Below are 60,948 nucleotides of genomic sequence, written 5' to 3' on the forward strand. Positions count from 1 at the left end.
ACTGCAGAGAGCCCTCAAAGTTGGCAGATGAGCTGAGGTGGGGAAGGCAGATGTTATTAATCGGGAAGCTGAAGAACTGTCTTTATGATAGCGATGATCTGAAGCCCGAGCTTAAATGCAACACAAATTTTGTGAACAGTCTGGTTCTATCTGGGCCAATAGTCTGCATGTTACAAGACATATCAGCTCCAAGGTACAGAGTTTGTGAGGAGAGGCAATGATGGCAACTTTGGTTACCCCAATTTTTTACTGGGATACATGCATCTAGTCCAATTTGTACATCAGATTCGCTGGCTAACTGCAGGAAGATATTAGAGTGGTGTTGGAAGAGCCAAGCTATGTGTTGTTAGTGTCAATGTTGAAGGCAGCAAGTCATCTTTCAGATCCTCCAAAACTAACTGTAATGGAGACAAGAAGTCCCAGAGCCATACTTATCCCACACGAGAGAACAGGGCTTGCTGAAGGAATGTTTAAGAAAAAACTGCAGATGCTGGTAAAATCGAAGGTAGATACAAAATGCTGGAGAAGCTCAGCGGGTGAGGCAGCATCTCTGGAGAGAAGGAATAGGCGATGTTTCGGGTCGAGTCCCTTCTTCAGACTTCAGTCCCGAAACGTCGCCTATTCCTTCTCTCCATAGATGCTGCCTCACCCGCTGAGTTTCTCCAGCATTTTTGTCTGAAGAAGGGTCTCGACTCGAAACGTCACCTATTCCTTCGCTCCATATATGCTGCCTCACCCGCTGAGTTTCTCCAGTATTTTTGTCTACCTTCGATTTTTCCAGCATCTGCAGGTTTTCCTTAAATATTTTCTTTAGCAAATTGCTATATTTTCCCCTCATAGGAGGTGATTGGTAGGTAGGAACCATTTGGGTTATGGCCTTATAAAAGACAAGCCTGATGGTCGATCATATTTTGTTGTCAGTTGTCTTACTTTTGTAAGCTTCTCTGAATGCAGGATTTCATTAGATTTAATCTCTAGCTCCCAACTTGATATCAATTCTGATTCTTATCAGTGTAATCCTCCTCAATGTATTCCTCATCAATATAATCCTTGCTAGGATAATCCACGTAGATTTAATCTTTACCAATACAATCTCCATCAGTATAAACCACACCAGTATATTCCTCGTTAGCATAATCCTCACCAAACTAAACAACATAATATAAATACCATAATCCACATGGTGGGAGTCATGGTGGTGCAGCGGTAGAGTTGCTACCTTATAGCTCTAACAGCGCCAGAGACCCAGTTTCGATCCTGGCTACGGGTGCTTGTCTGTGCGGAGTTTGAACGTTCCCCCCGTGACCTGCGTACATTTTCTCCAAGAACTTTGGTTTCCTCCCACATTCTAAAGACCTACAGGTTTGTAGGTGAATTGGCTTGGTATAAATGAAAAAATTGTCCCTAGTGTAGGGTAGTATTAATGTGCGGGGATCGCTGGGCAGTGCGGACTCGGTGGGCCGAAGGGCCTGTTTCCGCACTGCATCTCTATACTGAACTAAACTAAAACTAAACACTAATATAATGTGCATCATTAGAAGGTTCATTCAATTTCACCTTCAAAATATTATCAATTTATTTATTATTCAATTATTATTAAAAAATAGAATGCTGAGCAATTGAAATGTCATCCAAATACCCCTCTTCAAGCATAACAGAGAGCATAGCTTAATCCTCAACAATCACACTGCACTAAAATAATCGTATTAAAAAATTGATATCCATAAATATATTGCATAGTAATATAATTCTCATTAAGATTAATGATGCCAATGCAATGCATGACCATATAATGTACAGTAATATTATTGGCAATTTTTCAGTTGAATTTCACATTTCATAAAGGAAAACACATGGCAAGCAGGGCTCCAATTAGCACAGTAACACTTCTCCGTAGAGTGTAACATTCCACCAGCTCATACATGATCATTGACAGTGCCAAGTAATTGAGGCAGAGTTCCTACAGGAGCAATCGAGGATGCAGAAGAGATGTTCTAATGCAGAAGTCTTCCAGGATCCCCGACACACTTGTTCAAGTAAATTCCTCAGACGGCAATTGCATTTAAGCATTCAGTTTCGTTCAAGATTTGCACTTTGCGATCGGTAATATGCCCCGTCCCACTTAGAAAACCTGAACAGAAACCTCTGGAGATTTTGCGCCCCACCCAAGATTGCCGTGCGGTTCCCGGAGGTTGTAGGTGGTTGCCGGAGGTTGCAGGTAGTGGAAGCAGGTGGGGAGACTGACAAAAACCTCCGGGAACCGCACGGAAACCGCACGGAAACCTTGGGTGGGGCGCAAAGTCTTCAGAGGTTTCCATTCAGGTTTCCTAAGTGGGACAGGGGCATAACTAATATGGGCATCTGGCATGACACTCATGAATCATATCACGAGCGATATTTAATATCAAGGACATCGCCTTGGTTCCAGGGATGCCTCATGGGTGGTAAACCTTTCTTTTAGCTGGCAAGGAGACAATGGACTGACTGAATGGCCTTCTCTCAGCACAGCAGGCTTCAATGAGTCTGGTCAGGGAATGACCAGGTGTGTAGGAAGGAACTGCAGATGCTGGTTTAAACCAAAGACAGACGCAAAAAGCTGGAGTAACTCGGGTACCCAAACCGTCACCCATTCCTTCTCTCCAGAGATGCTGCATGTCCCGCTGAGCTACTCCAGCTTTTTATGTCTATCTAAGGGAACGACCAGGAATGGATGTGAAACAAGAATGAATATTTTGATCCGAGTTGTCAGGTAATGGGAAACCAGTGAGGGAGAGTGAGCTTGTCACGGGTGGACGTAGGTTGACACTGGTTGGCGTAGGTTGTCGCCTGTGGGGCTGTATGTTGTCGTAGGTGTGGTCGTAGGTGGACATCCTAATGGGTCGCCGGTTGTCGGTAGCTTGACGTCCAGTAGGTGGTAGTTTGTCGTAGCTTGTCGTAGACATTGTCGCAGTGGGGGGGTCCAGTCGCCTCTTTTTTGGCAACATGCTACGACTGTGACAATCACCAGCAGTCGCCAAAAAAAGTTGCCCATGGGGCCTGTCCCACTTAGGCAATGTTTTCGGCGACTGTCACAGTCATAGCTGGTTGCCGAAAAGGTGGCGGCTGGTTGCCCCCCCTCCCCCCAAAGAGAATGTCTACGACAAGCTACGACAGCATTCCACCTAGTCGACGTCAAGCTCCCGGCAACCGGCGACCCATTAGGACGTCCTCCTACGACCACAACTACAACAACCTATGACCACCAGCGACAAGCAGGGCCATGTGGCGACAGCCTACTGGCCTGTGGTTGCCGAAAAAATTGCCTAGGTGGGACAGGGGTGAAGTGGGACAGGCCCTTTATGTATCAAGGTGTTGGTTATTACAAGGCCACATTCTAAGAGTAGAAGCAAGAACATGTAGATGCTGGTTTACTGTAAAAGACCAGATTGCAGAAGAGTACCACACCTAACGTCGCCTAGCCATATTCCCCAGGGATGCGGCCTCACCCGCTGAGTTACGCCAGCACTATTTGTCACATTCTAAGTGTTTTGTTGGGAGGATTGACTCCATCTACTTCCCCGCTGATTCCAACTTTCCTTCTATGCTTTGTCTCACCAGGAGGAATCAGATCCCTGTTTCTCCCTGGATAGCAATCTGATTCCTGCTGGTGAGACAAAGCATAGAAGGAAAGTTGGAATCAGCGGAGAAATAGAAGTCATTACTAATGGTATAATCCTTAAAGCTAACCCTATCATGGAGCCATTGTATTATGTCAATAGTTATCTGTTGCTCCTTATTTCTTAAGAATCTACAGTTGTGTTTTGTTCCAATTTCCTTCTTCATAAGTTAATAAGATATTGCTGCCTTTTACTTCCAGTAGCCCGGTTTCTATCCTGACCCAGTGCAGACTGTGGGGAATTTACACATACTCCTTCTCATCGCACGAACTCCCTCCGTCCGCTACAAACCTTTCCTCCCATGCCCTGACCATATGTTGCGAGATTAATTGACTTCTGTAAATTAGCCCTTGTACCAGTGATAATCAGGGGCCAGTTAATAAGCAAGTGGGAGAGAATGTTACTGAGAAATTAGTGGAGGAATGGAGCTGTTGGGACTCTTTTAGTTAAAAAATGAACGTTATTCATTAAAATATATACAGCAACCCAAACAATTCAAGTCTCTCTTCACACTCATAGTGTCAGCAAGTCAATACATTCTATTTGCAAAATGTGTAGGAAGGAACTGCAGATGCTAATTTATACTGAAGATGGACACAAAATATTGGAGTAACTCAGCAGGTCAGGCCTCATCCCTGGAGAAAAATATTAGGCGACGTTTTGGGTTGGAACGCTGTTTCAGACTGAGGAAAGGCTCCGATCCGAAACGTCACATGTTCTTTTTCTCCAGAGGTGCTGCCTAACCTGCTGAGTTACTCCAGCATTCTGTGTCTATTTTCATTCTACTTGTAAGCAAGCCAGCTTGGGCTGGCTGTGCCAAATGGCCCTTGCTATAAAATAACAACAAATAACATAACTTCTTTGCACTGGCCCAACCAAGATGTCAAAGATCCTTTAATTTGTCACCAGTTTGTTGTAATAACATTATAGGTTGAGATTCTTCACAGGAAACCAGACTAAGGAGACTGTTGCCAAGAACAACGCATTTTTTTGGTTTCTCCACTAAACAGCTTGGCTGGAAATCTTTTCCCCCTTGTCTTTCAATTGATTCCATCGAGATTAGTAAGGAGAATGGAAGGAACTGCAATCTCCTTCCATGCCTAGGTCAGTTCGGTTCAGTTCAGTTTAGTTTATTGTCACGTGTACCGAGGTACGGTGAAAAGCTTTTTGTTAGGTGGACCACCAATTATTTTTGCATTCAGTTCCCCAAAGCAATCGCCATGATCAGGTCACATCGAATCCCACATTTGACTTTTTTTTCCCTTTCAATTACATTAGAGTTCAAACCCTCAATTACACTGTAGCCTTGAAGCCTGCTTGGAGAGGAAACTGGTGAATAGACCCAGCTTCGATTACAAGCAGCAACCACAAACTAAACAATAAAAGAGTAAAGGAATCTTTATTATCCCCAGCCGACTGCCTACCAATTGCAAGTAGTTGCCATTTAATAGGCTCATAACAAGAGCATCCAAAGAACAGTATGAACCAATGCACCATCTTAGAAATGCTAGATAAAGAAAGCACTGGATTCAGGGCAGCAGAGAAGCTAAAACAGAATCATATTCCTTCTTGTGCAGAAAGGAAATGCAGATGCTGGGTTAAATGGAAGATAGACACAAAAAGTTGGAGTAACTCAGTGAGTCAGACAGCATCTCTGGAGAAAAGGAATAGGTGACGTTTCAGGTCGAGACCCTTCTTCAGACTGACTCTCACCATCTGACCTGCTGAGTTATGCCCCTGTCCCACTTAGTAAACCTGAACGGAAACCTCTGGAGACTTTGCGCCCCACCCAAGGTTTCCGTGCGGTTCCCAGAGGTTGCAGGTGGTTGCATGTAGTAGAAGCAGGTAGGGAGACTGACAAAAACCTCCGGGAACCGCACGGAAACCTTGGGTGGGGCGCAAAGTCTCCAGAGGTTTCTGTTCAGGTTTCCTAAGTGGGACAGGGGCATAACTCCAGCTTTTTGTGTCTATCTTCATATTCCTTCTTGCTGATCCTCTCTAAGCCCATTCTCTTGAAAACAATGCTGCGTTAATATTTAATATCAAAATATGAGTTATTCCACATCGTGTGGCTTTCCATTAAGAACTTCATGGACCATACTTGTGCCTTCTTTTGGTATTTGCAATTGGTGTTTTATTGTCGTGCACCAAGTTAGAGTGAAAAGCTTTGTGTTGCATGCTCTCCTGTCATATCATACCATACTGGAGTGTAACCAACTTGGAGCACAAGGGATAGTGCGAATGGTAAAATACACATGATATACAATATAGTGATACAGCTAGAGAGAAAAGGGCAAATATATGTTTTTAAACTGCAGAGGCCAAGCTGGCTTGGAAGATTAGAAAGATTTTCAAGAGTCTGAAACAGCAGCAGAGAAGCTTTCCTTGAATCTGACAGTACTGAACAGGATTTGAGTATAGGAGCAGGGAGGTTCTACTGCAGTTGTACAGGGTATTGGTGAGACCGCACCTGGAGTATTGTGTACAGTTTTGGTCTCCAAATCTGAGGAAAGACATTCTTGCCATACAGAGAAGGTTCACCAGACTGATTCCAGGGATGTCAGGACTTTCATATGAAGAAAGACTGGATAGACTCGGCTTGTACTCGCTAGAATTTAGAAGATTGAGGGGGGATCTTATAGAAACTTACAAAATTCTTAATGGGTTGGACAGGCTAGATGCAGGAAGATTGTTCCCGATGTTGGGGAAGTCCAGGACAAGGGATCACAGTTTAAGGATAAAGGGGAAATCCTTTAGGACCGAGATGAGAAAAACATTTTTCACACAGAGAGTGGTGAATCTCTGGAACTCTCTGCCACAGAAGGTAGTTGAGGCCAGTTCATTGGCTATATTTAAGAGGGAGTTAGATGTGGCCCTTGTGGCTAAAGGGATCAGGGGGTATGGAGAGAAGGCAGGTACAGGATACTGAGTTGCATTGAATAGTTATTCATCTCTTACTTCCTGGACAATTATCAGTTGGGAAGAGCTGTATAATGCACTGCACGCACCCTCTGTAGATTGTACACATCTGCAGAAAGTTAAAGTCAGTGGTTACAACAGCCCACATCCACGTTTGAACAATAAATCAAATGACATATGTTGTTATTTTCGCATATTGTGACTATCCAACTTGAAATGCGACACCACTTTTGAAACAAACTCCACCTTCCTCAATCCGCCAAGCGTCCAGATCAGAAAGAATAGAGACTTGAAACTTTTACCGAACACCATCATATATTTTTTTGCCAATGAATTTTACTTTCTTCCTTGAAAAGCAAAAGAAACTGAGAAGCTGTTGTAAACTCGAAATAAAGGGATAGAATTCTTGTAATACTCAACAAGGCAGATCTGATGAATGGACCGTGACCTGAAATATTAACTCTCTCTCTTCACACAGGCTGTCTAACCTACGGATTATTTCTGCTTGTGAAACCGTTTCAACAGTTGTTTCTTCCCAGCGACCATCAGGCACTTGAACATTAGTTTAGTTTAGTTTAGTTTTGAGAAAAAACACAGAAACAGGCCCTTCGGCCCACCGAGTCCGTGCCGACCAGCGATCCTCGCACACGAACACTATCCTACACACACAATAGGGACAATTTACCGAAGCCAATTAGCCTACAAACCAGTATGTCTTTGGAGTGTGGGAGGAAACCAGAGCACCTGGAGAAAACCCACGCAGGTCACGGGGAGAATGTACAAACTCCTTACAAACACATCGGTAGTCAGGATCGAATCCGAGTCCCTGGTGCTGGAAGGCAGCAACTCTACCGCTGTGCCACCATGTCGCCCTGATTACACAACACTCACCTCAGCAACTATGGACTGTGTTTTTCATTGCATGACTGACTTTGGTTTTTTTTGGCCGTTATTAATCTATTGAATTTTGGATTATTATATTTATCTGTGTATTGAGTTTATGGCCAAATTGGAATTCCATTGTTCTGTTGTCAGTGCGTAAGACAATTATACACTCTTGACCCTCAAGTTAATTCTCCCTTCTCGGTCAGCTAACTCCAGCATACCCACCAGTTGATTCTTATGACTGAGTCATCCCAGTAAATGTATCCTTTATTCAAATAGGGTTGGAGACACAAAGCAGGAAACTGCAGTTTATCATCTCTCATTGCCAAAGTCAGAAGTTATTATTAAAGATCGTATAGCAGGGCACTTAGAAACATTCAAGGTAATCAGCCAAAGTCAACACAGTTTTGCGAAAGGGAAATCATGTTTGACTATTTTATTGGAGTTCTTTGAAGAACTAAGGCACTCTGGTTAAGGGGGGATTTGTGGATGGATTAAGATTTCCAAGAGTATTTCATAAGGTGTCATGTCAAAGGTTATTGTAGAAAACATACCTTGTGGTACACTAATGCCCCTGTCCCACTTAGGAAACCTGAACGGAAACCTCTGGAGACTTTGCGCCCCACTCAAGGTTTCCGTGCAGTTCCCAGAGGTTCCCGGAGGTTTTTGTCAGTCTCCCCACCTGCTTCCACTACCTGCAACCTCCGGCAACCACCTGCAACCTCCGGGAACCGCACGGAAACCTTGGGTGGGGCGCAAAGTCTCCAGAGGTTTCCGTTCAGGTTTCCTAAGTGGGACAGGGGCATTAGTAATGTTTTGGTGAGATTAGAGGATTGCTTGGCATTAGTGGGTATATTTTGGTAGTCGGGTCAGAAGGATCAACACTAGAGTCTCCATTTTACAATTGACCAAAGTGAATTGGATGAAGGAACCCAAGGCATGGTGGTTAAATACAATAATGATAGAAAGAGTAGGGAAGTAACTGATGATATAATAAATCTGGAAACGGAAGCAGATAGCGATTACATGAGTGGATCAAGACGATAAATGAAATTTGTATGGAAAGATTTGAAATTTCCTATTATGGCAGAAAAGAATATAAAGAAATATTCTATCTAACCCTGAGATGTAAAGGATGACTTCCTGCAAGATTCACAAAAATAGGCGATTCTGCTATTATGGCACGTTATTAGGAAAAATTATTTAGCGAATGCAAAGTCCTTTAGCCAAGCAGTTGCCTCTTGATCTGCTGTATGAAGGGTGACAAGTCCTCCTTTGTTGAGGGCATGCTTCAATGATGTGTTGCATTGTTTGCTGCTCTCCACAAGCACATCGTGGGGTTGGGCTGCTGCCCCATATGTGAAGGCTGGCCAAGCAGGGGCCATGTCCAGTCCTGAATCTATTCAGAGTGTTGGTGGGCGAGGACTTCGATGAGGCGTCGCTTGGCCGCAGAGAGGCCTTCAACATTCAGTTGTAGTATTCGGAGAGCAGGTCCAACTGCTAGGTGCTCTTGAGGCTGGTCGTTGTTGCTGCTTTCGGCTTTGGGATAATGACTAGGATTCTTTGACTTGGCTCTCAGGCATCGTCTTGTAGAATTTAGTCTGCTGGAAGGATCATTGGCTTCCCCAGGCGAGCCTGGGTACTGACGGGGGGCGCGACTAGAACGCTGATCCATTGCCCCCCAAATATAACAAAATATAATGGGGACACAAGGAACTGCAAATGATGGTTTAAATTTAAAAAAGACACAAAGTGCAGGAGTAACTCAGCGGTCAGTCCATGTGAATTTGAGGACAGGTTGTAGTTAATGGTAAAGTTGATGATATCAATGAGTTCTGCATGAGTGGAGGAGGCAGCCCCGATGTGCGGGAGCAAGATATAGGGGATGATGCCAGTGTACGTTTGGAATTCAGCCTTTAAAATAAATGTGTTTTAGATGTTACACGGCAGTACAATAAATTCTTCCATGCGTCAGGTGGGTTTAAAAGGAGCGAGGGGAATTGAAAATGATCGCAGGGCCTCTCTCCACTGGCTCCCTGTACGGTTCCGAATAAATTTCAAGATCCTTCTTTAAGTTTACAAAGCCCTTAATGGGCTTGCCCCCACCTGCATCAAAAGTCTGCTTACCCACCACACCACCTCCAGGTCCCTCAGATCGGCCGACTTGGGGTTACTGAACATCCCGCGGTCTAGGCATAAGCTCAGGGGTGACCGCGCCCTTGCGGTTGCAGCTCCTAGACTGTGGAACAGCATCCCCCCTCCCATCAGAACAGTCCCCTCCATCGACTCTTTTAAGTCGAGACTTAAAACTCATCTTTACTCTCAAGCCTTTCTTGACATCCTCTGAGGGAGGGCTATATGTATGTATTTATGTATGTACTTAATAACCATATATAACCATATAACAATTACAGCACGGAAACAGGCCATCTCGGCCCTTCTAGTTCGTGCCGAACACGTATTCTCCCCTAGTCCCATCTACCTGCACTTAGACCATAACCCTCCATTCCTTTCCCATCCATATAACTATCCAATTTATTTTTAGATGATAAAACCGAACCTGCCACCACCACTTCCACTGGAAGCTCACTCCACACAGCTACCACTCTCTGAGTAAAGAAGTTCCCCCTCATGTTACCCCTAAACTTCTGTCCCTTAATTCTCAAGTCATGTCCTCTTGTTTGAATCTTCCCTACTCTCAGTTGGAAAAGCTTATCCACGTCAACTCTGTCTATCCCTCTCATCATTTTAAAGACCTCTATCAAATCCCCTAATCTATGGACCACTGTTGTATAACATTAGTACCTCCACCAATGTAAAACACTTTGGTCAACGAGAGTTGTTTTTTAAATGTACTATAGAAATAAAAGCGACTTGACTTGACTTGACTTGAGGGAATGGAATCCTGATGAACTTAGAGCGCGTGTGGGTAACATCAACCATTGAATCAGATTCCAAACTATCCACATTTCTGAACAATCAAACGGTGGACTATCTGAGTTGCATCTTCGATATCACTTCCAACCAAAATATACTAACCAATTCATGTTCCTAAAACCAACCATCTGTCTCAGTGAGTAAATATCTGCAGATGATATACTTGACCAAAGCATTCCATCCCAGGGTATATAAATACAGAAAAGGTGCACACTATGCTGTAAATGATTAGCAAATCAACTTCAGATTATAAAATGAACGAACATGCACAAAATATCCTGCAGGGCTTCAATGGGGAAGCTCAACTGATGTTTCAATTGACAATTTACATTAAAATTCCCGGTGGAATTAATTAAATAGTTGTGCGGCATTCAAAAGCCTTGTCCCAATGAAGTATAAAACTGTCCACTCTGCATCCCTGATATAGCAGAGACCTCCAACACTGTCCCAGCTCAGTAATTACATAAAGGCTTTGCAACTAATCATATCAGATTACATATTGTTGAAATAATAAATTAAACGTTTTAAACAAGCAATAAATTGTGGACTACTTGAGCTAATGGCTTGCTTTGACATAAACTTGTTGAACTCCTGGTAATTAGTCTCAAGTTTGGGATTGCCCCTGCCTTCTGCATTCCCGTAAACTGAACAGGGTGGGCTCTTTGCTGTAGGGAAGGGAAGACACAGATTATTCAATAGCTTTTTAAATTATGAAGCATTAAGCAGGGTGGATGTGGACAGCATCTTTTCATTTCTGAAGAGATTTTAAAAAATGGAGGTCATAGATATAATGGAGACAGGTTGAACTAGTTCCATATTTTCAGTCTGAAGAAGGATCCCTAGCTGAAATGTCACCTATCCATACCCTCCAGTTGCCTGACGCACTGAGTTACTCCAGCATTTACAAGGATGTTGCCAGAGATAGAGGGTCCGAGCTATAGGAAGAAGTTGAGTAGGCTGCGACTCTCGTCCTTGGAGTGCAGGAGTGCAGGGATGATTTATTGAGGCGTATAAAATCCATGAGTTGAATAGATCAGGTAGATGCACAGAGTCTCTTGCCCAGAGTAGGTGAATCGTGGACCAGAGGACTTGGGTTTAAGGTGAAGGGGAAAAGATTTAATAGGAGTCTGAAGGGTAACATTTTCACACAAAGGGTGGTAGATGTATGGAACAAGCTGCCAGAGGAGGTAGTTGAGGCAAGAACTATCCCAACATTTAAGAAACAGTTAAACAGGTACATGGATAGGACAGGTTTACAGGGAGATGGGCCAAACACGGGCAGGTGGGACTAATGCAGCTGGGACATGTTGGCCGGTGTGGGCAAGTTGGGCCGAAGGGCCTGTTTCCACACTGTATCACTCTGTGACTCCATGACTCTATGATGTTTAGACAGAGATATTTGTGGAAAGAGTGAGAGATGTGCTTTAGAGAGAATGGTTTATTATTGTGAGGTGATCATGTTGACCATAACTCTAGCCTTGACAATGGGGTGGTGGAACTAAAGCAGAATAGGATAGCAAGCACAACAGCCAAGTTGTCCTTCAACACTGTAACAGACAGCAATGGAATAATTCTCAGCTAACCTGCCTTTGTGAGATTGATTGAGCAATGAATATTGTCGGGTCATTTCCCCGTTCCCTTTCATGTTAACGACACTGGCTATTCAGGAAGAGCCTGTGTGGTTTGCTCACATGCCACCAGCAACACAGCGGTCTTACTTATTCCCGCAGAAGAGGAGGCCAATTGGCCCATCAGGTCTGTGCTGGCTCCATCCATAGCAATTCCATCAGTTCAATTCCTACGCTCCTTGTTTGCCTGCAGTCCTATACTCTCTCCCTCCTTTGGCCATCAGCTCCTTCTTGAGCCATTTGCCACAAACTCACATTAAAAAGGTTATTTAGTGCCGACTCATCCATCCGTGTGTTTTTGGGATGTGGGAGCAAACCGGAGCACACTGGGAAAAACCACACAGTCACAGGGAGAATGGAAAGACTCCACTTAGAGGCCAGGATTGAACAAAGGTACGTAAAGCTCCATGCCAGCAGCACTAACCATTGCACAGCCATACCAATGAAGGCTCGTGCTAGCAAAAAGTGCAGGGTCTGGAGCTGCAGCCCTCCAGTCGTGAGATAGCTTTTGTTGTCAATTGGTTGCATTGCTGGAAATATTCTTACATTTGAATCCCTGAGGCAGTGAGGCAACAGCACTAACTGCACCACCCAATTCCTCATGCAGCTTGCTGGGCTATCCTAGGCTAGAATACTGTCCGGTTCACCTCTACCCCATTGAGGACATTGGACTTTTTCCTACGGAACTGTGCAGGACGGAACTGCAGATGCTGGTTGAAACCGAGAAAAGACACAAAAATCTGGAGTCACTCAGCGGGACAGGCAGCATCGCTGAAGAGAAGGAATGGGTGACGTTTCGGGTCTCTGTCCCGCTGAGTGACTCCAGATTTTTGTGTCTACAGTATCTTCTTGTCTATGGAACTGATGCGCTACAACTGTATTCTACACTCTGTATCTTCCCCTTTTCTCTCCCTATTGTACTTGAGTTTGCCGTGATTGTATTAATGTACAGTATTACCTGATCTGGATGGAAAACAAAGCTTTTCACTGTACCCCCCCAAACCTAAACTTAAAAGTATCAGCTTGTGTTTTTGTGCTTAAGGGGGTGGATAACCCCATAACCTGCGACCTTCAAGAGGACTGTGCTGTCCACTCCATTGCAAAAGCAACACTAGCTCTGATAACATCCTTGTAAATCTTTTCTCGATTTTGTGAATCATTCAGCTTCCTTCCACATGTAAATTAATTTAGTTCCTTGTGCTGCAAATACTCACTATAAATTAAATTCAATTCAACCCTTTTCTCATGCATCTGATTTAATATCTGTCAAAAAATGAGTATCAACATTAAACAAGTGTTCACCAGAACATTATTGTTTATTCTTCAAAAACAAGTTGCAATCAGCCATTTTACATTCTCCGACAGCTCAGTCCCTTTTGCTTTGACAAATGTCTTAACTGAATAAAAATGCAAATTTGTTATTAAATTAGAACTCTCACAGATGAGGCATGTTTTTTTCAGCTGTGAAGTATTCATATTCTTAAGTGTAATTCTGCTACCAGTAAACACAAGCAAAGATGTATTACTGCAATATGTTTGTGACAATCACACTTTCAATTATTTAGAGTTCAGTTGCAGGAGTTATTTTAAGATTCTCCAAAACCACAAGTTTGGTTTCAAACCTGGATAAGTTTTGAATATGAATTTAAATTCACAGCTGGGGTTTGAGCTGATATTGCTGGGCTATTAGTAATATAACATTAGCTTTACACTACAATGGTGTTATGGAGTCATAGAGTCGTACAGCATGGAAATAGGTCCTTTGCCCCCGCTTCCCCACACTGACCATAGTGCATTATTTAGGTCATAAGGTCATGTCATAAGTGATGGGAGCAGAATTAGGTCAGATTCGGAATGGGAGGGGGAGTTGAAGTGCTGAGCCACCAGGAGATCAGGTTGGTTATTGCGAACCGAGCGGAGGTGTTCAGCGAAGCGATCGCCAAGCCTAGGTACTTCAACTCCCCCTCCCATTCCGAATCCGACCTTTCTGTCCTGGGCCTCCTCCATGGCCAGAGTGAGGACCACCGTAAATTGGAGGAGCAGCACCTCATATTTCACTTGGGCAGTTTGCACCCCAGTGGTATGAACATTGACTTCTCCAATTTCAGGTAGTCCTTACTTACTCCTCCCATTCTCAGCTCTCCCTCAGCCCTCTGGCTCCACCTCTTCTTTTCTTCCTCTCCCCCCCCCCCCCCCCGCCCCCAACCCCTACCCTCACATCAGCCTGAAGAAAGTTTTCGACCTGAAACGGTGCCTATTTCCTTCGCTCTGTAGATGCTACCTCACCCGCTGTGTTTCTCCAGCATTTTTGTCTACCTAATCAAGGATCGATCCATTTCTGCCTTTAAAATATCCATTGACGGCCTCCATAGCCTACCGTGGCAAAGAATTCCACAGATTCACCACCCTCCGACTAAAGAAATTCCTCCTCATCTCCTTCCTAAAGGAACGTCCTTTAATTCTGAAGCCATGACCTCTCGTCTTAGACTCTCCCACCAGTGGAAACATCTTCTCCACGTCCACTCTATCCCAGCCCAATCCAATTGACGTAAGGCATTCAGCATAACTGGATTGCAAGAAGCAATATTGAGGATTGTACTTCGAATGAAAAATCACCATTTGGTGTACGCTGTTAACTGAATGTGAAATATATATTTCAGAAGGTAAAATTAGACAAGCAACCATTAATCTAATGAGCAGATGCATACATCTTTTTAAGAAGGTGTAATGAGATCACCACAATTTATGTACATGCATCTAGAAATTTATTCAGGATTACGTGGTGATGTTTACAATGTATTCCTTTATATTCATGTCCATGAACCTGCTGCTGTTGACTATAGGTGGGAGGAGAGCAAACAGGCTCAGGTCTAATTATCTCGGCAACTGTGGTTTGTTTGCAACTGATGGTAAAACAACAACAAAAGGGAATCCCGGGCCTCTTGCTAATGATGCAGGACAGGGCCTCCCTCATTACTGGGCAGCAGAGAGGGGGAAAGTACGTGAGGGATCAGTCATCAGTCAAAGCAAATGTGCAATTGTCACCATCAAATCCGATGATTAAAGGGGAAATAGAATCATAAAGTCATGCAGGCCCTTCAGCTCAATACATAGTGCCGACCAAGATCCCCCATCTAAACTACCAAATCAAGAGAGAGTTAGATATAGCTCTCTATCAAGGAATCAAGGGATCTGGGGAGAAAGCAGGAACAGGGAACTGATTTTCATGGATGATCAGCAATGATCATATTGCATGGTGGTGCTGGCTCGAAGGACTGACTGGCCTTTTCCTGCACCAATTATCGATGTTTCTATATAAACTCGTTCCATTTGCCTACATTTGGCCAATATCGCTCTAAACTCTTCCTCTCCATTTAAATATCAAATATTAAATATTCCATTTTCTCAATCTACACACCAGAGGGAATTCACGGAAGCCAATTAAACTATGAACCTGCACGTCTTTGAAATATGGGGGGAAGCTGGAGCACGCGGAGAAAACCCACGCGGTCACATGGAGAACGTCCAAACTCCGCACTGCCAGCACCTGTAGCCAAGGTCGAGCCTGCTGTCTCCGGCGCTGTGAAACAGCAACTTGACCACTGTGCCACAGTTCCACCACTCTCTGAAAGAAGTGGGCCATTTGACCCATCAAGTCCATTCTCGCTCCTGGTAGAGCAACAACTTCAGACCTCGACAATGAAATTTGCTGTCAGGAATGTTTCCGTTGCCAAATGAATTAATGATGGCCTCATTAGAGAGCAGCAGCAGCTGGAACGGAACATTGCATGCTCCCTCCTTTCCCGCTTACAATGAAGATCGATCAGCAGGCTCACTCCAGGAGGTTTATGTTACATTATATAACTAGAAGGTTTGTTCTATGCGGGCTCTATATTTTTGGCAAAAGCAACCACTCAGTGCGCTGGCTCCATTGCTTCAGTCCTGGGACCAGGAAACCCACCCTGATGTCCAATTAATCATTCATTACCTGGAAGAAATGATCAGTCCCTTGGAAAGTACATTTCCTCTAGCATTTGAAGTACGGGATACTTGGAACATTGACTTTGTTCCCCCAACAGGAAGTCATAGTTTAAGGAAAATGTTAGATTACCAATTTGTTCACTAGGTAAACAACATTTTAATAAGTTACTGATTCTGTGCGAAAAGTATTATTCTCACGTGTGCATATTCCACCGATTATTGATGACTCATCAAAAGATTTTAAAATGATTGGAGAATCATAAAAATAGTACAGGTTCAGGTGGCATCCTGAACAGAGGTACATTCTTTAGACTTTGGAGATACAGTGCAGAAACAGGCTGTTCAGCCCAGTCGGCACCGACAAGCGATCAACCCAGACACTAGACCTATCTTTCACACACTAGGAACCTTTTTACCAAAGCCAATTGACTTACAAACCTGTACATCTTTGGAATGTGGGAGGAAACCGGAGCACCCGGAGAAAACCCATGTGGTCACGGGGAGAACATATAAACTCCGTACGGACAGGACCCGTAGTCAGGATCGAACCCCGATCTCTGGCGCTGTAAGGCAGCAACTCCACCACTGCGCCACTGTGCTGCCCTATTCATAGACAGTGTTGGAGTAACTCACCGGGTCAGGCAGCATCACTAGAGAAAAAGGACTGGTGACATTTCGGGTCGGGAGCTGTCAACAGGCTGAAAGTAGGTGGTGTGGGGGGGGGGGGGGGGGGTGGAAGCGAGAAAAGACTTGTACCAGTCAGAGCAAGCCACGTGACCTCAGGCAAGGTGGTGCCGTGGAGAGACCATTGTTGGCTAGGGAAGGATTGATGGAATCGAGGGAGGAGGCAGAGGGACAGGTGTTGCATGTTATACTCCTTATGTCCTTACACCTCCTCCCTGCATCAATGTTGAAACAGATCTCTGAAGAAGAGTCTCGACCCAAAATGTCACACATTCCTTCTCTCCAGAGATGCTGCCTGAGTTACTCCAGCATTTTGTGTCTATCTTCAAAAAGAACAAGGGCAGGAGTAAAGACTTAACCCTGAACTAGCTAACATGGAAACTCTGGAAACCAGTGAACCTGCACACATGGAGTGTCACAAAGGGATCCTACAGGGAGCTGTGCTGTCTTCTCATTTGCAGGTTAGATCTTGCATCCAACGCCAACCAGGCGTTTCAGTGGCAATTTCCTCTAAGGAACAATAGCGGAGACTGCATGCACATGTTCAACTGACAATTCCAGGGATTATTTTAACTGGTTGCAAACATAGAATATTTAAATGTCAATGGATCTTAATTGCAGACTGGAAAGGTCCAGTCTGCCAGAATTCATCAGCAAGTTGGAAATCCTTCATCCGGTTCCAAGAATGAGCTAGACTAATATTTATTTTACTCGAGCGACCACTTATTCCTCTATTTTGAAAGTAGGCATTTTTGACTATTTTTCTAAACTACTGTTAAGTCATAAGTTATGACGTGCGCTGTGTTTGCCACCCTGAATGAGTAAAGCATATTGCGGATTGTAAAAACTTGACTCCAGGTTGAGCTTGTGCCAAAAGAACCATTAACGTGCCAAAATTAAAATCCAAATCTTCAATATCAGCAATTCAATTTCGAGGAACTAAATTCAAAATTCCTCTTAATCCATTAACCTTCCAACACTACAGACCATTGACTCATTATTTACTTCATGGAGTTTAGTTTTGTTTAGTTGAGAGATACAGCGCGGAAACAGGCCCTTCGGCCCACCGAGTCCGCGCCGACCAACAATTCCCCGCATATCCTACACACACTAGGGACAATTTTTACATTTACCAAGCCAATTTACCTACAAACCTGTGCGTCTTTGGAGTGTGGGAGGAAACCGAAGATCTTGGAGAAAACCCACGAGGTCACGGGGAGAACGTACAAACTCCGTACAGACAGCACCCGTAGTCGGGATTGAAGCTGGGTCTGCGGTGCTGCAAGCGCTGTCTGGCAGCAACTGTACCACTGCGCCACCGTGGCGCCCTTGGACAACATTTAAGCAGCAGTAATTGAAACAACTGCCTCTATGATATCATTCACTTTCCAATGCTTGAGATGAGGCCTGATGTTCACTATGATCATCAGGGATCATCAGTGGATACAGACCATTTTCTGCCCTGATGGAAATATACACGATACCCTGTTGTCCAAGATTGTCGGGATTGCTTCAGCTTGTAGGAGGGATACAACCTGAAACATAGGCTGTCCGTTCCCTCCACAGATGTTACCTGACCCGCTGAGTTCCCCCATGTTCCTCCAGGGCGGTAGGGTGGCACAGTGGTAGAGTTGCCGCCTCACAGCACCTGAGACCTGGGTTCGATCCTAACTCAACAGTGCTGTCTGTGTGGAGTTTGTACGTTCTCCCCGTGACCTGCATGGGTTTTCTCCGCAATCTTCGGTTTCCTTCCGCACTCCAAAGACATACAGGTTTGTAGGTTAATTGGCTTGGTATAAATGTAAATTGTCCTTAGTGTGTGCAGGATAGTGTTAAAGCACGGGGATCGCTGGTCGGTGCAGACCCGTTGGGCCGAAGGGCCAGTTTCTGAGCTGTATCTCGAAAACTAAACTAAATTAAAACACACTGTGTTTTGTTCTAGCTGGTAGGCTTGGGTTAAGGAACCTCCACTGTATGTTTTTTGAAACCAAGTCTTGGCAAAGTATAAAGCAATCTAATCTACTTGAGTGTTGCTGAGTTTTATCCTAGGTAAATTAAGGATAAAGACTGGGAGAAACATCAAACATTGGCAATTGTTTTACATTATAGCACAGTCAAAATTATTTCCTACATTTGTGGAGTTAGTGACAGGTTTATTAAAAATTGTAGCATTTTGGAGATTAGCTGTAATGGTGGCATTGTGTACTGATAATAAATTTAAACCAAAGTTGAAACTAACACACATAACAAATGCCAGGATGCTTTTAAATGCAATACTTTTTAAATTGGTAAATTTAGCAATTTTAAGGTTTAAACTCAGTCATTCAAAATGTTTAATTGCTTTCATAATTGCTCGCTGCAGGCTATGTGTTAGTACTTAAATCTTTTTTAATTATAAAGCAGAATTTGCTGAAATATCAAAGCAGAGTACCTTCCCAAGGTATCTCTGCTTGGAGAAGAAACAATGTACATCATTGCAAAGGGTGTTTATTGGTTATATGGTTAGTGGGCTTCTGCAGAATGCAATGGGTTGATATTGGCAATTTCAGGCCAGAACGAGTCTGCCAGGAAATTCTTGCATCTGTTTACATAAGGAACATAAGGAGACCACTATACTATCTGTACTGAATCAATTTGGCCACTTTTCTTCCAAATCCCTTAATACCCCCCCAATTAATCACAACCTTTAAACCTCAGCTTTGATATTTTCCAATTGTACCCAAGCTCAACAGTTTTCTGGAGGGTGGAAATTCCAGATTTCCTTTGCTCTTTGTGTGAAGAAATGCTGCCTGACATAAACCCGGAACTAATTGGGTGCTAATTTGGATAATCCCACCAAAATAGGCTCAGGGAACCACAAAGGACAATTACCCTGCACCTGGAGAGAGGCGTGCGTGGAGCACGGCGCCACGATGTTGGCTGGTCACTGGCAAACTCGTACAACCCTCCGCACACCCACTGACTAGATGCATCCCACCCGGCCCCCAGTTTCAACAGTTAAAGCTAGTCGAAGAAGGGTCCAGACCCAAAACGTCCTCCGCAGATGCTGTCTGACTCACTGAGTTATGCCCCGGTCCCACTTAGGAAACCTGAACGGAAACCTCTGGAGACTTTGAGCCCCACCCAAGGTTTCCGTGCCGTTCCCGGAGGTTTTTGTCAGTCTCCCTACCTTCTTCCACTACCTGCAAACTCCGGCAACACCTGCAACCTCCGGCAACCACCTGCAACCTCCGGCAACCACCTGCGACCTCCGGGAACCGCACGGAAACCTTGGGTGGGGCGCAAAGTCTCCAGAGGTTTCTGTTCAGGTTTCCTAAGTGGGACAGGGGTATTACTCCAGCTCAAGATTCTAGTGCCTGCAGTTCCTTGGATCTCTCTCTTAAACTTCCACTGGGCCAGTGGGAGATCCTGGGGAATATTGTACAAGTGAAGATGAGTTACAGCACAGTGAAAATGGCACGAATGGGAGTGAATGCATTCCAATGACTTCACACTGCACTGGAGTGGGAGGAGGTGGGAGTTAAGCAGCACCAAATATCCATAAGGGTCAGGCAGCACATCCGACAAAGCTCAGAAGGCAATGGAAGACATTAGCCCTTGAGGCCAAGGCCACAGAAGTTCAATAACCTCACAGGAGTGATCAGGGTGAACCATTAATTTCAAAGAGCATCAATTTAGTTTAGGAAGGTACTTCACATGCTGGTTTACACTGAAGATAGACACAAAATGCTGGAGTAACTCAGAGATGAGGCAACATCTCTGGAAAAAAAGGAATAGGTGACATTTTGTACTGAGACCATTCCTCAGACCTCAATTTAGTTTAGTTTAGAAATAAAATAGAAACAGGTCCGTCAGCCCACCAAGTCCACGCCAACCATCGATCACCCATTCATACTAGTTCTATGTTATCACACTTTTGCCCCACTCCCTGAACGCTAGAGGCAATTTACAGAGGCGAAATAACCTACAAACCCACACGTCTTTTTTTACTCGAAGGTTTAGTCGAAGTAGGTCATAGTTGGTCAGCATGTTATTTGTAGGTAATCGAAGGTAGTCGAAGGTAGTCGTAGATTGTCTTCATCATAGTCGAAGGGAAGTCGAAGGAGATCGAAGGAGGTCATCTTCATTCTCCACTATTCGGTGTCCAATTTTCCCGAAGTTAGTCGTAGATTGTCTTCAACATGGTCGAAGGAGGTCTTCAACATGATATTTTTTTTTCAAACTCTCCTAAACAGCCCCTTTACGGTTAAAAAGGGTGCTTGATAGCTTAGACTCAGTGGGTTGAAGAGCCTGTTTCCATGGTGTATGGCTTCATAACTTGATGAGCACAGTTCCCACCACACACTCCCATTATCTGCACAACTTTGCCCATTTTGAAATAACCTGTTTCATGTAGGAAGTTGTCCCATGAAAATCTAACAGGTATTTGTAGAACTAATGGATAGATGAGTGGCAGGCAAGTGGTGGTTCCTTTGAGTTAGAGCTCCATCTGTTCTTTATGACTTTACTGTTTGTGGGATCTCGCTGTGTCCAAATTCCCTGCTACATGTCGTACATTACTAGCAGAGTTACGTTTCAAAGGCTCTATGCGAGCTGTAAACCCATTTGATTTCAGATCGTAAAAGATGCTGCATAAATGCAAGTGTATCCCTGGACATGCGTGTAAAAAATGCAAAGCAAATAGAAGAAGCTCAGTGAAGGAATAGGAACTCATTTCACAGCTTCTCCAAGGAACTGCCATGGCACCGTGGGCTGAATGGCCTTCCATTATATATAATTTTATAGCTCTATTGCCTTCGTTCCTCCGACATTACAGAAACGCCTAACCGAGGGCTGCAACTTTAGAATTCTCTTACTGGGGGAAATAAAATATATTTTCCCAATTAACGCAAGCTCTTGGGTTATAAAACTCGCAGCACGGAACTCCACCGAGAATGAAAGGAGGAGCGCAAGCCGAACACTGAAGCCTCCACAAGCAGCCAAATGTATTCCGAATACCAATGATATTCTGCTTGAACAGTAATTGCATAGCTCTCTATTTAAGCTACGGAAGAAATGCTGTTGATTAACCATATACAGAATGGAGGAATTATGTGACTCAGAGCTAATTTGAATTCCTTCTCTACCCGCTTATTATATCATCATCTCGGTAGCATAAAGGAATCAAAGCAATACAGCTTAATGACTTTGCTTTCCCGCAGCTCAGCAATAAAATAGAGCAAGAAATATTAGCTATCCTTGATTTATTCCTCCATTCGCCAGTAACAATGTCAAAGTATCAAGGGCCAGGGGTTTACTGCACTGGTTTTGAGGCACAGACAAGTACATTATGTGAATGGAGATTTCAACTGAATTGTAGGGGAGAAAGCAGCAAATGGATGGTGACCTAAGTATCCCAGCTTGTAGCAATCCCCTGCTGTCTGCTGCCTTCTTATCACAGGAGCAGCATTGTGTAAAAGTACTGCAGACAAGAAAACAAAAATAGGCAAGGTCAACATACTGCTCTCCTGGAGGTCATGTATATAAAGCTGTGAATAAAATCAAAGCATCTAACAAAAGGCGCCCTGGATAATTCCCAAAGAGAAGTTTACCAAAACTTTAATTAAGAAGCACTTTTTTTTCTATTGAAACTAGAGGCTGCATCGGCAGATACTGGGATCGACCCTTCGGGTTTCTTGTCTGTTGTAAACTCAGGGAGAACGAGAATGATTAAAAAAAAAAGAGTGTTGCATTTATTAATATTGAGCTTAGTCCACTTGTGTTAATTGACGTATTTACAACCGCTGCCGGTGCTGCTAATGACTTAGCTAATCCTCTATAGTAAGCTAAACCACAATTGTACTATGGCACTACATAAAACTGGCACAATTTGCCATCCATCTGGGATACATCAGTTAGTACAGCAATATTCTTAAATAGCCACAAAACGCTATTTTACCTTGTCATTGCCAAAATACTTCATAAACCGCATGCAATTATGACACTTATCTAATTGTAACTCCCACCAGTCATTATGCTGGTTTATGAAGCGACATATGCACAAGCATATTGTACATACTGGAAGTTTACTATACTTTTTTGTATGAAACTTTCGGCTATAACAGACCACATTTACCCTTGGAAACATATTGTATTCCACTGCAAATCGCAGCAGAGCAAGAGTTTCTTTAATGTAAAATAATCATCTGAGGTTTACAGTTGAGGAAATACAAATCATCTCTAAACCCAGCAATTTGTAAATTTAAAATTTCATCTGGGAAATGTCTGAACCTAGATTCAAGCTTGCATGATGACAACTTTTTGTTTGGCCCCCTCAATAAAAACTAATGTTTTCTACATTCACCATTCCAGTAGCCTGTTGATACTCAAATCTTATCCTTGTTCTCATATCCCTCCATTGCCTTCCATTGCCTCAACCTGCCTATCTCCTGCACCCCTGAATCCTTTCTACATCTACACTGTCCTCCATCTCTGTACTCTTGCCTGTAGCATCTTACTCACTAAAATCTACAATTCCCACCTGAATTTTCTCCAAAGCATAGAATCGTACCGCACAGTAACAGACACTCTCAGCTCATCTCAGCGACACTCACCCTCATGTGTATCTACACTCATCCCAATTGCCTGCATTAGACCCATTTCCTTATATGACATTCTCATCCAAATACCTGTCCAAATCCCATGGAAATGTTATAATTGTATCTACCTGTACCACCTATTCTTGCAACACATTTCAGAACCTCGACCTCACCTCTCACATTAAGAAACTATGCCACAGGCAGGCATTTTGCTCATTTATCCCAATACATGTGACTCAGGATTTAATTTTTTATGGTAATAGGCTTGTGAAGATTTGTATCCAAAGTCTCATTGATGTAGAAGGATATCCTACATCTGTCTTAAAGCTGGTACTGGAGAAGGGTCTGAAGAAGAAACCCGAAACGTCACCCATTCCTTCTCCCCAGAGATGTTGCCTGTCCCGCTGAGTTACTCCAGCATTTTGTGTCCATCTTGGGATTAAACCAGCATCTGCGGTTCCTTCCTTCTTCTGCAGTTGTATAGGGCTCTGATGAGACCACATCTGGAGTATTGGGTACAGTTTTGGTCTCCTAAATTGAGGAAGGACATCCTTGTGATTGAGGCAGTGCAGCATAGGTTCACGAGATTGATCCCTGGGATGGCGGGACTGCCATATGAGGAAAGATTGAAAAGACTAGGCTTGTATTCACTGGAGTTTAGAAGGATGAGCGGGTGTCCTTATAGAAACATATAAAATTATAAAAGGACTGGACAAGCTAGATGCAGGAAAAATGTTCCCAATGTTGGGCGAGTCCAGAACCAGGGGCCACAGTCTTAGAATAAAGAGGAGGTCATTTAAGACTGAGGTGAGAAAAAACGTTTTCACCCAGAGAGTTGTGAATTTATGGAATTCCCTGTCACAGAGGGCAGTGGAGGCCAAGTCACTGGATGGATTTAAGAGACAGTTAGATAGAGTTCTAGGGGCTAGAGGAGTCAAGGGATATGGGGAGAAGGCATGCACGGGTTATTGATAGGGGACGATCAGCCATGATCACAATGAATGGAGGTGCTGGCTCGAAGGGCCGATTGGCCTCCTCCTGCACCTATTTTCTATGTTTCTATGTTTCCTACAAACTAATGCTGTTTGAGTGTCTTATCCTGATCTTGGGAGCTTTCTGTGAGGAGTTTACACGTTCTCCCGGTGACCGCGTGGGATTTCCTCAGGAGCTCTGATTTCAAGCCACATCGCAAAGACATACTGTGTAATGGGCCTACTGTAAGCACCGACTCAGTGGGCTGAATGGCCTCCTTGGTGGTAAGGATAGATAAGAAATAATTCCTTTTGTTGCTCACGAAGATTATCAATTCAGCTTGCTGTGTAGGATTTATACGTGTAGGACATCCTCATGCTTATACTGCAGAACATTTGTTTTATATTGATTGTTTAGCAAAATATTGATCAGATTATCCAAACTTCTTTGTTATAACATCCATGAGATTTTTCAGCTAATGTTGATCTACAGGTTCGAATGCAAAACCTACAATAATCTTGGGACCCCTTGCGATCTGTCTCAGCAGGACAGTGCACACTTCCCTTTCGGTTCCTTATCATCTTCTTGGGGATTATAACATCAAAAATACATGATTAATTTAGCCACTGTCATGACCTCAGGACTTCCCAGAGTAATGAAGTACGTACACAGCATGGGCCAACAAACACAAATTTCAATGAAAATGATGGTGTGACTTGAGTTATTGCAGTTGGTGGAATGATTAGGTAGAAACAAGGAACTGCAGAGGCTGGCCACTACACAAAAAGACACAAAGTGCTGGAGGAACTCAGCAGGTCAGGCAACATCTCAAACATTATGGATAGGTGATATTTTGGATAGAGAAGGGTCTCAACCTGAAACGTCACTTATCCATGTTCTCTGGAGATGATGCCTGACCTACTGAGTTACTCCGGCATGTTGTGTCCTTTGGTGGAATGATTAAGTCTTGACTGCACTTCTTCATACCAGATCCATGTGCATCTAACTGTGAGACCATAAGGGATTTTGCTTCAATTACCCATCTGAAACACTGTACCTCTGACAATGCAGCACTCCCTTACGGAGAACATAGGCTTGATGGTAATGTTTCTGAAGTGACTTGTACACCCATGATGACAGAACGCTACTGACTGAATTGGGGTTAAGTAATCAAGAGGAAATCATATATCTATTCCACAAGCCCCCAATCACAAAATCATCAGAGGCCTAAAGAACTCAATATATATCTGAATAAAATCAATAAGGTTACTCCACATTACAGATCACAATCAAAATCTTGCTCAAGACATCTGAATACTAAACTCGAAGACCTCCCCCTGTTGGTCTATCAATATAAGACATGCAGAAGAGGAGCATGTCTCTCAAATGTAAGAGTCTTGTAAATGAAATAGTCCCAAAGTAACCTGGCCATAACAATATAACATCATTATACTCTCTTCATGGGTAAAGATACATTAAAAGTCTTTAATAGACTTAGGTTAATAACAAAATGCTTCTCCATCAATAAGATTGGGCAGTGTATGGCACAACAACCCAGTTACCTGAATGAAAAATCAAATTAAAATTAAAATTCAAGGCTCTGATTTCCGGAAAATCTCTACAATCCTTTACACATGAAGGTGACATGAGTTTGAGTTTGAGTTTTGTTTATTGTCCCGTGTACTGAGGTACAGTGAAAAGCTTTTGTTGTGTGCTAACCAGTCAACAGAATGACAATACATTATTACAATCGAGCCATCCACAGTGTACACAATGCACCCGATAACGTGAAGGTATCAATAGTAAGATAGAAGATAATCATAGAAGATATGATAAAGCCAGAAAAGTCCAATCAAAGGAAGTCCAAGAGTCTCCAAAGAGGTAAATAGTGGATCAGGACTGCTCTATAGCTGTTGGTCAGATGGTACAGTTGCCTGATAACAGAAACTGTCCCTGAATCTGGAGTTGTGTGGTTTCACACTTCTATTACCTTTGATGACAGATATTTCACCAACAGTTCACCGACTGCAACTGTTACTCTTGTAATCTGGAATGAAGAAGGCAAAGAGTGAAGACTCAAAATGCTGGAGAAACTCGGCGGGTCAGGCAGCATCTCTGGAGAATATGGATAGGTGACGTTTCGAATCGGGACTCTTCTAACTGTGTCCCGACCCGAAACGTCATCTATCCATGTTCTCCAGAGATGCTGCTGGAGATGAAGAGCAACTCCAGCACTTTGTGTCTTCTAGCATCTGCAGTTTCTGGTTTCTAAACTTCCATGTGAAACATTTTGGATGGCATTTGTTACTTTTTATATGTTTTCACTGATTAATTTGTCTTACAATGATGAGCAATTCACTCACAAGCAAATGTGCTTTTTTTCCATTTCTTATCCACATCAAGGATGGAATTTTTTCTTCCAACTGAGGTATACGGTGTAAGCATCAAGCACTCCGAATGACAGATGGGCGAGTGCATAAAGTGTCTGAAGAGTAAGTGTACTGTTATATTGCCCCAACAGCACAACTCAGCCTAATCTGGGCTCAGCATCCTTATGGCGCCAGGGTTAATAACTAATTCTGCCATCCCCACACGGCTACCATTACTCCATGTTAGTGAGCAAACACTCACACACACATTGCATAAAGCTAAAACAACTACAAAAAAATTGGTGAGTAAAAGCAATTTTAATCATTTAATTCTCTGTGTTTATATTTTTCAGAAGGACAACAGTGTTAAGAGATGCGCCAACCGCAACTTCGATTTTAGTTTAGTTTAGAGATACAGCACAGAAACAGGCCCTTCGGCCCACCGAGTCCACACCGACCAGCGATCCCCACACATCCCCAACACTATCCTACACACACAAGGGACAATTTACACATACAACAAGCCAATTTACCTACAAACCTGTCCGTCTCTAGAGTGTGGGAGCAAACCGAATTTCTCGGAGAAAACCCACACAGGTCACGGGGGGGGGGGGGGGATTGTGCAAACCCCGCACGGTTAGCACCTGTAGTCGGGATCGAACCCGGGTCTCCGGCACTGCAAGCGCTGTATGGAAGTAACTCTACCACTGTGCCACCGTGGCCGCCCAAACATTCTTTAATCTTTAAACAAATAAAACAGTTCACAGAGTTTAACACCAAACTGATGACCAAGAACTCAACCAGTAAGCTAGATTTTAAGGAGTTTCACACAGGAAGAAAGAGAGGTGAACAGGTAGTAGAGTTTAGGGCCTTAGCAGCTGAAGGCTCCAGTGATGGAATGGCCAAAGTTAGGGAGGGGCCCCAGATATCTTGCAAGAAGAGATTACAGTTAACAGAAACCCAAGGTCTTTTGAGACTTGAGAACAAGGATGAAAATATTCAAATAGTCATGTTGCTTAACCAGGAGCAAGTGTAGGCTAACACGCATGGAGGTAGTGGTTGCATGGGATTGGATATGTAGGACGGATTGTAAAGGACAGGAAGCAGTTTACAACGCAACTGTATGAATGTGGATTTCAAGTAACTACTGCATTCCCTCCCCTCTCCCTTCCCCTGCCCACATTCCACTGTTGCCATCCTTGTATCCCTCTTGTTATCACACCTTCCCCAGCCAACAATGGACCATTATTGGCTCCATCATTCCTGAGGTCATCTGTTACTGGCCCTGGTTTGTTCTGCCCTGTTCTTACCTCCAGTTCCAACCCAAAGTGTCACCTATTATTTTTCTCCAGAGATGCTGCCTGAGTTACTCCAGCACATTGTGTCTATCCAAGTCTGTGTTGGGTCCAAGTCCAGATGCAATGAAGAATGGCTGATGGTCCAAAACAAGATGTGTTGATGCAAAGGTAGACACAGGTGATATTAATGTAATGATAATTGTAATTAGAATCATTAAGGGATGCACTTTGAATGGTGTGAATTTTACAATGAAGTGAATGCAAATTACGTGAACATGGATTACAGCTTTACCCTGGGCAGCCACGGGATAGAGTGGGTTTTAGATACCGTTCATCTTCCAAACAGTTGTAAGTCTCTTCAATGTACAACAGCAATGTGCAAGGTCTTGACTTGATTGTGCCTTCGTCCACAGTGCTATCCACTGTGGGGGGATGATTTTTTTTGTCTAATTGTAGTCCTGTAGGTCTGTGTCCAAGATGGCTGCCGTGAAGAGAGAGTGGACGCTGGCGCGCTTTGGCTGCCGCTGCTCTCTTTTCACACTGTGTTTTTGATTTTCTGTTTTTGGATTGAATTCTGTTTTTAATTTGTGTCACTGTGATGTCTTTAATTACTTGTTTTATTCCGATTATATGTTTTATTCCGATTACTATGTAAGGTGTCCTTGAGATGTATGAAAGGCGCCCATTAAATAAAATTTATTATTATTATTATTATTGACTCTTTGAACTTCAAGAGGGACCTGGAAGAATTGTTTACTGGCAAGGAGATTATATCACTAAGGGAATATCGTTGAATTTACCAAAAAGGTAGTTTTGATCGCATGAGTGATAGGAAAGGAATTTTCTGGTGTATTTTCCCTCTTTAATGGTACTGCATATTTGCCTGGTCTCTGCTTTTCCATTTGTTCAAGCTCTCAAATGAAAAATGGCTACTCTCAGTATCCTGTCCACCAGGCCAGTAGCACAAGCTGTTATAAGGACAAATTGATCTTTTCATGTCTGTGGTTTTTATATGTCTGTATGTTCCATCACCTATACCACGGAAGCAAGTCATTGGTGCAAGGCAGGTACGGGATACTGAGTTGGATGATCAGCCATGATCATATTGAATGGCGGTGCAGGCTCGAAGGGCCGAATGGCCTACTCCTGCACCTAATTTCTATGTTTCTATGTTTCTATGTTTGTATTCATCCCAAATCACTAGAGGTTGCTGAAGGGTGGGCATGAATCCTGGCTACAGTGCCAGGAGTAACAAATGTAGTTTTCTGATACATTCCTCAACCTCAAGAATTAAACTTCATTCGTGGCCTCTTCATCTACTTTACACAAAATTCAAAGGAATTTGGGTGAGCACTTAAATCTGGAGTTAGGAAGTGGAATTAGGCTAGATATTTATTTACAGGCTAGTGTGGACACATGAGCAAAAATATTCTCATTTGCATTCTATAATGTATCTCTCAACAGAACTAAACTAAACTAATGTCTTAAATCATGACTAATGTTGGTGTTGCGGCACCACTCACAACAGAAACCCTATTCCATTTTCATCAGAGATGCTGCCTGACCCCTAAATTACTCCAGCATTCGGTGTTTATCTTCGGTATAAAGCAACATCTGCAGTTCTTTCCTACACATAGGTGTTCTATTTCTCTCCATTACACTGACTCATCCCCACCACTGATTCGGGCAACAACAGTGGTGTTAGCAGTGAATATAAACATGGCATTGAAGTTGTACTTGACCACACAGTTGTGGGTGTATAGAGATTAGAGCAGGGGACTAAGCAGCCTTGAGGTGTACCCGCATTAAAGGTCAATGAAGAGGATAGACATAAAATGCTGGAGTAACTCAGCAGGACGTTTCAGGTCGAGACCCTTCTCAGACTGATGTCTGTGAGGATGAAGTGTTACCAATCAGCACTGATTGAGGTCTGCCATTTGGGTTGTCAAGGAATCAATAGCAAAGGGAGGTACAGAGGCTCAGGTCTTGAAGCTTGGTGATGAGATCGAAGAGAATGATTATGTTGAATGTTGATCTATAGTCGATGAACAGCATCTTGATATATGTATTATATTTCACTATATCTCTCAAGCACAGTGCGATAGCATCTGTTGTTGACCTGTTGTGGCGAAGGGCAAATTGAAACTTATCCAAGACATTCCTGAGCAAGGGGTTGATGTCTGATGGTGAATATTTAGCACTGGATTCAATCTCTATAAGAAAGTCAGCAATCCAATACCCAAAGGATATCTAATGGTAATCTAGTGAGTTATGGTCTTGAACAGAAACTTGAAAGTCAGGTCAGTCATTGCTGTATGTTATTTGTGGCACACTGGTTCCATCTCTACTGGTGAAGTGCTCACCTTTATGTGGTTTTGGATTCAGAAATTGGCCGCAGTCATTGCAGACTGAGAGGCTGTGGGTTGTGATACGCTCGTGGAAGTCTGTGAGTGCCCACACATAAAAAAGGTGAAAGAATCCTAATCCAGACAAATATTTCCTAAAGTCCAAAACGAAAGAATAAATGCTGGAAATACCCAACAGGCCAGGCAGCAACTGTGCAGGAAGAAGAAACGTCTACATTTCATGTCCTTTCAAGAGAACATCAACCATTTCAAGTAAAACTAGACAACAGCCTTATGTTATATGTCATATGTCATGAAATGGAAAAGTGTAATTCTTACTTCCAGCAGCATAACAGGTTTGTAAACACCGTACTTAATAGATAATATAATAAACAAATTAAAAAAGATAAGTTCAAGGCATTTAAAAACCCAATATAGTACCAAAACAAAACAAAACAAAGGCCAAAGTCCCTAGTCCAACGCAGGCAGTTTGCAGTTCAGAATTTAGTTGAAGTTCAGAGTGTTCAATTGTTGTTGGGAAGGGAACTAATTAAAACAATTCACAGAATTATTTGTCAAAGTGTTTTTAAGAAATACACTGAGCAAACACAAAGTGCTGGAGGAATTCAATAGGTCCTACAAAAAAAAAATCAGTGATGGAGGGACTCAGAGGGTCAGGCGGCATCTGTGGAGGAAATGGACAGACGACATTTCAGGTAGTTTCATCAGACTGATCGCAATTTGGGTCCCAGACGGAAATATCATCTGTCCATTCCCTCTACAGATGTCGCCTGACCCTCTGAATCCCTCCATCACTTTTTGGGGGTTTTCTGGCTCTGGATTCCAGCATCTGCAGTTCCTGGTGTCTCCATTAGCAAATACACCAATGAATTTACCTCCACAGTGTGCAGGCAGCCGAGCATAATAATAGTGAATACTCCGGTGTTTTAATTGCATTTCTCAATCCAGCGCCTACTTGGATGTATTTTGTGTTCTGTGGCTCTGGCATGATACTTGAGATGGATTCTCAAAGACAACTCTCGTGCAGTTAACCCTCCAGTCAAAGATCAAACATCTCTGGTAAAGCACCCGATAAACTATCAGTACAAAATATACTGTATTGTCATTCGCATGAACTGTCCAATTAATGGCTCAAATAGCTGCTAGGTGGGAATTATATATATTTTTTTCATACACTTGATCTTGTGGACGTGTATAAAATCATGAGAGGAATAGATTGGGTAGACACAGAGTCTCTTGCCCAGAGTAGGGGATTCAAGAACCAGAGGACATAGGTTTAAGGTGAAGGGGGAAAGATTTAATATGAATCTGGGGTGACTGTTACACACAAAGGATGGTGGATGTGTGGAAGGAGCTGCCAGAAGAGGTACTTGAGGCAGGGACCATTGCAACGCTTAAGAAACAATTAGACAGGGACATGGATAGGACAGGTTTGGATGGATATGGGCAGATGGGGTGAGTGTAGATGGGGCATGTTGGGCAGGGTGGGCAAGTTGAGCTGAAGGGCCTGTTTCCTTACTGTATGATTCTAATACTCCATGACTTGGGGGGGAAAGTGTTAAAGTGTTATTGGAAACTTAATTCTAACAGGTATTCTCCAATTTAGACGTCAGGGCAACAATCTTAAGTAACGGACGCAAATCCACATATCAGGGAGCATTGGGCAACGGTAAGCGAATTCTAAGATTGTTGCCAATTCTGTCCCCGCGTCATAAAAGCTTTGGCTTCGGGTCTTCAACCCTCCGGGGAAGCGAATCTTCAAGGGCTTGAATTAAAACAGCAATTAGCCAGGGAAGCGTCGATACAGCCAAGGCAAACAAGCGATTGAGCTAGGAGATGCGAGATAGGCGCCAGATGAAGGAGCTGGAGGCTGAGACGGGGCAGAAAACCTGACTGGGGGATTAAGTTCTGAAACATAAAACTATTCGCGGAGACCTTTGGGATATTTCTAACACCATTTGCAAGTTTGAACAACTCAGTGTAATTAATGCAAGGGCAGCGTTGCCCAATATGGAAATGAAGTAAATTAAGCAGTTTTCTTTATTGTTGCGGCTTTATTACTAAGTTTCAGTCAGTCAACTCCCAAGCAGTTGGCTATACTTGCTTCCTGGCTATCCTGGTGTATAAAAGGCGCTTGGGACACAGTAGGATAACATGTTACCCTTCCTGAGGGAGCGAATATTTCGAGCAACCTCCTAACGCCGTATCCCGGTCACCCGGAGATTAAAACACTCGGGATAATCAAGGAAAGGGGCAAAGCTGAGGGCTGGCGCGGTGCCCTGGGAGATGAGTGGAAATGCTGCCGATGGAAGGTGTGTTTGAGCGTTGCGCTGGGAGTGAAGCGGAGATGATGCATTCGCTCCGCTAGGGTTGGCGTTGACAAGCGAGCTACTTTAAAGCCAGCCGAAGATAGACACAAAATACTGGAGCAACTCAGCGAGACAGGCTGCATCTCTGGAGAGAAGAAACGGGTGACGTTTGAGGTCGAGACCCTTCTTCAGAGCAAGCCGGCCAATTCAGAGCAATTAATTGTTTAAGAAGCAACTGCAGAAGGGTTTCGGCCCGAAACGTTGCCTATTTCCCTCGCTCCATAGATTCTGCTGCACCCGCTGAGTTTCTCCAGCACTTTTGTCTCACTTCAGAAGCAAAATGTCCTTTGCACCCTTAATTACAATACATTCCTTTCTTTAAAAAAAACTATCTGTAAGCCCCTGTGTCACTGTTAATGCCACAAATATGCTTTTTGAGCCTTTATTTAAATAATTAAAAAATATAGTATATATATAATTATAATGCATAAATAATTATAAATAAATGCTCAAAACGCATATATATATATTGGGGGGGTGAAATAAACCCATGGCGGCCGGTGCAAGGAAGTTCTGGTGCTCTCGACCCATTGGGACTTGTTGGCTTGGTATTTAAAGGCGGCTGGGGATTTAAAGGTGCCGGGTCCAGCAGCGTTCCACAGCCCGGCGCTGGTGAAACGGGAACATCCTCTCCGGGAACCCCGCGCACCGACCTGCCCATTGGAAAAAGAGGAGGACTTTAGCTGCGATTGGTCTGCGGGCGAATTTCGTCACCGATATCTCAACCTAAAAAAGTTTGTCGGGGAGGGGGAAAAGTAGCACATTACCAATCGGCAAGAAGTAGCATAAGGAGTTACAAACCCAGAGATACGGGCAACGGGGTGATAGAGTCTGCACCCGGATAACCAGCAAGGACTCTCTCTCTCTCTGTCTGTATCTGTCTCTCTATACGAGCTGGCATCAAGAGACACCGACAGTTACGTTGCAATAAGCAGCCTGATTTGCTTCAGTCATTCGCTTCTTGACCCTTCTCCGTTCTACCAAGATAAGGGGAGCCTGTCGAAATCGACACAGCGACAACAACGCCGACACAAGCTGTGCTGGAAGGAGCAGCGGGCATCATCAGCATGGCTTGCTTGAGGCCGGAGCGCGGTCTCATCCTCCAGGTACTCGCCTCCCTCGCCTTTGCCAGCGTGCGGGCGAGGAGCGAGAGCGGGGCGGACCAGCAGTTGCGCCCGTCTCGACCCACTCACATCTCGGCGCTCGGCCGCGCCGCTCAGGATATGGTGGCAGTGCACATGTTGAAGCTGTACGACAAGTACAACCGCGAGGGGAACCGGCCGAGGGACGGGAACACTGTCCGCAGCTTCAAGGCGACAGAGGGTAAGGGGACAGTCCGCCGAGTTTAACTCTTGCCCCTATAATTCCCGCCAGAAAAGTTGCATTTGCTTTTCCAGTTCCAGTTTGGTTTATTGTCACATACTGGGGTACAGTGAAAAGCTTTTGTTGCGTGCTAACCAGTCAATACATGATTACAATCGAGCAATTTACAATGCATAGATATATGATAAGGGAATAATGTTTCGTTCAAGGTAAAGCCAGAAAAGACCGATCAAAGATAGTCCGAGGGTCACCAATGAGGTAGATAGTAGTTCAGGACTACATCTGATCTTTGCAAGCCGAGCGCTCAAGGGCAGCGTTTTGATGAGTGTGTAAGATGGCCAGACTACGTGGCCGGGTTATTGGGGACTTGGAGTGTGTGAGTGTGAGTGTGAACACTGTCCCGGCGGTTTGGATATCCCAGTGGATCCGCGGCAGTGCATCGCACGGTTGCTTCTCGGCGGGGTGTGCATTCGACCCGAGCAGATACAAACACTTGCGAGCGTTCAGTCTAACCACCACCGTCAGCATTAGGCACCCGGCACAACACCGCCTGCGCGGAATATACCTCTCCAAACCTCCCCTCCCTTGCCCCATCCTGGTCTCACACACCCGACTATCCACCAATTTCACCTTAAAATACCCCGTAAATGCGTCGTATTTCTACCACTCTTATTAAATAACTACCAGTCTCTGGAAGAAAGTGGGATGTTTATGTGTTGTGTATGTGAAGATGTGTCCTGACCCGAATCGTCACCTACCCATGTTCTCCAGAGATGCTTGCTGACCAGCTGAGTCACTCCAGCATTGTGTGTGTGTGTGTGTGCGTGTGTTTTTATGTAAACCAGTATCTGCAATTCATTGTATCTCTCTAAATATTGTTTATGTTGATCTTGGTCGCAAATAAAATCAGTCCGAAGAAGGGTCTCGACCCGTAACGTCACCCATTCCTTCTCTCCAGAGATACTGCCTGTCCCGCTGAGTTACTCCAGCATTTCGTGTCTACCTTTGATTTAAGCCAGTATGTGCAGTTCTTTCCCACCCATTACTTCTCCCCAGAGATGCTGCCTGCCTCGCTGAGTTACTCCAGCACTTGGTGTCTTTAAAAAAAATAATTGTAAACCGGCATCTGCAGTTCCTTGTTTATCCATCTCGCTGTGTTTATATCTTGCGGTATGGGTTGAGAGTGTAGGATGCTATCAGTCAATTTCAGTGCCATTGCAGGGATCTGTCAAACCTCACGAAATTAAAAAAAACATTGCACAGAATTATATTCGGACGCATATTTGTGAAAAATACTCGGGTTTACTATTAGATTGTAAGAAACTCCCAGTTAATCGCTGCCCAATCTTTAGCCCGGGAGCTTAGAACCACAGTTAATGCCCAGTCTAAAACATTCAACTAAGTTTAAGCTGTGCCCTAACCGCGCTCCGAAACAATGCTTCTTTCATTTCGCGTATTCTAGCTTGTTTTACGAGTTCGCAGTAATTTAAAGAGATTGCTCATAAAGTATTTTTATCTCAAATATTCTGCAAAGAGTTATGTCGCAGGGGAGAAGGGTGCCCGGCAAGTGAGGGCAGGGAGCAGTTGAAATGTGAACAATTGCTTATTGTAAATCGCACGTAAAATAAATGGTAGTCTTCCAATGAGATAGGAGCGATATATTTGCACACTGGGCCCAATGCAATAAAATGTCCCAAAGCGATAATAATAATAATAATAATAATAATAATAATAATAATAATAATAATAATAATAATGGTGGTTGGGGTAGGAAATTTTGACTTCAAGTGCGTTTTTAAGGTATTTGATTTAAATAATTCCACAGCTCCGATGTTAATTCGGTAGCCCTGGAAACTATCGTACCGTGAAAAAAAATGTCCCATGGAAGCCAAGCGAAGTCAAAGCAAGGTCACATCCCAAACTTTATGGGGCTTATAGTCCGGGCTACCTGGCCATTATGTTTGACACTCGGAAAAGGCGCTCACTCGTGTTAATATCCACACAAATGAACATCATCTGATTTAAATGTGCCGGAAGGAACTGCAGATGCGCTGGTTTACACCGAAGACAGACACAAAATGCTGGAGGAACTCAGCGGGACAGGCGGCATCTCTGGAGAGAATGCTCAAGAAGGGTCTCCACCCGAAACGTCACCTATTCCTTCTCTCCAGAGAAGCTGCCTGACCCGCTGAGTTACTCCAGTATTTTGTGTCCATCGTTAAATTTTAAGTGCCTCGCTTTACACGAGAGAAGGGTTGAAGGAGTTTAACTTTACGGGATCATTTTTTATTGAGCATCCTGCATAATCCATCATTCTGAAGAAGGGTTCCCGCCCGAAACGTCGCCTGCCCAGTCCCTCCACAGATGCTGCCTGACCCGCTGAGTTCTTCCAGCACTTTGGGTTTTGATCAAGATTGCAGCATCTGCAGTCTGTTTTATCTGCAGAATTACTATTGGGTTCGACTTGAGTGAGCCACGCTTTGGGTTCATTGAAAGCAGGTTAAATCCTCATATGTCCTACAACAGAACATGGGCGCCATTGCTGTCCAAGTATTTAGGTTTGTCAACAATTAGCCATTCAGGATTCAAGAGAGTTTATTGTCATGTGTCCCTGATAGGACAATTAAATTCTTGCTTTGCTTCAGCACACAGAACATAGTAGGCATGACACTTTGGTTCTGAATTAAGAAAACACAGACATGTTAAATGCTAACGTGATGAATGTTTCTCTTTCTGCAGAGACCATTGATCATCAAATTCTCTACCAGTTCAATCTATCCTCTATCCAAGATTCCGAGCTGATTTTGGCGGCGACTTTTCACTTCTTCACGCAGAAACGTTGGAGAAACAGGCCGGTGGTGTGCAAACGCTCTAAGGACTCCCCGTGTCCCTTGCTCCAGCCTCACAAGGCGCAGCCGGTCCAACTGACCTTCAGAAGACGCTCCCCCGGCTCAGCTTCCGGGAAGTTATTGGGAAGCCTGAGCGTGACTCCCCATCGCCGGGGCACCTGGTGCCTGAACGACATCACCCACATTGTAAAGGACGCTAGGCGAGCAGATGGATTAATGGTCACCGCTCAAGTGGATTCTGGAGACAAGCCCCCCAGTCCAACACCATCAAGCAACTTGCCTTACATCTTGGTTTATGCTAACGATTTGGCCATTTCCGAGCCCAACAGCGTCGGGCTCACGTTGCAACGCTACGGACCATTTCCTCCCAGCGAGGAAGAGCCCACGCAGTCTCCCAACGCCTCCAGGGACTCTCGAGTCAGAAGAGAAACCTACTTCTCTTCCCCTTCCCTGGAGAACAACGAGCTGCCGGAGGTGGAGTACGACCACTACAACAAACACGACCTCTGGGGCAACACCTACCGCCCCCTCAAACCCAAGGTGCCCCGAAAGGAGAGGCGGAGGAAGGACCCCGGCCATGGCGACCAACTGGTCAGGTCCCAGGTGCTGAGCTTCGACGAGAAAACCATGCGCAAGGCGAGGAGACGGCAGTGGAACGAACCCAGGACTTGTTCTCGGAGGTACCTGAAAGTGGATTTCGCCGACATTGGTTGGAGCGAATGGATTATATCCCCCAAGTCCTTCGACGCCTTTTATTGCGCTGGGGCTTGTGTATTCCCAATGCCCAAGGTAAGATAACTTGCTCCTGTTAGAATTACGTGCGAAATCACCTGGGGTCTATGTGGAACCTGGTTCCAATTAACTTCGACTGAAACACCCCGAGTTCCTCAAAGCCTCCAAAAGGTTAATTCGAGGGTCCCATCCACACAACGCTCTCTGTTCCTTTCTTTAGCTCGTCATAAAGGCCCAGTGATTTTACGGTGCCAAATAACACATAACGAGATGGATAACATCCGTACACACATTTCTGCACTTTCAAAGTTATTTTGACATGCATTTAAGCTGAAATACTGAGGAAATTACGTACGCCTTTAATAGATCGCGCCATGCCTAATGAAACGCGGACTCCTACCAGTCTAAGAAAAACACTGAGGTCTTTATATTATATTCTCGGCCTCGCTTCTACCTCTGAGCTCCAATTTTCAAGAAATATCTGCGGAGATTTCCCCACTGTAAATTATGGAAGAAAGACCACGTATGATCTAAATAAACGACTCATTATATACGAAACAGCTGAATATACATTTTTCGTCTCCAATTTTACATTCATTCAGGGGGTATGGTGGGGAAGATCCGCTATTAAAGCGAATATTTGAAAAGAAAACTGCAGTTTTCATTTCTGGTCCCTCTGGGGTAGTGAGGATGCCTGTATGAGTCTATAATTCTCACACAGTATCATTTAGCAATATTACATGTATAGGAATCTGCTGGCGTTCTTGTCACAAGGTCGGTTAGATATGGTCCATCTGAGCTGGATCTGCTTTCTTGAGGGTTGGTGTGAGAATGGCCTCTCCCCAGGTGATAAAAGAGGTCATGCCAAGTGCATTAAGGGCATGCTGGAGATCAGAGAAGTGGATGGTGAATTAACTGACTGGAAGACAACAAGCGAGAGATTTGTATCACTGTCCACAGAGAATAATACCCAATAAAGCCCACCTCTCCACAGGGTCCCCACTGCACTCCCTCAATCATCAAAGACTATTACAGGCACTGCAGATAAAACCAGGCTCTGTCAGGAAGGACTTTTCCCATTAATCATGTGTATCGGAGTCCTCCTGAGGCAGTTTAGTGTTATGTCCATAGGCACAATAGCACAATTGATAAAGACACCATTTGCAGTGAATTGCTATGTATTTGGTGTCCACACTAAAACCAAACAGAAAGGAATGCAAAGGGAAGTCCATTCAGGCTGTCATGCCTCCTTCACTTCATTATTTCCCAGTTTATTACCCATGTGTGTTGCATTAAAAGGCCCTCTTGTATTTACTGCTTGCCTCACCAGTTGATCAAGCATGTCCTCTGCTGTTCCTTGCCCAACCTGCCCCTTAGTGATATAAGTACATGAGTATTTCAAGCTCCACACCATCATACCATTGTGTTGGTTAGTCTCGGAAAGTACAAAGCAATGGCAGCTCTAATTAACAAAGGAAAATGAATTAGAGAATAATTATATTCAGCATGGACAATGTGATATGCTGATGGAAACTGTAATCAACAACATTTGTGGCAGGATGGGTGTATAAAGCCCATGTAGTTGGACTCATTCAGATTTCATATGAGGAAGAATTGGGTCGGGGGCAGTAGGGCTCATGTTAATGCCACCACTCTCCCCACCCTTCTCACTCACGATCTCCCAATATATATTAAGGGCCTGTGTCTTTGCACATGTAGGTATAATTTGTGTACATTTCTCATGCCCCTCCAGAGGTGGACACATTTAAGTACCGGCACTGGGCCCTGGTTTAAAAAGCACCTAAAGGAACCAAATTGATTATTTTTGGTTATCTACTATTTGCAGTCTCATTTTATTTTTAAAAACAGCTGTAACATTGAAAGCAGACGGAACAAAGATAAGTCAAATCTATGAATTAAAATTTAGTGGCAATGGGAGACTTTTGCAGAATCTGGCACAAAAAGCCGAAAAGTTCCATGTCTTGCAGATTCGTCTCCCAGCTCTTGAGAGACATAAAACACTTATGCTTCCTGAGACTTTGGTACGATACAAATCCTGCAGGGCAACGACCGAGGAGCTCTTTCTAAGCAAATCATGTTTTCTAAGGAAGAAACCAGCCAGTGTTGCCCAGATTGGCCTCAAATAGACTAGCCTCAGGTCAAGTCTGATGAAGGGTCCTGACCCGAAACATCACCTATTCCTTCTCTCCAGAGATGCTGCCTGACCCGCTGAGTTACTCCAGCATTTTGTGCCTATCTCTGGCCTCAGAATGGTTGCCTCCTAACAATCCTTGAATCCACAAGTAGCTTTAACCCACTCCACCTAAAAGTGCAGCGACTCAAGAGGTGGTTCAACACCAACTTCTTAGTACAACTGAGAACCAGCAATAAACAACCAACATAACCAGGAGTGCTACACAAAGACTAACTAAGTTATCTAAAAAATTGATAGGTTTCTATACATAATTAGCAGTACAAATATAGTTACTATGCATGTGTATTTTGCAAACAAAGTTTCACAGTGTACAGCATACAGAGGAATGGCACCACTGGTATCATGAAAATAATAGACTTAAGGAGTTTTATTTACGGCTTGATGCAAGAGCAGGGGTGTGTAAGCCCTTCTTGCTGCAGACAAAACTCTTTTATTTTGCAAAGCTGCAAATTAAATATCGAGGCCGCCCATTGCTTTGATTGGATACGGTTGTCTGCATTGTTTCACGGGAATGAGCACAGATGCATAACAAACACAGAATCACAATGGAAGAGTTAGGTTAGTCAACGCGTATATCAATCAATTTACATCAAATAAAACACAGATCATAATGTTAAAGTATTTTGATTATCCACAACTGCTTCAGAGAAACCTTCTAGTTGTGAAAATGCATTTGCTTTATAACAGCCTTGGTTAAAGAAAGCAAAGTCATTTTTGTGACAAGCACACTTTTTCCCCATGTGTGCTGATGTAAATGTGCATAGGGCATACTTAATTTCCCAGAACGTCAAGTGGTCTAAGTATATAAATGTTTTATTTTCTTTCAAAATGTTTCATATCGATAAACAGAATTTATATCGCCGTCCCGCAGGCATTGTTACAGTGGCTGCAAAATATGACTCCCTGTAAAATGTTATAGTCGTCTGCACATGAGGATATGTTTTTTTTGCTTTTAATGACACTTTCCCATTGTCAATCAGCTGCCAATCTATACTTTTGTTTCAATGTCTCGGTGACTTTTCCAGACCTATTTATTTTTCTTGCTTTGTGTTAATTCTCTAACTAAAGCGAAGGTTACAGTTTGCAAGCTCTCTCGACTGAAACTTGTAAATGGGATTCTTCAGTCACTGGCCTGTGGAAAACCTCTAAAATAAATTTTAATATTTGTCATCTTATTTTACTAGTGGAAAAGAACTCAACAATTTTAATTCCAGCCAAATTTCAAAAATGGTTACATTTCTAGTGACAGTAATTCCTAGCAGTCTTATCCTAGTTGGAACTAATTGTTGAACATACTAAGATTCATAGAAAAGGTCCAACTGCAATTTCTAAACACTCTCTAAAGATTTTCTAAAGATCTGTGTCAAGCATTGATCAGTTGGATAAATGTTATTCTATCGAATCTCACAGACTCGAATCATAAATTAATCTTAGCCCAGTAACTATGCGCAGGGAATTTGAGCAATTGATGATTTTATTGTCCGTTTTGTCACAGGTGGTTCGACCCTCCAATCATGCAACAATCCAGAGCATTGTCAAGGCTGTTGGGATTATCCCTGGAATTCCGGAGCCCTGCTGTGTACCCGACAAAATGAATGCTTTGAGTGTGCTCTTCTTTGACGAAAACAAAAACGTGGTGTTGAAGGTGTATCCAAACATGTCAGTGGAAACCTGCGCTTGCAGATAGAAACACAAAGATATTAAAAGGAACTGCTAAATACAGCAAGCTGTATTGCTGTGTAATAAGTAAAAGCTGCATTGTGTCTCTTTCAAACCAAGAACTTGATACCAGTTCTGTCCCCTTTCCGCCTGCAGACATCAACATGCTCATTTCTGGCGTTGAGTAGCGAAGTGTATTTGGGGTTAACACCAGATGTCAATATGTAGAGAACACAGAAAACCCAAGCATTCTGTTACAGCATGTAAATGCATCCATCATCAGATAAAACAATGTTTGCTCTTCCACAATATTCCCTAAATCTGAAGGTTACAGGACAGATTGTGGTACCTAGCTCTCTTGTGCTCTTATATGTAAATTAATAATAATATCAGCAATGGCAGTCTATTTAAGTGTAGATTATACTATATTCCTGATCTTGGTGTATTGTGTGTGTGCGTTCAAATCTTTATTCGTCATTTCACTTATTTAATATTTGTATTCCTGGTAGCAAAGGAGTTTGTGCTTTTTTTTTAAAAAGAGCAAAAGCAGTTAAATAATTGTAGGGCAGCTGCCAGAAGCACAGTGCTTTCACATCTTAAACCCCCGCAAACTAAAACAATGACGGAGAAGGGAAAAACTTTTGATTTTATGATAAATCAAAAGTAAGTTGCGATTTGCTGCCAACTTTTTGTAAATTGTAAAGAGAACATTAATGGCAAAATAGATCAATTTAACTTAACATATATCTGATATATTACAGGCAATGTAAAATTTACTAAGCCCGGAAGTATGTTACTAATTTTAATATCCTCAAAGTTACAACTAATGAAACAATTGAAGGACAATGCTGAAGAATTATTTAGACAATCTTCTATGAAGGTATTCAAGTTTATGCATTTTGTCTGGATATGTTCACATTCTAACTTCAATGTCATGTAAAAAACACAAATGCTTCCGACCCGAATGTGATATTCAAAGGTAAAATATTCACAAATGTGTTTTTGGTAATGCATCTGTTTCTAAAAGTACCCAGTGCCCAGAGCTTGCATTTCATAATCTACAGTGTATGTTCAAAGTACTTGAGAAATTAAAAGTGGTATTGATATGAAATTGCATTTTGTCAAGAAATTATTAAACAAAGCTACTCGAACATTCTGAAAATGTTCCTCCTATTAAAATCTCTTTTTATTTTTAGGTATTCTATGTACTCATACTGGGCCTTCTCAGATAACATGCAAATTGGCCAAATTTTAAGCCCCTGCCAATGTCTCTCTTCGGCTTATCCACAGACCTATTATCGGGTCAACTTTGTCTGTTTATTAGTAGCTACCCCTTTTATTTGATTGCAAGATTTGCTGTTAGGTTACTCTCCACTGCACCCTGCTATGGATACATGTATGGAAAGACCAGAGTTGCACTGTTTTATAAGGGACATTTTGGTGCATATCTTAAAAAACGTTTGTTTAATGGTCATTGGTCTTTGTTGGTGGAAATCCAGCATTTTCTTCAGTGTTCAGAGTTTGCTCGCTGGCAGTCAAAGTAGCCGTGTTACTCCTGTTCCCCTTCCACTTGAAACTTTCAACATAGTTAAAGCTGCGCCACGGTCTTTGAGAAAGAACAGATCTAACATCGCGATTACAAAGTCAGCAGTCATTGTGCAAGCGATTCTAGTGAGAATTTATTATGAAGCTTTTTATTTGGTGCTGTTACGCTGTGGGAAGTGTAATGACTTCAGTACTTTTGAAACATATCCCTCACGGGCCTTCTCTGACTATTTGCCTTTGCTTGGCACATGATTTATTTCATGCATGGCTTAAATAAACCCATGCAATTCTGGCGTTATGTTTCTTACTAATTCTGTAATAAATTTGCTCAGAGTTCTATTTATATAAAGCCCTCTTGTTTTTTTTAATTTAAACTTGGACCACTTAATTGCTCTTTTTTGGAATCTGGACTCGTGCTAATCTTAGAATCAAATGAGCGCAGTTGAAACCAGTACTTTCACAGGCTAGTTGTGCTGTAATTCCTACACAGCTAGAAATTACCCTTGGCCATGGTGTTTCATTGTGTAGCAGATATCTCCAACCTCTTAAACTTTTAAGGATTGGAAATGTTGTTAGCAATCCAAGTCATATTTCAAGCCACAGTGTATCAGCCTAACTCTGTGCTGTCTGCCTGCAAGCACCAATCACACCTATTGTCTCCATTAAACACCAGCTCCATTTCACTGCATGAAACCTGCAATCTTTCCCTTTTACCTGTAATCAGTAAATTATAAAGGCGGAAAATTCAATGCGCTGATTTTGAATAGGATCCAGAGCAAAGAGGCAGGAATGGTGAGGGCAATCTGGAGATGTGTTGATCATGCTGAACTTCACAGATCAGCTTTAGTTTTTAGTTTTAGAGATACAGCATGGAAACAGGCCCTTTGGCCCACTGTGCCATTTGAACCAGTAATTACCCGTACACAAGTTCTATCCTATGTACTGGGAGCCAATTTACAGAAGCCAATTAACCCACTAACTTGCACATCTTTGGAATGTGGGCAGAAAACCCCCCCCACAGTTACAGGGAGAACATACAAACTCCATACAGACCACACCCATTGTCAGGAACCAAGCTGGGTCTCTGGTGCCCTCCCACTGTGCCACTGTGTCGCACTGGTCCCAAACTCTGTTGTTCAAAACTTCTCGGTATACATCTGACATTTGGATAGTCCAAATGTATTTATTCTATCTAAAATGAGGCTTTCAATATATATGTTTAAGAAGGAACTGCAGCTGCTGGAAAATCGAAGGTAGACAAAAGTGCTGGAGAAACTCAGCGGGTGAGGCAGCATCTATGGAGCGAAGGAAATAGGCAACATTTCGTCCCGAAATGTTGCCTATTTCCTTCGCTCCATAGATGCTGCCTCACCCGCTGAGTTTCTCCCGCACTTTTGTCTATTTTCAATATATATTATTGATTGTATTTCCAAATGTTGCTTCTCATATTTCATGGATAGTGGAGCCACTGACAATACCAGCCTTTATTATTCTACCTGCTGCTCAAGGTTGTGTCTGATATCATGGAATCCTGATTTCAAGTCCAGCTCTTCCATCCACATTGTTAAGAACACTAGAATCGTGCCGTATCCTACCAACCTGTCTGTATTCTCCCTGCATTCCCTGCATATCCATGCGCGTATCCAAAAGCCTCTCATAGGTCACTGTCATATCTGCCTCAACCACCGACCCAGGCAACGCCTTCCAGGCACTCACCAGCCTCTGCGTAAAAAGAGTTGCCCCGCACGCACATCATCTTTAATCTTTGCCCTTCAAGCTATGCCCACTGGTATTTGTGGAAAAATGGTTGTGACTCTCTACCCTATCTATGCCTCGCAGAATTGGATATACGACAATCAGGTCGCCTTGCAGCATCCCAGTGTTCCAGAGAAGAAAGAGTACAGGAGTGTTGTTATTGTAATTATTATATCTCTAAATTTTCACTGTTTCAGGGGTTGTGGGGGAAGGCAGTGGTGTGATGAAGGGAGGGGGGGGGAGTTGATGGGAACGCGGGGAGAAGAGATGAAGAGATTGCAGGGACTGTTACTGGGGGATTTAAATTGTTCCCTGATCGAGCATAGTCTCCTGGACTGAAATAGTCCCTCACAATGTTATCAGGAAATATGATATCCAGGATAGAACATGTCTAAAAAGTTTTAATGCCAAGCTTTTTCTGGATACTGTCAGTATTTCCCATAACAAGGCAAAACAGGAAAAGCCATTTATGCAATTTCAAATAGAAATAGAATATTCTCTTATTTTCATTTCTGTGACAGTTTTACAAGCAAACATATAGTATCTTAATTGGCTGTATAAAACAAGACCTGTCATCCTGTGTGCTAGACCCCATCGGCACTGAGCACCTGTTTCTGTCTTTTTATTAAACTTCTTCTTCAGAAAGCAGGTTCTTACTAAAACGTTACTATGGCCACCTCTGATTAGTTCGTATTAATCGCGTCACGTCAACTAGAATGGTGCGAAGAATTACAGATCATGCACCACCAATGAATTTAAAGCAATTGCTCTCAGCCCTGTTATCTTGCAGGTTTAACGTGAAGTATGGATTTTGCATGTAAGTCGCATCCCAATGGAGACGCAGTCATATCCAAACTTGAATCGGGCTGCATCGCTTCTTTAGAAACTGATTAGTGTACTTGCCCATGGCCAAGATCAGAACCTCCCTCTAAGTTGCTGCTTTCACAATGATCTGCTGCATTGGCCACTTGGTCATCCTGCTATAGGAAAGATGTTGTCAAGCTGCAAAGAGTGCAGAGAAGATTTACGAGCTAACTGAGGGGGTAGTGGAGGCGGGTACCACGGCGACATTTGGAAGACACTCGGACAGGCACATTGAATGGTGTGAGTTGGGCAAGGGGAGGTTGGATTGGCTCAGTTGGGCAGCTTGGTCAGCATGGACGTTGGGCCAAAGGGTCTGTTTCCTTGACATGGAACTCAAGACTCAATAACTCCAGGCTTCTTGGTTGGCATGGACAGGTTGGACCAAAGTGTTTGGTTCTTCCCTGTATAAGTAATGACTCAGAATATATAGCCAACAGCAGGACAGGAACTCAGGCATTCAGTGGTGATGTTGGAAATGATATGAAATGTGTTCTACAATAGAATATTCACCAGGGTTAGAGGGAATAAAATGGCAGCAAAGAGCAAGCTGTATCAACAGTACTAAACCGACTACCACTGCAAGGACAACAGGCCTTTATGGCCCAGTTAAGACTCTAACATTTATTAACATTTCAGATTTGAAGGTACAAGATAGCACCTAAAATGTGACAACTCGTATACGGACTTAGTGTGGTCTGCTATCTTACACTCTCGTACTTAGTCTGATTGCGACTAATGTATAGTTGGATTGTCACTGAGCTGTATGCAAAAGGAGTTTAGTTGAGAGGAGGAGTAAAGGAGGTTAAGGGTTTCGGCCCGAAACGTCGCCTATTTCCTTCGCTCCATAGATGCTGCTGCACCCGCTGAGTTTCCCCAGCAATTTTGTGTACCTAGGAGTTTAGTTGAGTTTAGCCTAGTTTATAGATACAATGCAGAAACAGGCCCTTCGGCCCACCGAGTCCACGCCGACCACCGATCCCCACATATTAACACTATTCTACACTAGGGACACTGTTGCATATGTACCTAAGCCAATTAACCTACAAACCTGTACGTCTTTGGAATGTGGGAGGAAACGGAAGATCTTGGAGAAAACCCACGCGGTCACGGGGAGAATGTATAAACTCCGTACAGACAGCACCTGTAGTCAGGATCGAACTCCGGTCTCTAGTGCTGTAAGCACAGTCAGGCAGCAACTCTACCACTGCACCACTGTGCTGCCCATTGTATCAGCTACACATGACAACAAGTACCATTGAAACATTGGGCCATTAAAATGCTCTCAGTAGTGACTCTCAGTCATGTAACAGATTAGGAACAGAACTGTAAATCTGTTAGGTCCATCAAACATGTCAGAGACATTGAGCTCAGCTGCATAGTTTTGGTATATTATGTGTGATGTGAACGTGCAGGGAGATTTCAGCACTTTTTCCAGTCCTGTAATTCTTTTGCTCTGTTCCTCTGTCCTGTCTACTGCAACACAAAGAAACGTCTTAGCCAATGGTTTCTGATGAGAGACTAATTTGGAAAATGTAGTCAAATCTCGGGTTACAAAATAAACGGGATGTCTCAGAAGAGGTGCCTATCTCCCTTAACTACCTCCCGGGGACATATCAGTTACTCACTAATCACTTCCCCAAAGAGTGGCCTGAAATATTGAAAACCGGTGCTGGTTAATTCAGCTGTATTCTGCTAATTGGGAAAGACAAAACTGATATTTAGCTGCCTCGCTCCTTATGCAGTACTGCGAATGTGCAAAGGGGCCTCAACTACATGAGTCACCGGCTCAGGTGCCCCTCAGGCTGATAACTTCCTTTCCCAATCAACAGGCTCTTCAGAGTTTTCTTTTGGAGATAATTTAATTTCCTTCAGGATCCAGGTTTAAATTCTGTTTGAGGGTACAATGTTCAGATCTTCCTGCAAAGAAAAATTAGACGATTTGGCTACTTAATCCTTATTACAACAGGTCTGAACAGGTCTTTTCCCCATCTTCAGCTTCCACTATAGAAGAAGTCACCTTCTTCACCCCTAATTCCGGCAATTGATGACAGCCTTGATGAAGCTTGGTTAGTTAAGTTTAGTTTTGTTTAATTTACTTTAGTTAAGTCTAGTCTAGTCTAGTCTAGTCTAGTCTAGTCTAGTCTATTTTAGTTTAGTTTAGTTTAGTTTAGTTTAGTTTAGTTTAGTTTAGTTTAGTTTAGTTTAGTTTAGTTTAGTTTAGTTTAGTTTAGTTTAGTTTAGAGATACAGCATAGTGAGCATGCTCTTCACCCCGATGAGCTGACCATTAAACTTGGTTATTTTTTACTGGTTCTGACGAAGATCTCAGATTTAAAACATGAATTCAGTTCCTCATTCCACAAGTACTTCCAGACTTGCTGAGTGTTTCGAACACTTTCTGATCTTATTTCAGGTTTCCAGCAGTTACAGTTTTATTTTATTTTCATTGCTTCTCCTTTTCCCTAGCACACTTACCACATGGAGGCGATATAGGCAAAAGGTTTGTAGGGTGCCCTGGGTCGATACATCATAGGTTCTCACAGCTGTTAATGAGGTACCTGGTTAACTGATTAATAATGGCGGTGAAATAGAGGAGAGAGAGAGAGAGAGAGTGGAAGATAACGAGTTATTTTGTGTTATCTCCCCTAACAAACCTCGTTAATCCAAGAACTAGGTTACTGTAACCTGACTGGGCTTGTCCAGCTTAATAGAGATTTCATTTGTCCTGCCTATTTCTTGCCAATAATAATAATAATAATAATAATAATAATAATAATAATAATAATAATAATAATAATAATAATAATAATAATAATAATAATAATAATAATAATAATATATTTTATTGTCATTACACATCAGTGCAACGAGATTTAGTATGCAGCTTCCATCCGATGTCAAAAAAATGAAAAATAAATAAACTGTGCGACGTGACCATCTGAGGGAAACAGTCCAGGGAGGATGGGGGGCACTCAGCAGGGCTGGTTCAGAGCCGCTATAGCTCTGGGAATGAAGCTGTTTCTGAGTCTGGAGGTTCGGGCGTAGAAGGCCTTGTAACGTCTGCCGGAGGGAAGTAGTTCGAATAGTCCATTACAAGGGTGTGAGGAGTCTTTATGGATGCTGACGGCCTTCCTGAGGCACCGTGTGTGGTAGATGCCCTCCAAGGCTGGTAGCTGTGTCCCAATAATCCTCTGCGCTCTGTGGGCGACGCGCTGAAGAGCTCTCCTCTCCGCATCCGTGCAGCTGAGGTACCACACAGAGATGCCATACGTTAATATGCTCTCTGTGGTGCAGCGGTAGAAGATTGTCAGCAGCTGTTGGGGCAGACCAGTCTTTTTTAATGTCCTCAGGAAGAACAGTCATTGCTGTGCCTTCTTGACCAGCGCAGCGGTGTTGGTGGACCATGTGAGGTCCTCTGAAATGTGAGTGCCCAGAAACTTAAAGCTGGACACTCTCTCCACACTGTCCCCGTAGATGGAGATTGGGGCATATTCCTGAAGACCTCCTGAAGTCAATAATCAGCTCCTTGGTCTTGGAGGTGTTTAGTGACAAGTTGTTACGTGCGCACCAGTCCGCCAGGTTCTGCACCTCCGCTCTGTATTTTCATAGAGAGTCAGACAGCATGGAAACAAGATCTTTGGCCCAACTTGCCCATCTCAATCATAATGCCCCATGCCAACCAAGATACTCCGATAGCATTTCTGCATCTTAAGACAATCCTGTTAATTTTTTCCTTTTTTCTTCATTCTTGTGAAGGGTCTTCATCCTGAAAATTGTTAACTGTTTCTCTCACTGCAGATGCTGCCTGACCTGCAGAGAAATTTTCTTTCTTTCGTTGTTTCAATTTAAACTTCTGATCACAAGGAACAAACCTGACCATGGCTTCCCCCATTCCTTCCCTTCAGTAAAATACTCCAGGATCTCCGCAATCTTTCATTTTCTGACCTCTTAGTCAGTCCCCGTTTTTAACCATCTATCAAGATCACCTTTACTCTCTGATTCCTTCAGCCAAATTTCCCCCAGTAAATATCTCATCCATCCCCTCTTATTCTTCTTTCATAATGTTCCTTGAAACATCTCTTGAACGAAGACTTTGGTCTGATACCTCCTCATGTGGCTCACTGTTCAACTGTAAAGATCTCGGATACACCGTCTCTCCCCACCCCTCAGATTAAATCCATACCGTCAAATGTTGGAACCACAGCCAGAAAATGTGTCAATTATCACATTTACTCTGGCAGTCTCAGCTGAGGTCATCCTTTGTCCTTAAATATAGATGACTGCTCAATTCTGCAGGATATTCTTCGATTACTGGTTGCAATTGTTTGCTCCTAAATGGGATGGGGATTATAATTGAATGGGGTTTGTTTAGAATACCATTTAGTATTCTGATAACAAAAGGCCACAAATAAAATTACAATGTTAAATTCTTACAAAATTAAAATTCAAGTTTCTAAATCCACTTGAATCTGGTGGTATTCTTGACAGTTTATTCTTTACACATATCTAACACATGATGTTTTGAACTGAAGAAGGGTCTCGACCTGAAACGTCATCCATTCCTTCTCTCCAGAGATGCTGCCTGTCCCGCTGAGTTACTGCAGCATTTTGTGTCTATCTTCGGAGTAAATCACCATCTGCAGTTTTTTCCTACACATACTATGAAAGGTTTAGAGGGATATGGACCGGTGCAGGCATGTGGGGCCAGTGAAGATGGGGCGGCTGCATTGGAATTAGCGAGTTTAGTTTAGTTTAGTTTGGAGATACAGTGCAGAAACAGGCCCTTCGGCCCACCAAGACCGCCGATCCCTCCACACATTAGCACTATCCTACACAATAGGGATAATTTACAATTTTTACCATAACCAATTAACCTACAAACATGTAATCTTTGGAATGTGGGAGGAAACTGGAGTACCCAGAGAAAACCTATGCGGTCATGTGCCAGAGACTGGTTTCGATCATGACTACTGAGCTGACTGGATGAAGTTTGGACGTTCTCACTGTGACCGCGTGGATATTATCTGCATGCTCCGGTTTCCTCCCACACGCCTAGGGCGTACAGGTTTGAACGGTTTTAAATCTCCTTTGACAATACATCCACATAACTTAACCTTGTTAGAAATTGCACTGGATTCTGGTTATACTAGGTATCTCTTGGAATACGAGGAAGAAGAGTTAGCCTTAAGTATTCAATATAATATCTGCCTTGATGTTGCTATCCTTTCAGAACAATGTCTGATCTTTCTGGTGTAATTCTTAGATATTCTTAGATCCATAGAGTGAATGATCGGCTGGTTCTTTCTCCTGCCTTCTCGATAATATTTTTAAATATTCCTACCTTCTCATTTATATCATGCGGTCACACACAGAGTCATAGAGAGATACAGTATGGAAACAGGCCCTTCAGCCCACCTTGCCCACACCAGCCAACAGCTACACTAGTCCCACCTGCCTGCGCTTGGTCCATATCCCTCCAAACCTGTCCTATCCATGGTACACAAAAATGCTGGGGAAACTCAGCGGGTGCAGCAGCATCTATGGAGCGAAGGAGATAGGCAACGTTTCGGGCCGAAACCCTTCCTCAAGGGTAGTCCTATCCATGTACCAGTCTAACTATTTCTTAAACTTTGGGATTGTCCCAGCCTCAACTACCTCCTCTGCCAGCTTGTTCCATACACCCACCACCCTTTGTGTGAAAAAGTTATCCCTCAAATTTCTATTCAATTTTTTTCCCCCACAATACGTGCCACAATAGGAATAAAAACTCAGATGTTTCTTATGAACTGTAACAAAAACCTTATGTGTGAAGGGCCATAAGAAGCTAAAAGTTATTTTGGCAAATATAAACAGTGACCAACAGTAATCCCAGTCAGTTCAGCAACAAAATATTTCTGGTTCATATTCAAAACAAAAACAGATATCAAAGTACATCAATTAAAACTGCAAGCTTATGTATAGCTTCCTTCATCTATGTACACATCATTTTATATTCTTGCCATACAATGAGTTCCTTCAGCATCTGATCCTCTATCGTACAAAAGTAAATGATCTAGGTTTGAAAGCTCCACAATGGGAGAAGTCATCGTGTCTGCGAGTTGCTTCAATCTGACGCCATTCATACAGGAAATGTTCACATTTAAGGTTAATTCCATTCTCAAATTTCAAAAAGACACAAATGTCTCCATGGCCCAGTGTGCAATCGATTCAGTACCTTCTGAATTCAGTTAACATTCTGTCAGCTTCTATTTTTTTTCTTCATCAGTATGTTAATCCACTCATTATAGATTTTCTGATATCACTTCACCTCAAATACTAGGGGTTCAAAAAGACTTTCTCAGCTTCAAATACCTCTGCACTGGACATCAAAATGACTTACTTGCTTACTGCCTATTATGCCTCCTGGCATGTAGGGCAGCAATGAAGGTCCTCCACTCCTTGTTGATTCCTTCAGTTGCTCTTTGTGTAATATATGCGTTTTGCGAGACATGGTTGTTAGCCCTGTGCTCAACCCCCAACCTGGAGGACCAGTGGATCGCTCTTCGTCTCGCCTCTACCCTTCGACCTGTCCAGCACGGGAGACCCTAACAGGAGATGAATCTCCCGCTGGCATAGCTCTAGGGGTCACTAGAGTCTTTGTATATGGACCAGTCATCAAAACAGTTCAACTGTTTGGCCTGACCAGCATTGATCAACTTATTGTATGGGATCCTCGGTCTTCAGTTTCTGCTTGAAAGGCAGGGATTAGAAGCACAGCCAGGTGGTCAGATTTACCAAAATGCATTAGAGAGGTGAAGTGCTAAGCGAACTCTATCCTGCTGCTTAAATAGTCATTTGCTAAAAACAACTTGCAATAAACTGATTCAAAGGTCTAGATGGATCAAATGTCTAACCTTCTTCTTCTAAGCCCTCTTCAGTCATGGCTGACCATGGGAGTCTCCAGGGTGCTGTTCCCTATATGGAGGATGCCTGTGCGTGACTTTGTTTAACGTGGGGAGACTGGTGCATAGACAGCCACCCCACGGTCCTTGACAGATCTGGGTCAGGATCCAGTGGCATGGAGTCCAATGTCTAAGCAATGAATGGACTAAAGAATTGAGCAGAGTTACTCTGCAGCAGCAGATTATAGTCGTCATTCCAATTGTTGTATGGCAATAATCGACATTCCTTTAACAAAACCTAATGTATGAATGCTGATGACATTTTAAGGATGTGTGCATGCTTTATGCTAAATGCAATTCAAAAAATTGCCTTATCTACTTAAGGGTTATAACAAATATTCCGGTCTGCTTTGTGTTGTCAAGGAGGATTTCTGGATGATTAAAGCAAAAGGCATGTGTCCATGTTCCATTCCACATGAAGCCAACACAAATGTTTTGACCATAAAAAGGCTTCAGTTGTGGAAGTCCTCAATTGATTTCTACTTTCTATAACTTCCAATATAAATATCTGAAATTATTAATATAAAGTGGTTGTGGAAAAATATAGTGCATATTTTTCATTGCCGTTGTTCAAATTAATATCCATAAAATCCACCATTGTGTCATGGGTTTTAATTACATTTTTGTATTAGATCTTCAAATACTTCATTTATCTCCAGTAACATGAGTATCGTTGTACTAAAAGTCCAAATTCGTTGTTTTACCACAATGTTTTTTTTGCCCACGTAATTCACACGGTATTTTGATTACTCATAGAGTGTCTATTCTGAGCCCAAGTGATAAGAGGGAGGTGATATTTTGTGGGAGTGAATTAGGGTTTGTGCAAAGACTCTGAAAGGCATTTATCATTTATAATATGACTGAATAAAGAGTCTGAATGGCTTTTATCATTTATAATATGCCTTGTCTGATATGTAGTTCCATTACAATTGAAGGGATTAAATGTGAGGCCACGCACTTAATATGGGACTGTTGAGAAGTCCCCTGTTTTGCCACCCACTTACGATTATTTTTCCACTCAACGAGCTGATATAACATCTTTTGACTGCTCTTTATTGTATGTGAATGCATTTTGGTAGATGGAATAATAGCTTTTAAATTAACATATAGAGCAATATTAAGCGAGCATACCAACAGATGTAGCCAGTGCATCTAACTGGTCGCTTTATAACTGTTGGTACTCAATCTTTAAAAAGCGGATTCTGATATGTTAATGTTTTATCTTTAGTAACACATCAGTTGCAATATATCAAAACGAAATCCATGTTGATTTCCTCGTTACTTGTAATTCATTAGTAAGTCTGTGGGACTTTTTTCTGTGATGATAACGTCGTAAACGGAAGGCAGCGCCGCTTCCACTTTCTCTGTCATTCTACTGAAGCCAATGATGGGAAAACACTTTTGACACAAAGCAGGCGGCATGCTGCAGAGGCCGTCAAAAATTGTATTGACTAACTGATAATTTGAGAATAAGGTTAAGACTACAATTAAATCCTGATTAGTTGGGGCCCTTTTTGTTCAGCATCCATGGCTTTGAAAACGGGATGACTTGACTCTTGCCCACTAAATAAACTGGTTTACAAATACTGTGCACTGTGTCGATGCAGAAACAATTTGCGGTCTTGAAGGCAGTGGTCTGTTGAAAGTTCTTGTGATGTTTGCAGAGAATTGGCAGCGATGTAGTGGAAGTAATTAGAGGCTGACCCCAGAGCCCAGATTCCAAGTGGCCGGGATGTACATTGTGCTTCCCATTAGTCCAATGTAGTCGTCAACTGTTTACAGAATCTTCATTAACTAAGAGGGTTGCGAGATAAGGGAAACTCAAGCGGGCCATCAATGGCCAAGATAAGACGGCCCATCTGAGCGATGATATTGGTGGAAAGAGAGCAGAGCATAGCGCGCAAGCCAGGCAGAACCGATGTGTTGAATAAGCCACGCTCGCCTCCATTCCTCTTCAGTTCACGGCTAGATATTAACACGGGTATCGAAGGCCGCCGTGAGGAGCAGAAGCAATGACTTGTGTCGCCTGTCTCGCAATCACATTCGCCTTCAGTTTCCTACTTCAAGTCGCAATGTGCAGGCCGCTGAGCGGCTGGGACCAGGAAACCCACGAGGACGGATTGGAGCATTACGAAGACGAAGTCTTCCCAGAGGACCACTCTGGCTTTGATTTCGACGTGTTCTTGGAAAGCGTGAAGGACGAGTTCTTCCGGGGTGTAAACCTGTCCGAGATTCCTTCGCAAGACCCGCTGGAAGCGGAACCCCCGCAGTTCATGATCGACCTGTACAACAAGTTCGCCAGCGACAGCTCTTCCATGCCCTCGTCCAACATTGCCAGGAGCTTCAGAAACGAAGGTAAATAGATCGCACGTCCACACCTTCCAGTCTCCGACTGAAGCCTTGTTTAAACCAGCATCTGCAGTTCCTTCCGACACATCTTTCCTCTGGTTCTTCATTCTTCGTATTCACTGTCACAGTTACAGTTTAGTTTTTTGTCACGTGTACCGAGGTACAGTGTTGCCTGCTATCCAGTCCGCAGAAAGACAATCGAGCCATCCACATTATACATAGCCACAGTAAGGGAACAACGTTTGGTGCAAGGCCATGCCAGCCAAGTCCGCTCAAGGTTAGTCTGAGAGTCACCATTGAGGTTCAGCGCTGCTCTCAGGTTGTGGTGGGATGATTCAGTTGCCTGATAACTGTTGGGAAGAAACCCATAACAGATTTTTGGTCGATTCTATCTCTGAAATGTGCAACCAAATACCTAAATGTCATGGTTTCCACCGGGAGAGATGCAAAGGCGAACCGGCAAGTTGAAGGAGCAAAGGGGATTGGTTTGGATGAATAATTTTGCTTGTAAACCTTGTTCAAACTCTTTAAGAAGGAACCGCAGATGCTGGAAAATCGAAGGTAGACAAAAGTGCTGGAAAAACTCAGCGGGTGCAGCAGCATCTATGGAGCGAAGGAAATAGGCAACGTTTCGGCCCGATAAGTTGCCTATATCCTTCGCTCCATAGATGCTGCTGCACCCGCTGAGTTTCTCCAGTACTTTTGTCTACCTTGTTCAAAATCTACTGCCCTCACCTGCGCCAACCCCTTACTCCCGAGAATACCTGAACAAACTGCACGTGGGTGAAGAGACTTTGAATATATCTGATGTTGAGGGGCGCGGTGTCACTTTTAATTGGGGGGGAGGGGGCGGTTTTGAGGTGCAACAATATATCTAACGGTTGCTAGACACAATCATCTGAAGTAACTCAGCGGGACAGGCAGCATCTCTGGAGAAAAGGAATAGGTGACGTTTCGGGTCCCGTGTCTTCTTAAGACTGATCGTCAGGGGAGAGGGAAACGAGAGATATAGAAGGTACATAGAAGAAATGAATGAGAGATATGAAAAATGCATCGATGATCGAGGAAAGGTAGAGCCCACACGGGTCTATTGTTGGCTGCGGGGTGCGTGATAATGAATTACGCAGACAGTGAAACTTAACAGGACGACAGTGCAACTAGTACGACGACTAGGCTGGGGGAGGGAAGGAGAGTGAAGGGAGGGAATGAAAGTAAGCATGCAGGTACAGCAGGCAGTGAAGAAAGCGAATGGCATGTTGGCCTTTATAACAAGAGGAATCGAATATAGGAGAAAAGAGGTCCTTCTGCAGTTGTACAGAGCCTAGTGAGACCACACCTGGAGTATTGTGTGCAGTTTTGGTCCCCTAATTTGAGGAAGGACATTCTTGCTATTGAGGGAGTGCCGCGTATGTTTACAAGGTTAATTCCCATGATGGCGGGACTGTCATATGCTGAGAGAATGGAGCAGCTGGGCATATACACTCTGGAGTTTAGAAGGATAAGAGGAGATCTCATTGAAACATATAAGATTGTTAAGGGCTTGGACACGCCAGAGGCAGGAAACATGTTCCCGATGTTGGGGGAGTCCAGAACCAGGCGGCCACAGTTTAAGAATAAGGAGTAAGCCATTTAGAACGGAGACGAGGAAACACTTTTTCTCACAGAGAGTGGTGAGTCTGTGGAATTCTGTGCCTCAGAGGATCGTGGAGGCAGGTTCTCCGGATGCTTTCAAGAGAGAGCTAGATAGGGCTCTTAAAAATAGCGGAGTCAGGGGATATGGGGAGAAGGCAGGAACGGGGTACTGATTAGGGATGATCAGCCATGATCACATTGAATGGCGGTGCTGGCTCGAAGGCCTACTCCTGCACCTATTGTCTATTGTCTATTGAAAGAGAGGGGATGCAGGGGTTGAATTTAGAACAACCAATATTCATGTCGCTGAGTTGTAATTAACATTGCTCTCTCTGTCTGTATCCCCCAGATACAACAACGGTGCTCCCGGTGGGAGAACACGGGGCGAGAAGGCACATTCTAGTCTTTAACCTGACCATCCCTCGGCATGAAGTGATCGTGGCGGCCGAGTTGAGACTCTACGCCTTCGTTGCCAGGGACAGGAGGCTATACGAAGGAGTGAACAGGATAGTCCGGGTTCATGACTTGGAGGAGCCGGGGGAGAACTCCATGTCTCTACTGGTTTCCAAACAGATCGCTGGCGAGGACAGCGGTTGGGAAACCTTCGATGTGACCGACGCCGTCAGTCGGTGGGTGAGATCCAACCGGACCACCCACAAGCTTGAAGTTCACATCGAAAGCGCCGAGGAGGGGGACTCGGGGGCGGTGGTCGCGGGGGGCGAGCCCGGCTCGGAGAGCAGGAATGTGCCGTTACTGGTGGTCTTCTCCGACGACCAGAGGCGCGGTCAGGGGGACGAGGTGAAGGAAATGTTGGTGCACGAACAGGACGTAGCGGCCGTGGAGCTGGCGGTCTCCGAAGGCCCGGAATATGACTTGTTCCATCCGCAGACCACTCTCTCCCTGGACTCCACGTCCAGGACCCGCCGAAGCGCCAAAGGGAATTACTGCAAGCGCTCCCCTCTCCACGTGGACTTCACCGAGATCGGCTGGGACTCGTGGATCGTCGCCCCCAAGAATTACGAGGCTTACGAGTGCAGAGGAGTCTGCTACATCCCGCTCACCGACCATGTCACCCCAACAAACCACGCCAAGATCCAGACCTTGGTCAACCACTGGAATCCCGATAAAGCTGCCAAGGCGTGTTGTGTGCCGACCAAACTCGACCCCATCTCCATGCTGTACAAGAACAACGCCGGCGTCACCACTTACAAGTATAAATACGAGGGGATGGTGGTGGCGGAATGTGGCTGCAGATAGTGAGAAATAGACATGTAGACAAACCACACACACACACACACACACACACACACACACACACACACACACACACACACACACACTGCATTACATACACCAAGCGGTAACAACACATATACACCACACAACCACACATACACACTATGCACACAAATCATACATACCACACTACATACACACAACACATATACACAACACAACCACACATACACACTATGCACACAATACATACATACCACACTACACACACACACAACACGTATAGATACCACCCACGTTCAGATACCGAATGCACAATACATATACACACAACACATGTGGACACTATTTACCCAACATGTGTACACACACCACAAGCATAACACATGCACAACACTGCACAACCTATACATATACACCATGAATATTACACATTCACAAGAACTGTACAACTTACACAAGCACACTACAAACATCACACATACACTACCACGTATACACAACAGACACAATACATACACCATATTATATATTTAACACACATACACACTGGACATACATACCACATACCCAACACATGTACAGGATACTGAGTTGGATGATCAGCCATGATCATATTGAATGGCGGTGCAGGCTCGAAGGGCCGAATGGCCTACTCCTGCACCTATTTTCTATGTTTCTATGTACACAGCCATACACACACAATACATACACAGCACATATACACAGAACACACACAAGCGCGCCATATATACAACTCATACACAATACATATACACACAACACACGCGGACACCATTTACCCAACATGTGTACACACACCCCCACAAGCATAACACATGCACAACACTGTTCAACCTACACATATACACCATGAATATTACACATTCACAAGGACTGTACAACTTACACAAGCACACCACAAACATCCACGTATACACAACATACACAATACATACACCATATTATATATTTAACACACATACACACTGGACATACATACCACATACCCAACACATGTACACACAATACATACACAGCACATATACACAGAACAGACACACACGCGCCATATACGCAACTCATACACATACGACTTACACACTACATATATACACATCACACGCAAACAACGCACAGCATACACAACAGAGATGCTGCCTGACCCGCTGAGTTACTCCAGCATTTTATTTCTACCTTCGATTTAAACCAGCATCTGCAGTTCTTTCCTACACAACATACATGAGCCTACTTTTTTGTAAATCTGTACATTTGGGATGCAAATTTATATATTTGTTTATTTAATGACAAGATATGTACAGCTGACCAGCATACATGGTTCAACGCACCTCTTAACGGTAGACCATTGTAAATACTTGCACGGTACATAATTATGATCCAAGTGTAATCCCGTCATGCTTAATAAACTCCACCTTCTCCTTTGAATTCACGATTATAACTTCAACATGTACCGGTTTATTTATATTGTCTGAAGAAGGGTCTCGACCCGAAACGTCATCAATTCCTTTTCTCCAGAGATGCTGCCTGACCCGCTGAGATACTCCAGCTTTTTGTGTCTATCGTCGGTTTAAACCAGCATCTGCAGTTTCTTCCTACACATTATTTAGATTGCTCTGATGTATTGCTGATGCTGCTCAGAGCGCGCTATGTGACAAGGGGTTCCGTGGCCGGCGAGGTCTTTCTGATCTCCAGGTTGCCAAACACTTTAATTTCCCTTTCCCATTCCCGCGCTGACCTTTCTGTCCTAGGCCTCCTCCGTGGTCCGAGTGAGGCAAAAAACGCAAATTAGAGGAACAGCACCTCATATTTGGGCAGCTTACAACCCAGCGGTATGAATATTGATTTCTCCAATTACGATTAACCATTGCATCCCCTCTCTCATCGCCCCCCCCCCCCCCCCCCCAAAGTCGTTGTTTGCTTCAGTCGTCATGTTGAGTCTCATTGTCTGTGACTCGTTTTCACCCAGCTCACACCTAACAGTGGCCTGTTTCCTTCATCATCGTAACTTTTTTGCACATCTTTCATTCATTCTGTTCTATGCCTCTCTACATCACCGTCTATATCTCTCGTTTCCCTTTCCCCTGACTCTGTCTGAAGAAGTGTCTCGACCGGAAAAGGGTCGCCTATTCCTTTTCTCCAGAGATGCCGTCTGTCCCGCTGAGTTACTCTTTGTGAGCTTTTTGTGGTAACACACCACTCTCCCTTTCTCTCTCTCCCTCTCTCTCTCTCTGCATCGTAAGCTGATCAGATAAACGCACATGCCTTCAGTATGCTGAACAGAGACCCGCGGACAATCACATCCTGCGAGCGAATAAATAGTTTATCAAAAAACAGAGAGATAAACTGCCTTGTTCCAGTACGCGCTCGCTGTTAGCAAAGAGAAGAGTCGTGGGGGTCAGAACACAACAGGGCAACGAAATCTCGGCCAAGGACAGTATGTTATGTGGAATCTTTACCCGCCGCTGGGCCCCAGTGTTAGACCGACTCACAGATGTGAGTATAGATGATGCCCCGTAGAAAAGACATCTCTTGTTGTGAGCGCGTTGGTAACATGTAAATGAGTATAGACCCGGTTGGCTAAATGGCAATGGCAGAATGAACCAATAATCACTTCCATGTTAGTAGTAACTCAGCGGGACAGGCAGCATCTCTGGAGAGAAGGAATATGTGACGTTTCCGGTCGAGACCCTTCTTCAGACTGAGAGTCAGGAGAAAGGGAAACGAGAGATATATTGACGGTGATATAGAGAGATATTGAACAAATGAACGAGCAATGTGCAACAAGTAACGATGATCAAGAGAAGATGGAGCCCACAATGATGCGAGTTATAGAGAATTAAACGGGTGGCGTTTCCGTCAGGGCCTTTCTTCAAACTAACTTTGATATTATTAGTCGTATTAGAACACAGAACACAGTCAGTACAGCACAGGAACAGGCCATTCGGCCCACAATGTCTGTGCGTAACATGATGCCAGATTAAATAACGAGAAGCAAATCTCTATAATGAATCTGAACATTTGAGTTATAAGCGTTATTTTAAGTTCAACCAGGTGGCGAATAGTCATCTGTTACGGAGGTGTGCGGCAGATCAACAAGCCCTTCGGCCCACCATGTCCATTCGCAGTCGCATGTACTACCAAATGGGCAGTCCTGCTGTTGCGGATAAACTGGATTCCCCTCCTCCA

The 60,948-nt window shown here is 43.5% G+C and overlaps 2 protein-coding genes across 2 annotated transcripts; both read left to right on the top strand.

Moving 5' to 3' along the window:
* The first annotated feature begins 33,334 nt into the window (after positions 1-33,334).
* On the top strand, positions 33,335-42,531 carry gdf10 (growth differentiation factor 10). Its single transcript, XM_033012991.1, has 3 exons — positions 33,335-33,965; positions 36,705-37,603; positions 41,257-42,531. The coding sequence occupies exons 1-3, from the start codon at positions 33,710-33,712 to the stop codon at positions 41,446-41,448; spliced, it is 1,347 nt and encodes a 448-aa protein (XP_032868882.1). The 5' UTR covers positions 33,335-33,709; the 3' UTR covers positions 41,449-42,531.
* Positions 42,532-54,343: 11,812 nt separating this feature from the next.
* gdf2 (growth differentiation factor 2) lies at positions 54,344-57,781 on the top strand. The gene is made up of 2 exons (XM_033012615.1): positions 54,344-54,879; positions 56,855-57,781. The coding sequence occupies exons 1-2, from the start codon at positions 54,537-54,539 to the stop codon at positions 57,760-57,762; spliced, it is 1,251 nt and encodes a 416-aa protein (XP_032868506.1). The 5' UTR covers positions 54,344-54,536; the 3' UTR covers positions 57,763-57,781.
* The last annotated feature ends 3,167 nt before the right edge of the window (positions 57,782-60,948 follow it).

The sequence above is a fragment of the Amblyraja radiata genome, chromosome 37 (genome assembly GCF_010909765.2).
Source record: "Amblyraja radiata isolate CabotCenter1 chromosome 37, sAmbRad1.1.pri, whole genome shotgun sequence".
NCBI classification, from domain to species: Eukaryota; Metazoa; Chordata; class Chondrichthyes; order Rajiformes; family Rajidae; genus Amblyraja; species Amblyraja radiata.

Coding starts and splice junctions, on each gene's coding strand:
- gdf2 (XM_033012615.1), top strand. CDS start 54,537: ATGACTTGTGTCGCCTGTCTCGCAATCACATTCGCCTTCAGTTTCCTA. Junction 54,880..56,854: donor CAGGAGCTTCAGAAACGAAG/GTAAATAGATCG, acceptor TGTATCCCCCAG/ATACAACAACGGTGCTCCCG.
- gdf10 (XM_033012991.1), top strand. CDS start 33,710: ATGGCTTGCTTGAGGCCGGAGCGCGGTCTCATCCTCCAGGTACTCGCC. Junction 33,966..36,704: donor CAGCTTCAAGGCGACAGAGG/GTAAGGGGACAG, acceptor CTCTTTCTGCAG/AGACCATTGATCATCAAATT. Junction 37,604..41,256: donor GTGTATTCCCAATGCCCAAG/GTAAGATAACTT, acceptor GTTTTGTCACAG/GTGGTTCGACCCTCCAATCA.